The sequence below is a fragment of the Strix aluco genome, chromosome 3 (genome assembly GCF_031877795.1).
Source record: "Strix aluco isolate bStrAlu1 chromosome 3, bStrAlu1.hap1, whole genome shotgun sequence".
NCBI lineage: Eukaryota > Metazoa > Chordata > Aves > Strigiformes > Strigidae > Strix > Strix aluco.
In genome coordinates, this window is record NC_133933.1 from 50,196,872 (window position 1) to 50,267,380 (window position 70,509).

At 44.3% G+C, this 70,509-nt stretch overlaps 2 protein-coding genes across 7 annotated transcripts; one reads left to right on the forward strand and one right to left on the reverse strand.

Moving 5' to 3' along the window:
* The first annotated feature begins 12,523 nt into the window (after positions 1-12,523).
* RAB4A (RAB4A, member RAS oncogene family) lies at positions 12,524-33,375 on the forward strand. 3 transcript variants are annotated; one of them, XM_074818488.1, is made up of 8 exons: positions 12,524-12,723; positions 20,913-20,993; positions 22,190-22,304; positions 23,821-23,883; positions 25,116-25,270; positions 26,206-26,301; positions 28,428-28,588; positions 29,883-33,375. In XM_074818488.1, exons 1-7 carry the CDS (start codon positions 12,693-12,695, stop codon positions 28,541-28,543), a joined length of 657 nt encoding a protein of 218 aa, XP_074674589.1. In that variant the 5' UTR covers positions 12,524-12,692; the 3' UTR covers positions 28,544-28,588; positions 29,883-33,375. The 3 variants fall into 3 exon arrangements, with proteins under 3 accessions (XP_074674589.1, XP_074674591.1, XP_074674590.1); XM_074818489.1 differs by lacking the exons at positions 12,524-12,723; positions 22,190-22,304 and adding exons at positions 13,279-13,421; positions 18,207-18,299; XM_074818490.1 differs by lacking the exon at positions 22,190-22,304 and having other exon boundaries at positions 12,562-12,723.
* A 1,016-nt stretch (positions 33,376-34,391) lies between these two features.
* On the reverse strand, positions 34,392-50,219 carry CCSAP (centriole, cilia and spindle associated protein). 4 transcript variants are annotated; one of them, XR_012622497.1, is made up of 5 exons: positions 49,233-50,219; positions 40,318-40,601; positions 39,839-40,040; positions 39,459-39,561; positions 38,348-38,434 (listed from the first exon to the last, which is right to left on the reverse strand). XR_012622497.1 is itself a non-coding variant. In XM_074818486.1 (3 exons), the coding sequence occupies exons 1-3, from the start codon at positions 49,534-49,536 to the stop codon at positions 38,261-38,263; spliced, it is 762 nt and encodes a 253-aa protein (XP_074674587.1). In that variant the 5' UTR covers positions 49,537-50,219; the 3' UTR covers positions 34,392-38,260. The 4 variants fall into 4 exon arrangements, 1 of the variants encoding a protein (XP_074674587.1); XR_012622496.1 differs by lacking the exon at positions 39,459-39,561 and having other exon boundaries at positions 38,304-38,434; XR_012622498.1 differs by lacking the exon at positions 39,459-39,561 and having other exon boundaries at positions 38,307-38,434; positions 39,930-40,040.
* Between the last annotated feature and the right edge of the window lie 20,290 nt (positions 50,220-70,509).

A 70,509-nucleotide genomic window follows, 5' to 3' on the forward strand; every position in this document is an offset into this window, starting at 1 on the left:
GAGTTATTTGTGGGTTTTTCCTCCTCCACTGTGGCATCTGCTACTTCTTTGCTTTTTCTGAGTCTGCTTTCTGGTCACCATTTGGCTTCTGGCCAGTCTGGGAGCAGGGGGGATGCTGGAGTAGCAGGTTAGATGTGCTTTCCCACAGCCTCACTTTTGAGGAACTACTAACATTGATTAAATACAAACACTTTGTGACTTTGACAGATATATATGCTGTATATGCTTTTACAAAGGCTAGAAAAATTGGCCCCCAGGAACTTTACAACTTTCGCTTAATAAGTAAAATTACATGAAATAAGAGGTAGATTTCATTTCAAGGTTTTTCTCTGTTTGCATATGAAGAAATTATATATTAGGTACAATCACAAAACATATTTACATTTGCTAAGTTTCTATAAACCTTTCAGAAAGCAAGAGCTAGTCGATTTGTGAAGAACATTCTGTTTAAGACATTTATGTTTAATAAGAGATAGATGTAGCCACATTTTTGTTCTTAATAAATGTTATTAGTGGTTTTTCACTTTACTAGGATACTAATGAGGACTTCTTTGAATGATGATATATTTATAATTTCTGTATTTGACAATCAGCTTTGAAAATGAAGTGTTGGTTAGAAGATATGTATAATTAGGTGCATCCACACAGGGAGTTCCATACGTTTTATACATAGACAAGGCAAGCCGTGCCTTTAAAAGCAGCTTCTGACCCCAGCTGGGGTACCATTGGAACCAAAGTTTGGGAGCATTTTTAGGCGCATTTGAGGAACTTTTCTTTAAGGGTGACACTGACGATTCCTGATTCCAACCATAGTGGTAGCCCAGTTTAAATCACCTGTTTTCTATGAGCCTCATTTTTTGGAAGGATGGATCAAATTAATCATATTATTAAAACAATGGTGAGGAAACCAATGACGGCAAGCACAGGGCATTGGTCCAGGCAGATTTAGATAATTAATTGCAGTTGCTATAAACCAACTTGGGCACACCTGCTAAACTAGGGGAAGCCAAAGCAATATTTATTTTGTCACATTTTTGTGGGAGAATGCTTGGAAAGTTAAGGATATTGTAATGTTACTAGTTTAGGTAGTTTTAAGTCTGAATTGTCCACAAATGATTGAATTTCACTGCGCTGTTAATACAGGAGACTTACGTGTATCCAATTAGGGCTATTAAAAGCAAGAATGTTGTGGGTAATGTTTCCAATGTTAATTAATTGAAATAGTATCAGTTGAAGAATGCCTCCCCATAAGCTGCCTCAACCAGCCCCTACCAGCTATGATTTATAGCCACTTGGCCTGGCAGTGTGGAAATTTTAAAGACTGAATTGCTGCTGCAAGCTTATTCTTTAGCAGTGAAATTAGGCTATAATTCTATACAATTTGTTAGGAATGAACTAAAGAAATATTTTTCTTTTAATAATGATGTTGTTTCAGAATGTTGTAAGGATTTGCAAGTTGAAGCCCAAAGGATTTCTGTGATGATTACTTGAAGCAAGCAGTAGGTAGCCTCTCTAACTTTAATTTCGTCTAATCATAGAATAGTTTGGGTTGGAAGGGATCTTTAAAGATCATTTAGTCTAAGCCCCTTGTTCAATGGTTGCTGTGAAGAAAAAAAGTCACCAAGGGGGAAAAAAAGTTTTACAAATCTGGAATGTACTTTTTCAGCATGGGCAGGGGCAGGGGTTCCTATGTTTTGCAAAATACAAAGAACATGGATTAAGAGTCTATAAATTGGGAAATCCTTGAAAAAGTGTGAAACAGGAAAAGATGCTCATGATAGGATGGTGTGGTAAGGGGCAGGTTTCCTCTTGACCCTATGAAAGGTTTGAGGCAAAACCACCAAGACATCCAGTGGGTGCTCTCCGACTAAAATTATCATTTTAGCTCAGTTTTGAGCTACAGGATTTGCTTATTTTGAAGATTTTTAGATAGCAGAACCTGTCGTATACATTTATGGTTAAGAAGAACGTTTCCTGAAAATGCAGATGAAAACTATTAGGCAAATTTTTATGTACAAAATGCATCAGCCACAAAAGACAAACTTCTAATGGATTCAGTGCATAATACGTCATCTGACTAATGAAAGGAGATTAAAATAATTATTCAGCCAAATACAAATGGATAGGGAAAGAAATAATTTACTTAGTTGATAACAGCTAAGATAACAGGCTAAACTCTTATGACCTAAGAATGAAAGATCACTTTCTAATTTTATTACTTATTTAAATAATTTTAAAATAATTATACTCACACAGTTTTATTACCTGCCATGGTGTTGCAGCACATAATTTAAGAACTACTTGCATTTTGGCAACCCTCATACTTTATCCAAACACAGTTCTTGCTGTTGAGGCAGGAAGACCGTCCATGTGTGATTCATGAGATGCTGATGTTTATGCACAATCATCCATTGCTGGTCATTTTGAAACCAGCATCTATAAGAACAAGGATTAATTCAATGCCTCCCCTTTAAGTGTATAGCAGGAAGGTACAAACATAGCTATCCAGCTTCACTTTGTCCATAGGTGTGCCAGGTTTAGAGTGACAACTAAAAGGTAAGCAGTGCAAGTTAAGAGAGAAACAATGATCAGAAAATTAATTAGAAAAATTCTGGTCAACTGAGTATGATATACCCCAAAAAAACTGGCAAAGAAAAACACCCAAGTAAAGGTATAATTAGCATATGGGTATCTAAAATACAATAAAGCCCAACAGAAAGGTTCATCAACTACTGTAAGATTTCATTTAAAATTTTAGTAAACCCTAAGCGTATTGTGGCTGCATATAACTTGCAATATTAACAATTGATTGAATAGAAATATTTTTAGTAACAGAACTTAATAGTGACATGCCACTAACAAATCTGATTACTATTACACAACCAAAGTTGTTACAAGATTAAACGCTGAAGATGTACTAAAATTTCCTTCTAAAGAAAGGCTGCCTATCAGTGTGTAATCTCGTTATCAGGCCAGCCAGGAGGGTCTCTCCCAACCCTGAGGGAATACTGTAATTTTGTAGAAATACAGGTTGGGAATATTTAGAGGTGAGATGTTCACCTAATGTCAGTGAATTTCATTGTGGGCATGCAAGTATATTACTCAGAAAGGTTATAGGAAACCTTTTTCCCAGTTAAGAAGGAAAATGAAAACGTGCTGGTTCTGTAAGTTTACTAGAATTCCTTCTGGTTAGTCATGAAGACAAGATAACGTGAAAATATAATGATTATTTATATGTTGTGGAAGCCATTTGTAGAGCAACAAGATATTAATTGCCTTGACTAAAAGTTAATTAGAAAGGGAGAATGTAAAATAGAGAAAGCAGAGCCTAAACAGCATGTTTAGAAGGAGGGATCTTTTAAACCCTCCTAAGGGTGACACCTCTAGACTGCCCACCACAGCACTGCTGCCTGGCTATACTGGAGTAGCCCGGGTAAACAACTGCTTTGCTGATAGCAATAAAGAAAATCACCTCCATGTTTTAGTTTTAATGAATCCCTCAGGTTTCTCTAATAATTTTAAAATGATGGAGCAGAAATGAAGCTGGCAAAGGTGAAGTGTTAATTGGCTGGTTTTTAATCTGAGGATAATACAGGGCTATCTTTGCTAATGTCTCCAACAGAGAAAGCTTCAAACTCCTGCCTCTGGACTTCTGAGTGATTTGTGTCTGGAATTTTTAAAATAGCTACAAATCGTTTATTCAGACCCAGGGCCTTCTCCCATCAGTATGGACTATGAGCATCATCTGAGTTAGCCTATTAGAAGATCACAACTGGAGGCCCAGGCCCAAGAGCTTAAATCTTGTTACAAGTCTTTTACTATCATTTGAGTGTTGACAGTCTGTAGGGAAATCTCCCCGAACCTCCTTTTACAACATGAGATGGAGTACTACTTTTGTTACTACTAACAAAAATATTCTGAGCCCTTGTGTAGAGGAAACATACCCAAACAAGCACAAGGTGAAAGAAGAACACAGTGTAAAGCATCCTGGGCTGTGGAGTTTTCTTCTGCAAGAAGCAAGAGCGGGCTTGCACTGTGTACCCTCAGATGATGCAGACTATCTTTTTGAATCTATGAGGCAGAAACCACCTAGAAGATCATCCAAAACAACCTTGCATGAGTGCCCAAAGGAGGGAGTGGAATCAGTCTTTTTCTGTCTTAATGAGTGTGAATCTCCTCAATGTACACAGTGCTTAAACACTACTGTAAAAGATGCACTACAAAATGTAGAGTTAGGCATGCTGGATCAATCGTAGCTTCTGCACAACTAACTCTCACTACTGCTCCAGGAAGTAAATCCACTGGATTTATAGTTTTATAGGATTTCCACTAAGTCCTGTGCTGTTTACATTGGCTTTATATTTAAGGACCTTATGCAGACCTAAATCTGATTTCTGGAACTTAGAGAGGGATTGTGTGCCTCAGCTGTACTAAAATTTAATCCTGAGCCAAAACTTTGAGCACAGACGGTGATCTGCAGAGTATGAGCATCACCCCATCAGCTAAGTGGTGCAGAAAATTATCATCTTTGGTCTCCCAGAAGAAGCTGACCTACACTGCTTCAGTTCATTGAATTGCTTTAATTGACTTTGTCCATCTAGACAATGTTGAAGTCAACCCACAAGCAGGGCTTTCATGGCTTAATTGACAGAAGCCTGCAAATACGTATTTGTATAGCTTTAAAGGATGATGAATTGTTCCTGTAGAGAATCAATTTCATCTGATATTTTCAGCTGTGACTAGGATTTTAGTCAGTTCCATTTATTTTTCACTTTACTTTCCAGCACAGAAAACCTCTGTCCTTTTGTTTATACAGAAGAGCATCCTATATTCTCAGGCAATACTTCATCCACTTAGCAAGCAAAATGCTCAATTTATGCTTTCAGCTCAGCAGGATTTTGTCTTTTTCTTAAAAACTCATTTTCTTCCTATTGCCATGGACTGGCATTGGCATGACCTTCCATGGAACAGCCCAAGAGATTTGCTGGCATACACTCCCTGTCCCTTAAAAGGAGAAGCGGTGTGAGAGCTTCCAAGCTGCCTACTGCAAGACAACCCGCATATCTGGCAAACGGCCCCTGAGCCCTTCTTCCTCCTTTGCTGAAGGGGAAGTCAACAAGTGTGGTCAAGAGTGAAAAAACACTGTTCAGATACATATGTCCTAGCTGTCTGAAGAGGCCACCATGCCATTAGGAGGTCACTTGCCAGGTTACAGAGGTTGTACCAAACACCCTGCCTGGCACGGCACTAGTGCCTATGAAGAGGACCCAACTGGCCTGGGCCCAGTGCCATCCTGACAGATGGGCACGTGCAAACGTCCAAGTACATGTAGGCAGGGTACCTGTTTTGGGATGCCTTAATGGGCATCTCGATCCCAGTCAGTACACAGCTGCAGAAAAGCTACAGGCTGAATTCTGGACTCCGAGTTCCTCATCTATACCTGTTCAAGGACACTTACATTTCCAGAGCGATCCAAAGGGACCTTAATACATGAGAATCAGGCTTCAACACATGCTTTTAATCGGAAGGAGGTGCTGGCAAGTGTACCTGCCCTCATGGCTGAGAAAGGAAATTTGCCTTTCTGGGGCACTTGTAACGGGCAGCAAGAGGCATTGTGAAGAGCTGGTGCCTCTGATGTACCCAGTTGTAGGCACTGCTGTAGGTACAATGCACCAGAAAGACTAAAAGAAACAAAAACATTCAGCTGTCTTGAAAGAGAAGCACAGTGAGGGTCAAGTCTTCTGAAAAGACTTAAAAATTCTGTAACATCTGCTGAAAAACCTATCTGCTTCATTTGTCTTCAACCTATCCTCTAAGTGGTGATAACAGATCTGTGTGAGTTTTGTGTGACAGCAACAGCTAGGAAGCTAGATAAGATCATCAAACACATTTTATATAAGCTATCAATAACAATATTCAATCACTAGCACCATAGGCTGGGTGGAAATCCATGCCCATTCATTTCAATCAACATGTCAGTTTGATGATGTAATTAAAAAAAAAAAAAAAGAAGAAGAAAGGAAGGAAGCTTCTTCATAGACCACAAGTATTTTCAAACTTTTCTTTTCCAAAAACTACTTTGGAAAAGAATAGCTACCAGGCAAAACTACCTACAAGGTCATTTACAAGTGAAGGTGAACCAGGCAGAAACACAGCCATGAAAAATGATGTGCATGGCCAGAGACAGAATTGCATTTTGGGAACTGAGATTCACTTGCTGCACAGATATAGTTATATTTGGGCACAGATTCTTCCTTCAAACACTCTTGAACATGTCTAGCGTTCCACTTTATAGCACAAGGGAGCTTGCACACCTCATCCACATGGGGCGGCTCAGTCATCTCTGCCCCAGCAAACACAAGGTGAATTCCTTGGCTTTTATACCAAAAATATTGTGTATAAAAAAGCAACTTTAGACCTTAGATGTTCTGATTTTTATGTGTGTCTAAAAAAACACCAATCCAAACTCTGATCACTTAATAGGTGATCAGTTACTAAGAGATTTTCTTTTGTGGAATGCTTCACCAGTGTATGATAGCAAATTGAAAAATGCTAATCTTGCAGCTTTTAAGACAGAAATATTCTGAGGCTTCAGAGAAATTTAGCACATAATTAGCAGTGAAAGGCTTAACACTGCACTGCAGACCAGTCTTCTCAGACCATCTTGGCACAGATCACATCTCCAGGCTCATGCAAAGCCACAGCAAGATTTTAGCCCTAGAGACATCCCCTCACGCGTGGCTGCCTTCTCTTCTCCCAGGCCTCTTCCAGATGCTGAGCTCTCCTTGCAGCCACAACAGATGTGCAATGTGCCCTTCTTTGGCCTCTTTACATGAAAGCTGGCCTGTCCCAGCTTTCACGGTTGCATAATATCCCATATTCAAGAGGGAAAGCAATATCAGGAAAGCATTACATGCAGTTGCATCTTATTTTAACAGCACTGCAGCTGAAAACCACAGCACCTCATGACCAGAGGACTCTTGAGCCGGTCAGGGAGCATTCTCCACTGAGCACAGCTTAGCACTGCCAGCCTGTGTCCCACCAGGTCTCCCTCTACTCTCATCAGTGTGCACACAAAACAAACATACTCCAGGAGCTCCACAGTCTGTTTAGATGATTTAATGAAAGCATCTTTCAGAGGTAAGGATGTCACTACAAACTGCATGTTTAAAGGTATGTAACAGTTCAGAGAGGAAGATAAGCATATTAAGATTTGGCTTTAATTGCTAAAACTGAACAAAAGTTTGCCCATTATAATTCCAATGGCACAATAAACTGCCAGTAGCAGGCCTAGAAGCTGCAAAATAATACCCCATCAGCTGACTGCACACACCTCCTGGCTGCTTCCACAAAGCAGCTGTAAGCAGAGCCTGCTGTGAGTATGTAGGCAGCAATGGGTCACTGGGGAGGCAGGAAGGCAGGGGACAGCTGAAGGGCATGGACCCAGGGGATTCAGTGGCTTTCCCCACCTGCCTGGTGCCTTGTCACTGGCCCTCCTCCATCTGCACAAGCAAGGCCTGGAGAAAGGAAGATGAAGCCAGAACCCCTGGGGCGGGGTTTGTCAGTTCCTACTTTCAGGTTAGTTTTTCAAAGCCTACACTGGGCTCCCTCTATAACAGAGCCAATGCAGAGGAAGTGATGCATTCTGTCCTCAGACAGATGATGGCAATCCCTGGGCTCCTCCAGAGGTGCCTCTCATTCTGCACTGATACAGATGGTGCCCAGGCAACCAGTGTGTGTTTACGCTACACCTGAACAAGGGATGTGGGAGTACTTCCATGGACCGGGGTCCAGCTGCACTGCTACTTGAAGCCCCCACCAGAGCAAGGCACAGGCACCGTGGTACATTTTGGGCAGGTCCCTGATTCAGCTGGCTGGGAGACAAGGACCTTGGGAGCATGAGATCATGCATCCACCACTTGGTTACCTGTAACATGGAACGTGACAACACAAATTCTTCCTCGAGCATGCAGCTCACACACTGACCCGGACAGTGGCACTACTTGCTGAGCCATCCAGGTGAACCATGTGGGCTCACACCCATGTCCAAAGCCAGCCCTGATTGCTTCCTGGTGCTGCATTCAAAGCAACCGAAGAGGCAGGATTGAATCAAGACTGCTATATTGCATCTTCAAGGATTTTCACTTGGGAAACAGGACTTAAATAAGCAACCTTTTCATTATATGTGAGTTCTTCTGAGCAGGGAGAACTGCTTTGAGTTTGAAAGTGGGAACACTCATGTGGCCTTGAGTGTCACTCAGCAATCTATTAACAAATCTTCTAGTTCAAGTATGTAGTATTAAAAATATCAACCCCCTCAGCCATTCCCTATTGTTAAAAGTGAACAAATACAGCCAATTACGTCTCATTATCACTATTTCACCAACAGAGCAGTTAATCAGTGACACCACGAGGCTCACTTCATAACGCACTGGTGTTACACAAACCTATTTGTGTTCTAGACACTGTCAATGAGTAATGTACTTCTATAACATGTCCCAAATCTCTGCTGTGTGCATTTTCCTGTGCCTCTCTTGACCTGCTGAAATAAGTATTTAGGCCCCTTCACTCTATTTACATGATTCTTGCAAAATTAAATCAGTTTTTGAAAGCTATGGCCTATAGTCTAATTTCCTTTAAAATCTTCTTTTTTCCTATTCTGTGCATTACTTTTTTAAATATAGGGCTTCTATATACCTTTATGATAGTAAAAGTGCATGAATCTGTTTCCCTGAACAAAAAACTTTAAAATATTATAAAGGGTTCTTCAAGACAAAAAAAGATGGTACTCAATCTCACATCAGGACAAATTTGTACTTCTGCATTATAGCATAAAACTATCCTAAAATGAGCTTATCCCAGCTTCTGGTGATTTTTCATGAATGCCAGGTTGCACAGTGTGGCTGCCTTCTCCCTACTGCTGGTGAAGAGAGCATGATAAAAGAACAAAAGCAGGTAGCTAGCAGAGAGCATGCCAGACTCTAGCCATCACCAGCTGTCAGTACTGTTGTGTAGCTTGTGGACTTCATACTTATTCCTGGAAAAGTTCACCACATGGCAAGATAAAGGAGTACAATTACAGCACCAATGTACCTTTGCAGTCACCATCTTCACCAGCTCCCATCACTCTGGGCTAACAGCTGAGGGGCGAGCCCATGATTTTAGAAGCATCCAACCCACAAATTTTCATGCATAGCTGCAATTACATTAATTGACAACGCTCTTCATGGGTTGAGGGCAGCTTCAGTGGAAGTGCACTGTTCAGATGATGTCAGGTGTTTCCAGATGAAGTCAGCTGGCCAATGACACTGCATACAAGGAGGTCATGGAAATCTCAGAGGTTTCTCAGAGCATCAATCATCTATCTTCATATTTCATTTGGGTTGTTGGAGCCAAATTCATTGCCGCTTCAAATCAAGCTCAAGTCTGCAACTTCCACGTACACAGGGTTGCTTTCCGTATTCAGCACACAAGGAACAGGAAAGTGTGGCGGAAGACATTATTCCCCATTTTACCTGAGCCTCTCAGACTGGGCTCTGTGCCACACAGCCGTAACTAATAGAGAGAAAACACACAGTAGTGTCAGGCCACTGTAGTGCCTTTTACATACGGCCTTGTAGTGCCACCTTCAGACCACACCAAGACATGCCCTATCACTCTCTCAAGTAATAAATAGCCCATCCCACCTTTAGCTGCACTCCAGCTGCAGCCAGAAGCACTCAGCCCCACAGTGAAGGTGAATCCAAAACGCGGCCCAACTTCAGATCCAGACTGAACTTTGTTTCCCTACAATACGGCAAAGGAAAACTGAAGGATCTGGTCACTTGCAATGCCAGGTCATTAAAAGCCACGTCCAAACCTGCAAAGTCCTAAATCAGGTTATTTTATTTTGGAAAAGCTTTCACAGAATACCCCATCTTAAGGCTGGCTCTGAGTAGATCTTGTGGGTCCTCTTCCATTCCTAAGGTGTCAGGCACTAATATTATGGTACACTGGTTAGTAAAAACTGGTAAAAAATTAGATTAGCATTCTTAGAGAAACCTTAACATGACCTTCTGAGCAGCAACTTTACAACCACAACCAATTATAGGCACAATAATTGTGGTGAAACTAATTTGAAGAACAAATGATAGCATTTAAATGCCCGATCTGCAGATATAATTTGTCATAATATATCTGTTTTTACATGAGCCAGAAGTTTCTAGCAGATGTAAACAACAGAAACCATAAATCAGAAGATGAATGAAACATTTGCGTTTTGGTTTTTATCACCCTCATACTCAAGATAGACACCGATGAGATTGATTCTAGCTATTTATTTTTTGTTGAAAAAAAAAATTATTAACATACAGGACCCTATATTCTCAAGTTACTGAGGTATCACCTATATATTTTCTAATCTAGTGCAGTCTTTCTTAATTATTTCTGAATTTCACTCTTTGTTCTAATTTTCTCTTCAAAGCAGAAATACCAAAACACCAAATTCTATTCATCTCTCATGTTCTCCTGTTTTTGCTTTACCATTCTTTCAACCTCTTCAGTATTAGTAATAGCTTTTATAGAAAGCTTTACAAATTTAATGTATTTTATTCGCATGTGCATGTAAACTAATTGGGATTGGTTGGAGGCAGAGGAGTGTGGCATTAGCACAATGACATATTTATCAAATATAACCTCCATACAGGCAAGTTCATGTTGCAAGATACACATAATAAAAAACAAGATCTGACAAGACTAATTCGTGTCTTAGCCTGAAGTACTGTTTATACACTGCAAGATATCTAAATCCCAATGTTCTCTTATTGATACAATATGACATTTTTTTAGCGGTCTAGTAAAATTTGTCTACTTCTGTGTTAACCAGTCTTTGGGGATTTTTCGTTAAAACTTTTGGTTTGGTTTTTGGTTTGGTTTTTTTTGAGCAAAAGTAACCAACACCTACCAAGGATTCAGTGACGTTAGGCCAAACTTCTTTAAGATCTGACCTAAGCCTCAAAATGTACCATTTTGGGGGACAGCTTTCAGCCACAGAGCTCTCGTCCATGATATACTGGGATCCATGAGCTCATGTGAAGACTCCTCAGCTTCCTCCAGTGTTCTGGAGAGCAGATACCCCAGAGAAATGCTCACATGTGACATTTTAGATCTCAATATCCTCTGTGCGTCAGGGCTATGATAACTTTGGGAACCTGTATATATAACCTCTAATTACTGTTAATAGTATGAACTCATTAAGTAGTTGATTCTTTGAAAACTGTAGCAGGTTCCTTTGTCTATATGTATGGACAACATCAAGAATAATCAGCAGATTCTGAGGGGTTCTTGGTTCTTGGGGCTCAATGTGTATTGTTTCACTGATTAGAGACAGGAACTTTAAAGCTGACCTTTGACCAGCAAAAGACTCAGTAAGGAGGTGGCTGAGACAGGCAGAGGCAGTTTTTCCTACAGTTTGGGAGATGATGGAGAAGTGGAAAGAATGGGAAGTTGTGAGCAACAAGATTAAAAAGCCAGAAATAACTGAAGAGGGATTTTCAAAAGGACTAGCAGAAAGGAGAATGTGGAGGACACACACAGAATATTGTCTGGGGAGGGAAAAGATGGACAGGCTGTTGTGGTGGAGTCTTAGTGGCCCTTGCTGCCAGACTAACCAGGCTCACAGGGGAGTTAATAACATATTAAATAAAGAATAATGTAAATGAGGTGCTGTTGCACCCAGGAAGTTTATTCAACAACCTGCCTTTCCTTGAAGTTTATCTTGGAGGTGAGAAAAGCAACAGTGAAATCAGGAGCTCTGCAAAAAAACCCCAAATCCCTGTCTGTTAGCTTATATATGCCATGTCCCTCCAACAGATTTGCAGCAAAAGGCTCAGCCTTTGGCTGAAATGCTGGCAATTGGTGGAGGGTGTTGGGTGGTATTTGAGAGAATCGGGGGTAGGCATTTTATGACTACAGCTGGAGAGCGGGATAGAGTTTTCAGAAGGGACTGTCACAAGGAGGTTCTGCACCAGGGAAAAGTTTTCGTGCTCACTAGCAGGGAAGTCAACGAAATCAGCTCGGATTCGAGACAATTAAAACGTGCCAGAACTGAGGGACTATTCCTCCCTGGACGGGAGCACCGCGCTCCCCGCTGCAGCCTCCCCAGCTGCTGCGTTTTCCAGGAAGAGCGGCGGGGAACTTCGTAATCATACAAACACCGACCGCTTCCACCGCCCGCAGCGCAGCGGCACTGGGCGTGTTTGGCGAGGGGGGTTTTTTGTGAACACGGACGCGACCGCCATAGCCACCCTGTCCCCTCACCGGCCGTTCCCGCCTCGCCCTGGGAGGGGTGAGGGGGGGGTGGTGTCACGTGGGCAGCGCTCGCGCCCCCGCCCCAGCAGCGCCGCGGCGGTGCAGCCCCGCACGTGCGCCTTGTTTTGGTGACGGGTCCCGGGGGAGGCGGGGCCGCCGGCCGCGAGGCCGCCGCGCCTGCGCGGGGAGGCGGGGCTCGCGCACACCCCCCGCCGCAGGCGGAGGGCGAGGCGGCCCGGGCGCGCGTGCGCAGTTGCGGCCGTGGCTGGCGGGGCTGAGGCGGGCCGGGGTGCCGGTGGCTTGTCCGCTTCCCGGGCGGCCCGCGAGCCTCCGGCGGTCAGCACCGTCCCCGGGCAGGGGAGGAGGCGGGGAGGGGAGCGGGGGTGGTGCTCACCGCTCCCGAAATGTCGCAGACTGCCATGTCCGAGACCTACGGTAGGAACCGGGGGCGGGGCGGGGCGGGGTGGCGGGACCCTCCTCTTCCTCCTCCCCTCCCGGGGAGCAGGGCCCGCGGCCGGGCAGTCGCCTCCTGGGGAGCGGGGCGGCGGCCGCGCCGCTGTGAGGGAGGAGGGGCGGCAGCGCCGGGGCTGAGCCCCTGGGGCGGGAGGGGCGCAGCTGCCGGCGGTGGCGGTTCTGCGGGCCCGGGCGGGTGTTTCTGCCTGTCGGTGTGCGCTGTGTGCACCGCAGCGCCCTGCCCCTCCCTTCGCTCCCGGGCTGGCGGCACAGCCGGCCTTCAGTTACCCGCCGTGCTGTGGAGGTGGTGACTCGACACGTAGGTGAAATCTAGGCGAGGGAACTTAGACGCTGCTTGTTATGGTTAACTGAATTCAGAACGAAGTTGCAGTGCATGTCCTTTGGGAGAAGCTGCACGTTTCTTTAATTGGAGATTGTTCTTTTTTGAGGGTCAAGTTAGGTCCTGTTGTCTTAGAGGTGCAAGCATCAATAAGAACTGATTGTGAGAGTGACTTAGGGGAAAAAGCTCCGTGAATGTGTTCATACGTCCCTATGTTGGCCTGGGTGTCTAACTACTACTGGTAGAAAAACATCCGAAGGAGTAAGTTGGATTGCAGGTGGTGACAGGGTGTGTCAGTGCTTTACAGGGAAACATCAAAGAGAAGTGAGGTGTCGACAAGGTAAGTAGAGCTAGTATTGCTGGCTAGGTGGAGGAGATGAGAAGCAATGGAATAGTATTCATTTCTCAGTAACTTTGCTTGAAACAGCGCTTCTTGAAGCAATTTGGGTTTTCTCCCCTTTCCAGAACATACACTTCTGTAAGATTTTGCAGTATAAAAATGCCATCATAGATGTAAACATATTCAAAGTCCATGTGATAGGTTGTTGGAGAGTAAGATCAGAATTGAATACTGTGATAAACCCTTTCACTTGTCATTTTCTAGCTTTGTCTGTTGCAACATCTACAGTAGCTGTTCAGACCTCAGAGCTGGGCTTGCATCCTCTTGCTTTTAGAGCAGTCTTGAAAACAAGGAATAGTTTGGATAATTAAAGCCAAATTGGACACAACTGCTATGCTAACTGCGAGGGAGGCTGGTGTGGCCATCAAGAGTTCTTAGTAGTAGGCGAACTGACCTGATTGTTTCTGCTCTGCAAGTCAGTTTATTTTCAATACCCTCGTCATCAGTGCTTAAGATGTTTTGTTCCACTGGTCAGTGCTCCTGTGTACAGCAGATGCACAGAACTAAGGGGCAAATGAGGCAAGAGCATGGGGCAGCCCTTGAAGTGCAAATGTTAGGATGTTAAGATCCTGCTTATTTTTTCCATACTTTCTTGAAACACATAAAACTTACATGTAGAAACCAGAGATGTGTGCTTTGTAGATCTAGATTTGAGTTTGAACTAATTCTTCATGCTCTGAATTTGTGATCAAGAACTGGGATCACTTTGGCAGTGTTTACAGTGGGATTGGTGGCCTCTAAGCAAAGGTGTTGGTAGACGACCAGAGATGATGGAGAGAATTTCAGCGGTGCTCCTCTTTTTATGATGTAATAGTAAGCAAGCTGGATAGATTATTGTATCTTAAACAAGTACATTTCAACATTTTTTGCATTGTTTCAGTGATGCAAAATAATGATTGTAAGCCCAGTGTAGCTGTTGATACTTTCTGATTGTTTTGGTGTCCTAGAAAATAAGCCCATAAAATTGGAGGTTTCCAGTTATGGGTTGTTCCTTTTGTTTGTTTAATTCTTGTTTGGTGTATTTCTCTTCTGAGTTACAATGTTTGTTCTATTCATACACAAGCTACAAAAATTCTGAGCTAGAATAATTGAAATGGTCAAGGTTTAGAGTAGATAAAATACAAACTAAGTTATAACATAAAATTTTAACAATGGCTATACCATCTCTGATCATAACAATAATCAGTAATTTTGCAGTGTCCTGTCTGCCTATGTAGCAGCCCAATTGACGGTTTAAAGTAAACAGTATGATATGATAAAATAGTGGATCTTCTGTGCTTGATGAACTCTCTGGGATTTAATGTGCTCACAGTCCTAACAAAGAGTGGTTTGTTTCTGACCAGCTGTTACAGGGATCTTCAGGGATGATAGAAGTGTTAGGGCAGTTTCCCCCTGGTGACAGATCAGTGGTCACTGTATCACCTCAGTGCTGGAATCCCTGTAGATTCTGCCCTTGCAGACGCTTATTCATGAATTGCATTTTTCTATTTATCACGGATTTTTATCATGGATTATGACCCATTCTAATTATGTGACCTCAAGATTTTTATCCCATACAGATAGGATCAGGAAAGTGGTTCGTGGTTTGGGTTTTTTTTAATGTCATTTTGCTGTCTGACTTTTATATGACTTAATTTTGCTGTGAGTTTTCAACTTCTCTTCCCTTTGAAGGGGGAGTATTTTTTTCAGTATTTTTCTCAATCCATGAGAAATAAAGAGCCTTTCTTCTTGTCTGTCCTTTCTGCCTATTATACTTCATTATCCACCTCAGTTAATTTATATGACTCTTCCTGTTTTGCTTTTTTTCCACCCTTGAGTTCTTTGCATCAAATTCTGTCTGCTTTGAAGCTTTTCTGTTCATCCAGTTTTCCCAACTATTTCTGTCCCTTACTGTGATTCTTGTTACTTCCCTCTTTTCAAACCAAGGTCTGTAGCTTCTCACAGTCTCGGTGCTAAATTCTTTGTTCGCAATCTATGTTTTCTCTCCTGTAGATCTATTTCATCAGTTGTATATCTTCTGTTCTTAGCTTTCTAATCTGTTTATCCCTTTCCTATGTGATCAATTTATTTCCCTTGAAGTGCCAAAACCAAAATGGAAACAATCATGAATACAAGAAAACTGCATGAATTTTGAAACGTAAGTTTAGAAAGAACATTTTACTGCTGCTTTTGGGAGAGGACGGTCATTGTTCAAAAAGTTTGTCTTGTAACATTGGAAACAAATCTCTCATAGGAAAATTATTTTAACTCAAGTTTCTGAGATGTAGTGGCTTCTCTGTAGATAGTTACCACGTAACAACGCATGCATGCTTTCTCCTGCTTTCAAGTGCAAGATGTATCTGATTTTATGTTATGGTAAATATAGACTGACATAAAAATAGCTTACCCTTAATAGATAAATGCAAAACAACCTTTGGATTTTAAATGGTAGAAAGCTAGAAGAAAGGTTGTACTACCTTTGAATAAATGTGATACGTAAGATTCTAGTCAAATCTCTTTAGTACCTACTTCCCTATGTTTCTTCCATCAGTATCTACTACTCCCAGTCTAGTCATATAAGTTTATTAATCTCTGTCATTGTCAGAGAATGTATAGTCTTTCAGTCTGTGTAAAAATATTCCTTTTTGGTCTGGACAATTTGATTCATCCTTATTTGCACATTCCCTGCCTCCCCCCCGCCCCTTATCTGATGGTTTCTGCATTTATCACCCTGGCCCTCAGTTTATTTCAAATCTGATTTTATTGCTTAGAGGGCATAGCCCTTTTGCTTGTAAGATCTTTGCAGATCTTCCCTCTTTCAAGCATTCATTAGGCAGATTGGAATAGAGCTAGGTTTATCTGTTTTACCTGTTTATCTTGTTAACTCTTACTGCTAGAGAAAGCAGGGAGAATAGCTCATCTTTTCTCTTGTTTAGAGGCAGCATATGCCAGTAGGAATGCTTCAGAGCACTGTTTCCTTATGCAGACTTCTGCAAAATAGGTGTCTAACTACCAGAAGACTCTTTTCATGGTGTGAATGACAGGGTTTCCAAAGAGCATTAGTGAATGTAAGTTCTACTTTTTATCCAGGAATTGGAAGAAGACCAAATTGAGATTGAGGATTTAATTTGGTCTTTCCCCCCACCCCCTTCTGTATTAGCAAGCATACAAGAAACAATTTATTTCTCATTACCTTTTAAAGACTAAGCTGCAGTAGCTTAGAAGCTGCTATTTATTCCTTCTGCTGGAGTAAACTTCAGTTGAAGAAGGTGGCTGGCTGGCTGGGGGTGGTTTCCACATCAAGCATCTGTTTCTGCTGGTTCTTGAGTCAAAGCCCACAATCGTTTCCCTTCTCCTTTCCCCTCAGCTCACCCTCTTCCTCCTCCCCCCACCTCAGGCCCCCCCCCCCCCCCCCCCCCCCCCATGTAGTTTAGCTGCTGGTGCATCTTTGGGATGGAGCCACAGTTTTACTCCTTTTCACCTATACTAGAAAAAAAGTTTTGTACCCTGTACCCCCTACCCAGTTTGGGATCAGGTGATGCATGTAGCTCACAGAGGGGAGTAAGTTGATTCTTTATATTGCCTTATTTCCTTAAACAGCTGTGCTATGCTATTTTATCTCTTTATGCTTTCTCTAGCGCATGTCTTGTAACCCACTTTCCTTCTGGTACAGAGTTCAGTTTTTGTCCTAAATCCTTTCTGTATAATGATGATTTTATTTACAGGCAAAGTATTTCAACTTTTCTAGACCTTTTCAGTAGTCAGCATGGTAGGAAGCATTTGCAACATCTGAACGATGTTGCTTTTCAGCTTTTTCATGAAGGAGGAACAGCAGAATTCAAAAGAAAAACTTCTCTAGGGTGACAGCCTTGGCAACTATCTGGAATGTTGGAGCTCAGAGCTGCTTTGTCAATCGCAGGGAGAAAAAAAGAGCAAGCTGTGAAGTGACTTAACTCCTCTGGGAAGAGGACACCAAAAGGAAAAGCTAGAGCAATTAAGCAGTAGAGCAAACACTGGAACATGAGCTGCGTTTGTTGAAATTGCAAAGGATGAATATATAAAAGTTTTTCCTGAATGTGAGAGTACACAGTGATGTTACAGCTGGGTTAAGAGAAGCTATCTGCCCAGTCTCATTCAGTTTTTGTATTTCTGAACTGTGCTAAATTTTTAGATACATCTGTACAGTTCAAAGAAAAGATACTTCATGTCCTAAATCAAGCAGTAAAAAAAGTTATAAAAATGTGATTGATGCGGTTCCCATTATCATACAGAATGACATTATAAGCAAGAAGTTCCAGAATAACAAAATGAAAAATGTTCTCCCTGTTCTTACCTGCTATTACCTTACTCATTAATGTGCTAGGCTGTGAACTTAAAAACTTGTTAAATTGGATACTTGTGACTTTTGGTATTGGCAAATTCTTTTTCTTGTCTTTCCTGGCAGTTGATTAAATGTGTAAAATATTCCCCATTTCCTGAAACATGTTATCCAGTGCTTGTGTAAACATAACTCTGAAAACCTTTTGCTGCTTTGGACAATTTACAAAAATTGGAGTTTAAACTGGTAGAAGCACAGTTGCATTTGTGAATGTAACTTCAAAGTGTCATTTACTCTACAAGTCTGCGTGTGTTTAGAAACATTGCTGCCTTCTTTGGTGCAGCAAGGTTTTGATTTTTTTATTACAAGATTTTGATATTTCCATTCTGTGGTAGAATAAACCATATTTCCAATTCACTTGTTTACAGTCTGAAAGTAACTGCGGTTTCAAGTTTCACCTTGGAAAATCTGTTTGCTATTTTGCCAGAAGGAAATACACTTTTTGTCTACTAAGTAAGCAGGTATTGAATTGGCATTTAAGTGATTTATTTGTAGGAAAGATTCCCTTTTAAAGTTGTCTGGCACAATAGAATCTTGATAGGAATTGGGGTTCTACTATAAACTGCTGCTAGAATGCTTTATCAGTTTAAAGACATGAATATAAAATCCTCGAATATCACTCTTGCTTTCAGAGCAAAAGATAAAGCACCTCAACTTAAAACACCTCAGGAAAAATACACTGCTGTTCTGAAGCCATTCCAGATCAGTCCCTGCCGGTGACACCGCTGTCTCAAATTCTCGCTGGCCTGCGGCCTGTCTGTGCAGAACAGAGCAGCGTGTTAAATTTGCTGTTCAGCATGGGTTTGTGGATTGTGCAAGTCTGGCTTTGTGAACCATATTTAACAACCAGTGCTTACAATCACAGGGCAAATCAGTGTAGGAGTAGAGTTTTGGTTTTAATCTTTTCCTGGTTTAGTTTGACAGTAGCTGTTATACTACTACCGATAATGTTCCGTGGAAAAAAAGGAAGGTAGACTTGAATTGTTTTTAACAAGAAAATCTGACAAACAGCATTCACCAGATACATAGGAGAACCAGTTTTAGCTGGATTTTGAATTTTTTTTTGGAAAAACTGCAGAGACCAGAAACAGATTATTTTAATCGTGACTGTCTCAGAACATCTCCCATTTTGAGGAACTCTCTGAAAGTGGTAAAACCAGTGAGATTGCACACACCCACAGTAGTTTAAATATACAAAAGGTACACAAGGCAGCTAACTAGTGATATTTGGTCCATAAAAAGAGAAACTTGGCATTCTTTCAGAGATTAATTTTTTCTTAACCTAACACTTTGGGGCTATATGATATCTACATTTCATACTAACAGTGAAGGTTTGATAGAATGAAGCATTCTCAGCTTCAGCGTGTTTTGCAGTTGAGTGACATGAAGGGCGCTCCTTTACAGGAGATAACACACGATTTCACGACCTGAATCAAAATCCTTTTTGTAACTATTTTTTTCATCCAGAAAGCATGAGCAGCTGGGTGGGGGCGTGAAGAATGAGAGGAGTTTGGAACAGAATGTCTTGAGCGTGTAAGTGGTCATATTTGTGAGCAAGAAACAGCAGTCTCTTAGGAGGGTAGAATACAGAATTTATATCAAGCCTGTTACAACATTTGAAACAAGACAAATCATGCAAAGGTAAAATGTAAAAAAAAGCAAAAATCCTTGGTAAAACACCACTTCATTTTAAATAGGAATAATATTTGGAAGGCAAGTGAAGACAACATTCCCAGGACTCCTAGCCCTCTGTTTTGCTATTGAATTTTCAACAGTGGGAGTTTTCTTACCATACGAGAAACTTGCTTGTTGCTTTTACCATTGCTAGGGGGTGTTTATAATGTACCATAACAAATAACAATTGCTGCATGACCTGGAATGAGCACGTAGATTTGTGCGCATGTTAAATTCAATCTGTAAAACTAAAGACTCAAACGGAGTTCTGGTGGAGTAATGTATCGTTGCTTTGACTTGCTTAGGATAGTCTAACTTGGGTTCACTATCTGTGTAACCCTCTGAACAGCTCTGAACACTGTTAAAGAAATTCATGTTAAGTTTTTATTTTTGTTGATATTGCAAACTTGATCCTTTTCTTTGCATGCTTACTTGATGTCTTCTGGAGACCTGCTATGTTTATAAGAGAAACTGTGCAGTAAAGTTGTAAAGATGACTGTAAAAAAAGCTGCTGCTGGTAGAAAAATAAGTACTGAATCTTGCAGGAACTGTTAAGGTTGCCTTGGTGGCTGTATATTGGGGGAAGCAATTGTAAGCTTTCTAATGACAGTTTATTGGTGTATATGTTTGAGAGTGGTAAGACAAGGAAGCTTTCCTCAGTCTTCAGCCAAACTGAAAGCAGATCTGGGGAGGTAGTATTAAAGCACTATATGCAACTGTTAAAACAACACAAATGGACCATAAATCTTGAATACATGTGTTACTGATGTAAATGGCTCATAAATAGGTAAAGTACCAGAAGTACCTATATCGTAATTTACCGTGTGGAGGAAATGTGAAAGCAGGCATCCCAGGATAAAAATCACTTCTTTCCCATAAATTCTGTAGAAATATATTGAAGTTGTTTCAGCTTCACAAGTATTAAAACGAAGGAGTATTAAGCAGTTAATATAGAGAAGTTCAAATTATGTTATGAAAATAAAAATACAAAAAAATTTAAAAGTACAAAACCAGATTTTTAAGGAACATCATCATTATTTAGGGCATTTGTACTGACTATAATTAGTAGCTTGCTTACCCTTAAAACAGGTTGCTGAAATACAAGTCAACCATATACCTGTAATTCAGCCTATTTTAACTGAATTCAAATTCAGCTGTTTCCATCTCTTCTTGTCATTCTTGTATCTCCATACACAAGTAGCATTCTTAGCTCTTTGTAACATCACTGTTGAATACACTGGGTTATTCTTCAGATTTATTATTATTCTAATTTTGTCATCTATTCCCTTCTCTTTGAAATAACAGCTACTAGAGAGTAGCTGGCTTGTGTACTTGGTCTTGTGACAAAAATGTGAGTGCATACTAAAACTTAGCTTTATTTTTTGTCTTTCAACCTTCAGATTTCCTGTTTAAGTTCTTGGTCATAGGAAATGCTGGAACTGGAAAATCCTGTTTACTACACCAATTTATTGAAAAGAAATGTAAGTATATGTGAGCACAGTAAGAGTTCTCCATTGCTTTGTGCCACAGACGAAGGCTCTGCCTACATGAGTATCTCTTCTTTATATGGAAGTTCCTGTAATACTCTTATTTGTATAGATGATGATTTTGATTGAGAATTATGTTCAGAACCATGCTGTAAATCTTTATTGCTCACTGTTTGCCTCTAATCAAAAGACTCATATTGAGCAGTATTCTCTGTTACTCTCAAATAAATATAGCAGGATATTGAAAATACAAACTTACTTTTTGTGAGAATTATATCTTGCAGCTATAAACTTCCCTAAGACATACAGCAGAGACTTAGATCTTTTAGAAAAAATACTGAGCAGATGAAAGAAAAGTTGAATTGCTTGAGTAGATTTAGAAAGCCTGTAGTCTTTGTAAATAAATAGACACTCTTTGTTCTTTAAGGACTGTGTGCTGTGATAAATACTGGTAGAGACTCCACTGTAAATGTTATTTAGAGAGGAACAGATGATAGAAAAGAAGATTTCCTGTTGAGTAGTGCATTTAGTTTCATGAAAAACAAAAATAATACGCATTTAGAAGCCTTTGTAAATCTAAGGTGACTTATCTTTCTCAATCGAATGGTAATTCACCTTATCTCCTGAGGAATAGCTCTAGGATAAGAACGTGTAATCACTAAGGAGCATGGCATGATTTTATGATTGAACTTGAACCATGACCTTGCTTCTAGTATGGGCAGTTGCATATTGCTGAGAATCTGTGTTATCAACAGTGTACATAGAGGAAGTGTCTTAACTTCATCCTTTAAAGAAGTAGCTCTTGCTTATTCATGGGCAAGACTGTCTTTTTGTGTTCTGCTTTTCCATTAATTTTAATTTTAAATCGCATTAAAGTATTAGAAAACACAGCTGGGAAAAAAAAATGTACAAAAGTTATCTTGCTGTTTATTAATGTGAACTGGGAATGATTTGGTTAAGGCAGGCCTTTCTAGTAATTATTTTGAATGGAATAAGCTATTCAAAAATTGTAAGAATGTTTATTTCTGCATGGTAGCAGTAGACTTATGAGTGGCACTGAATTTGATGGTTCAGGAAGTAGTTTGTAATTTCAACGCTGAGGAGTTTTTATTATACTTAAATTGGATTATGTAAAAACGAATTATTTGCTCTATTCTCTAAATAAGTCTGGTTTTATTTCTTTTTTGTAGTCAAAGATGACTCAAATCATACTATAGGAGTGGAATTTGGTTCAAAAATCATAAATGTTGGTGGTAAATATGTAAAATTGCAGATATGGGATACAGCAGGACAAGAGAGATTCAGGTACCCTTTTAAATAATTTTATTAAGTATTTGTTATTAAATTGTTGCTGTGGCTGTTGGGTATTATTTATCCCTGCTTTATAAGTAGGCATAGTTTCTTAGTAAGGGGAATTGTGTGTCTGCTTTCATATTATTAACTAGGCCAGATCTTACTTGGACATAGCAACATAAATCTATTGATTTCAGTAAAACAATGCTGCCTTGCAGGATCTGAGGTTCTGCCCTTTTTTCCACTGGGCATTTTCTGTGATAGTTAAGGTATATGAGTAGAGTATATGGTAAAAGTTTATTCACCAGCCAAACTCAGAAAAGTTTTAACTAGCTCTGTGTCCTTAACTTTGTGTTTAGAAGACCTGTGGGTTGGAATAAGTAAATGCCAGGAAGTTGTAAGCTATTCAAAATCTGCATGAGAACAATTTCATAGTATAATGTTGTTTTATTAGAGGGGGAAAAAAAAAATCTGTTGTCAAGTTCCCTTGGCTAAATACACTTCTAGAAAGGTGGAGATCTCTTAAGTTTCTTAAAGAAAAAGCAACGTATTTGTCAGCTTAGAACCACTTTTAATGCTGTATTTTAACTGTCATACATCTGAGGCACAGATCAAATACAGTAAAGATCTAATGTATTCCTGAGTACATTCGCCATCAAGTAGGACATCAGTTTTTTATATTTTTGAGGGGTGCGTGTGTGAGGTTTCTTTGGTTTGGGGCAGAGGGGGGCAGTGGTTAACAAAGGTGAGTGTGGTGGTAGAAGTCTGAATAATGGGCAGCAATCGAGGTAAATGTCTTCTGTTAGACAAGTTCTTTAGTCACATCAGTGACTAGGTAAAGCTGGGTGGTGCTATGTGGTCTCCATTAATGAGATCTCTTCAGTGTGTTGGCCAGATATCCTGGGATTCTGAGGAACTTAGAGGCTCTCTACTTTCATAGGCTTGTGCAAATCCTGCTCTTTAAAGTTCAGAGTGTTCACAGACTTGTGGGTCCTTTTTTCCTGTTGCTTTTTATAATCTATTTCTTTTCTTTTTAAGGCTGATCACACCTCTGCATACTTAGCAGGTTGTTTGGTTTTTTTCCTGCCTTTTGAAGGATGCTTTGCTTTGCTTTCCTTGCCTTGTTCTCTTGAACTTAAGGAGTCTTAAATTGTTCAATTACAGCTACTTTGCTCATTCTTTCCTCACTGCTGAGAGTTCAAACATAAATTATGTTCTTTTCATGCCACAGATACCACCATCAGCTCCCAGTTCTGTATCAGGCCATATAGTATGATAATATGTGTAGCTTCAGCAGTACGCAGGTCATAGTGGACTTTGAGAATCCCTGTACAACTATATTTAGTGAAAGTGCTTCATCAAAAGTCTAGCTGTAAATAGTCTGCTGCTGCACAGCTGATAATGTTGTCTAAAAACCACATTTTAAATACGTAAATAAGAATTCTGTTTCATATAGATTGCATTATATTAACCCAGATTTGAAACAATGAAGATACTACAGAAATGTACACCTGTAATTCTATTTCAGGTCTGTAACAAGGAGTTACTATAGAGGAGCTGCAGGTGCTTTGCTTGTCTATGATATAACCAGGTAAGAAAACTAGCAAGTCTTTTGCTTATGGACTACCAGATACGATTAACGCAGAATGATTCTTCCCCAGGTACCTAAGCCTCTAACAGAGAATGGGCAGGAAGGAAAGAAAATAAGTATAAAAGTACTTCTGGTTTAGTGCATATTTAACTTTTGGAACTTGTGTACATGAGCTATTGTGAATGTCATAAATGTAAACAGTCTCAAAGGGTTAGATACATGGGAATTGGCCCACCAGCAGCTGGTCTAATCATGGTGGACTACATGCAACCACTGGCTCAGGAAGCCTTGCAACAGAAACTAAGAGCAGTTTTTAGCAACTTTTAACCAAGGTGGTACATCCCTATTTGTGGAAACTGCATGTTAGTATGCTGGTATAACATGTCATCCTCTGGAGAGGCTGGCTCTACCTACGTATTCCTTAATTGTAGCCCAAAATTCTGTTTATCTTTGCATCTTTTAATATTTTAATATTATATTTAATATTATAGGCAGCCAACAGAATAACTTACCATACACATTTTCACATTTTTTCCAGTCAATCACCATTGACTGATACTTGTTAGATAAGTTTTGTGTTGGTTAATAATGATTCACTCAATCTGTTTCTTTTTGTCCTGTGAGCAGACTGTTCTCCTCTGAGCAGTCTTTGAAATCTGTGTTTTGTGCTTAAGATCAGTTGGACTCATCTGTCAGTCTTACTGCTTGAAGGCTTTATCTCAGACCACCACTACAAGGACTAATGGTGTGTGCAGGGGAACTGCCTGTGATATTACTGGTCTTGGCACAAATGTGAAAGTTCAGGCACACAATTCTACACAAGTGTAGTAAATTCTTACAATCCCACCTGAAATTTAAGTATCGCTTGAATTCCGTGTTAAACAGTAACTCATTCTGTTATCCCAAAATTTCATGCATAAAAGGCTGAAACTAGATTAGTGCTTAAAATTTTAACTTTCCACATTAACAGGGTATTTTAGCACTGTGTGTATTTATATATTGTGGTTGATTTAATTTGCTTTTTAAAAACTTTAAGCTTTTAAATAGTTTCATGAAAGAACTTGATACTTTTCCCAGTTCATAGCTGGCATATTGAGGTGTGTAGGTGACTTGCCTGACTAGCAGCGATTTGTTGCTTGCCACAAATACAGGTTTGTCTTCTGAGCTTTAGTTCAGTGATCTGTTAAAGAGAAATGGGTATATTCTAATAAAGGATGTCATTTTCTACATAGCCGGGAAACCTACAATGCGCTTACTAATTGGTTGACGGATGCTAGAATGTTAGCGAGTCAAAATATTGTGATAATACTATGTGGAAACAAAAAGGATCTTGATGCTGATCGTGAAGTTACTTTTTTAGAAGCATCCCGGTTTGCACAAGAAAATGGTAAGTAGTATAAAATCTTCATGTAGCGTTCAAAGATGCTTAATACTTAAAATAATTTAATTTTTGTGCAGTTAGGGAGTACTTTGCCCACTATACCTTGTCAAATACCTACAGAAGAGAGAGTTCTGTCAGTACATGAGGCATAGAGAAAGGACAGTGCCTGCAGTGAAAAACTACATGTACTATTTAAGTCTTATTACCAGTGATTCTTCCAGTCACAGCTGGTACTCAAAGAAAAGCTTCTATGTGGAGATATATTCTCTGGGGAATGTAATACAACTTCAGGTATTGCCTTGCTTCCAGAGGGCTGAGGAGGCTGAGGAGAAAATGAAGAGCACAATTTCCTAGTTTTCAGCATCTTACAAATTCTGTAGATCTATCTGTAGATAGATGAGGTTGGATGGAGTGTGCTGCAGTTGGAAGCAATGAGTTTTACTCATGGGAAACTGAGTTCATGGATCTCAGAGGACTATTACCTGGTCTGTAGTGTTCAGAATTTCCAGCCTGAGGACACATTTCTGTGGCAGCTAAAGCCAGTCTCAGTCTGAGCTTCTGTGCTACAGTCCTGCCATCAGTAAAATATGTTCTTCTCTTTTATAAATCAATTATGAATAGCCTTTTCTATTAACTGTGGCTACTGGCTGTCCTTTTGCATATAAATTTCTATTAATGTGAAATTATATGAAGTTCTTTGGTTTCATGTGCTACTTTGCATGCACAGCCCAGGTTATTATCTTTGGATTCTAACTTTTTGAGTTAATGTGTAAATTTCAGAGGGAGTTTTTTGTAGTTTTGCTGTCAAAAGCTAATTTTTCTAGACCATACTATTTTACAATAGTTTTTAAGAAATTTTAAATGTATTGTTCCTAGCTTTCATGCTTTGAATCGGATATTCCAGACTTGTTTTGATATTGTTTTTCTGGTGTCAAATGCAGAGCTGATGTTCTTGGAAACAAGTGCACTAACGGGGGAAAATGTTGAAGAGGCCTTTGTACAGTGTGCAAGAAAAATACTCAATAAAATTGAATCAGGTAAATTGAGATTTATATTCTTTTAATGTCTTTTTTCCCCTGAAAACTACAAGTACATGTGGAAATACCGCCATTCAAATTTGTCTAATAGAATTAACCCAAAGAACCAAAATCTCGTTGTTAAAATAACACATTTTGTTTATAGCTGCTTCCCATATGTTTTAATAGAAATGGATGTCGAAGTCAGAGCTCTGTATCTAAAAGGGGTGGTGGTGTGAATTATGGATGTTTTACACAGTGTTTACCTTAACAGTCAGCTCTGAGTGTAGGCTGTGCAGTCTGTGGGTTGCTATGTCCCTACAAACATCAAGCCTGACATTAGACAGTTTTAGCAATGCAGAATAAAAACCTAGTATCAGGGCAGGCATAACTTTTAATTCTGCTTCTCACATGTAGCAGGGAATACAGTCAAGAGAATTTGAACAGTAATACTGAAAATTACAGGGATGTTTCCTAGCAACTGTGTTTCTCAGAAGTGACCTTCTTGCCTCTTGGTTGAAACCATTTTTACTTTTGCAGATTTAGAAATATACCAGAAGCTTCTCAGTGCAAGTGGGCAGATTTCTATGGGAGACAGGCTCCTAAGTGTTAGGTGTCATTACAGCTAATCTGCATTCCAGTTTTCCTCTCTTTTCTAGCTGTTTGATATCTTCAAGGTTTTAAGTATTGGCCATATTGAAAAGTCTGTCTCAAACTCCAATTACATATTTTGAATGCCAAACACATATTCGTAGATGAAAAGAATATGGTATTTTCATAGGAATTTCCTGATTACTGCATCAAATCAATGCCAAACAGCAGCTTTTATTTTAAACAAAAAACAAAAAAGCAAAGTATATCTAGTTTCTCATAGTACAGTAGTTCCATGATTGATTAAAGAGGCATTACCACAACAAAAGTAAGTCCTGTTTTCTGAGTGCTTCTTATGTTTTCTTTGTGCCAGCACACATGCACTGAATCATGGAGAAATTGAGACTGGAAAGAACCTATGGAGGGCTCTAGTCTGGCCTCCTGTTTAAAGAATGTTCAAGTTCAAAGTGAGAGCAAGTTGCCTGGGTTTGGTGAGGCACGTTTTGAGATGCTTCAGGAATGGAGATTCCACAGCCCCTCTGGGCAATGCGTCCCAGTGCTAACCCATTGCTGCTATCTACCTGGTCACTCCCCAGTGCTTGGGCTTGTTCCATCACAGGCGCAGAGCTCTGCATGTGTAGTTGCTGAATTTCATGAGGCTCCTGATGGCCTGTTCCTCTAGCTTGGCCAAGGTCTTTTCTGAGTGGCAGCCCTACCCTTGAGCTATCAACTGGTCCCCTCAACATGGTGTCATCTGCTAACTTAGAAAGGGCTCACGTGTGTGCAGTGAACCTGAATATGTGATGTCAATTATTCAGAGGGATTCTTTGTTTTGGTTTTGTTCTTTTTTTTTTTTTTTAGACTAAATGTTTCTAATCTTGGACAGTCCACCATACAGCCCTAAGAACATTTCTGAAGACATAGGATATGGAGTAGGCAGAAATGGATACCAGAAGTAGAGAAGGTTGAGATCATTTTCTCTGGGGCCAGTGCTTTATGGAATCCTACTGTCAGATTGATCTGTTTTGTTTGGCTTGGTGCCTGCAGTACTACTTCATTTGCATATTAGTCTCTGAAAGCAGGTGGTTTTTAAGTGTTTGCAGAAAACTTTGGACATTTCATTTATTAGAAGAAGTTAGTGCAAATACATTTCTTGTTGCAGCCTAACTCGGAGACAAACCGCTTTGTCATGATCATAGAATCATAGAATACTGGGTTGGAAGGGACCTCAAGGATCACCTGGTCCAACCTTTCCCAGCAAAAACACAGTCTAGACAAGATGGCCCAGCACCCTTTCTAGCTGAATCTTAACAGTGTCCAGTGTTGGGGAATTCACCACCTCCCTGGGGAGATTATTCCAATTATGGTTAAGGGCACATGGTTGAAATTACAGGAGAAAATGATACAGGTTTGGAATCACCTAAAAGTCAACAGAATTACAATAGATCTTCCATAACTAGAGCAGAATGCATTTTTTTATCTAATGTTGTCAGTTAAATTGGAATGTATTATTTGTACGTGATCCATCATCTTGTGACCACTGTGTTTCTCATCAGGAGAATTGGATCCAGAAAGAATGGGTTCAGGTATTCAGTATGGAGATGCTGCCTTGAGACAGCTGAGATCACCACGTAGAGCACAAGCACAAAGTGCTCAAGAATGTGGGTGTTAAAGAAACAAAACAGAAAATCCCAAATACTTGCTTTAGATACAGAAGGTAAGATTACAAAAATCTCAGGTGTTGGGTAAATTAACATATCTCATATATGTGCTGTATCGAGTGCTTGGCTTTTTTACAGTTAGCCTGTAAAGTAACACAGAATCTAGTGAAATAATTCACAGTAGAAAGGATTATTTTTTTATACTTTGATTTTTCTTCTACTGTCTGCCCACTAAAGCAAGACTAGTGCTCTTACTGAGCTATTTCTAGATCTTTGCTTACTCTGAGTAATGCTGTGGAAAACATTTTAACATTCTGTGTTCCTGAAATGCATTATAGTCCTAATAGTTACCTAATGCACTGTAGCGAAGGTGAATCATTTCTGTTGTATCATGGACAAATATTACTAGAAATGAGAATTCACAAAGTGCAGTGTCTTGTCCAAAGCTATTATATAGTCTTTTCTGAAAATATGAAGTTTAAAGATTGAGACTTAAAAATTAAAGGTAATACTGGATTTCAAACTTCAACTGACTTTTCTTTTTCCTACATAAAAGCAGCCTGAAGTCATTCTGATTCCTGTCTGCTATGAGCAGAAATATAAACAAGAGAATTGTAGTATTTGTTGCTTGAGCAGTGTTGTCATCTAAAGTAGCTTGTCTAGGGCTGTTGCAGCCTATGGAATGGGTGTGCAGTCTTCTGAAAGTCTTCCAAAGACATTCTTCAGAGAAAGTGAGGAACAGTGGTAGGGGAAGAGACATAAAAGTCACATAACCTACTCGTAAGAATAGCTTGGTGGTTAGTCTTTCTTATAAATGGTTGTCCTTAAGACACTTCTCAATAGTCATAGATTTTACTTAACTCCTTGCAGTAAGTGGCTCATAGGACAGTCCTTTTTCCCTGTGTAGTTAATTATTCCGATATAATTAATCCTTATTTTGCTAATATGAGGACAGTGATATCAAATTAAACAAATACTGCAGGCATAGTTGCCGCATCACTTTTAGCATATTCTTTATCAGTTTGAGTGGTGTACACCAGCAGAAGCTTTACAGAACATTAAATAAGGCAGCACACAGTTCTCTGTTCTCATATTTTGTTCTGTATTGTGGGAGCTTAGGTCCCAGTTAAAGCTCAGAATTTTAAATAATGGATAGGAATCCTTGAACTGCTGTCCTCCCTTACTTTCCTCCTATAAAATATCTTTCAGCTAAGAGGCTGCTGGAAAGGGCATTAATTTAGTTCAGCTTTGGTACGGCTCTGCAGGAGTGAGTACTGATCTTATTTCAGGAGATGAGTTTTCAGATTGATCGGATGTAGATAATTGATGGAGTTCTTGTGTATTTTACAGCTGTCCTTGCAAGTGGTGTTTGGAGAAACAGAAAAGCTTGAAGGCTATGCAGTTTTTAAAAACATCTTTACGCTATCTACAAACAGAGCAGAACACTGACAGAAAGGTGGCCCCTGTGGTGTGGGGCAGGAATGTTCACATGACACACAAGTCTGCAAAGCAAACTCGATAATTTGGTGGACAGTGTTAAGACTCATACCTGTATGTAAACATTTTCCATTCCCTATTTTTGTTCTTTTGCCTCTAGTTTAAAGCATTGCTATATACTGTAAATAATGTAACAGTAAATTTACAAAGCATGGTATACTTATGTATGCTGATAGAATGTTGCACTACAAGCAGTTTAATATTTTATTTTTTTATCATATAAACAAATTTAACGGAGGTAGGCTTTGTCATGTTTGTTTGTTGCACAATAGTTTATATTTATGACCTGAATTATAAAACCACTGGCACTGTCAGTGAGTGGTGGTTGTTTTATTTTTCCTACTTAGTTTGCCACATTCTAACAGGCTGTTGACATGACTGATTCTCAACATATGGTTAGGACCCATACTGATGTTTACTAATATGTCAAGTTGGAAAAGTAATTTTTATTGATGTTCACATATCCTATTTTATCACAGTTCTTAAATAACTTCTGAAGCTCTTTTACCAAACTTCAAAACTTTAGAAGAAATACTTTTAAGTCTCTCAAGTGGCTGTTGACTGTCTTGGATTTTTTTCTTGGTCCTGATGTTTTGTATAGCACTGGCATCATGAAGGTGAAATGTTTATGTGAACAGAACTGTGCATCTTCTGTGTGTGTTGTAATTCTAGGGCAGGGGCACGGGCTTATGGAGAATTATCACAGTAGGAGCTCTCCTAACCTCCTGCCACAAACAGAGCAATCAATCAGCTGTGGAAACAGGATCTCTGTTGAAGTGTACCTGCTGAGGTACAAACTGAACCCAGATAGGTGGTTCTAAAGTATCCTGAATGTATGAAATTTAAAATACCAATTTCGTTCTCTTAAACATTCATAAAGTACAATTAAGAACTTGCATTTTAAAATTAGACTTTAAAATTAGGAACTTACAGTCTACTTGCTGGAGCTCTACCTTTGAACTTCATGTGAGTGCACTATATGTAATGCTGTCCACATTGCCCCCAGGAGACTCATGCGATGGAAGGAAAAAACCAAGCATACTACTTATGTAGTTTGTTCTTCCTGTGAAACTCATCAAGGGGAATTTCAACCTTGCTACTGATGTCTTTTTTTTTTTTTCTATGTGAAAACACACAATTCAGACTTTCTTTCCTGCCCTCTTTTTATTGTGGGGAAGAGGCATGGGTCAAGAGATTAGGAATTGTGTCCTCATTCCTCAGCTGGAGACAGAAGAGGAGGAGAGATTTGCAGAGGGTCCAAGAGGGAGGACTAAACCACAAGTATCTCATATCACTTTAGTGTGCCATGACAACTGATCAGGTAAGAGACCTGTGGCTTTTGTTTTGCCACATAAGGAGCTGCAGCACTAAGCTTGTGTTTCTGGAGGTAGCTGAATTCAACCAAATCAGGGGGGCAATTTCACTTGCACTGAAGGAAATCAGTAGTGACATTTTTACTTGGTTACTTGTATAACTAGAAATGGGATGTCTCCTTGGAAGCACAAATTAACACAAAATAATTAATTTGATCAGAACCCAGTATTGAAATTCCAAGGTCAAACATGCTTTATTGTTTTCTATATATGAATCTTTTTTATTTAAGGGTTGTCAAATGCATGTTTAAAAACTAAACCAGAAAACTGAACTGATGCTGTAATTTAGAGGGCAGTTAAAGCACAAGAGCAAAACAAGAGTGCTACACAGAGGTATACCATCTTTCATGAAATTAGAAATGTGTTTAAAACTATTCCCTTTGTCCTGACATTTTTGGTTCAAATGGACGCTTATCTGAAAACTAAACACCTTAGGTCATCTCTGAATTAAAAGGAATTAAGTTTGCTTCATACTTTAAAAAGCCTTAGTTTAGTTTTAAGAAGGCTCTTGGGTCCAAAGCCTTTTCCATCTCTCTCCTATGTATCTTGTTATATTTAGGATTGGATTTGTTACATAACTGATGACAATTATTTCCAAGAAGTATACTCTTCCTGGTAAGAGTAAAGTATTTTTGAAGCTGCTTAACTGTGCATTTACCAGAACATCAAAGAACTCCAAAGAAACTTACCTGCCTTAATCCTCACTCAATTTATCTTGGCTTCCAGTTCTGAGTACTGGAAGCAATTACCAGAAGCAAGTCCTCTGAATGAGATGGTGGATGTAGTTGTTCTCCATAATACATCCAAAGGGTGTATTATTAACTGGAATGTGTCGTGTTTCTGCTGGAGCTGGGGAAGGGAGGGTGTTGGTTCTGAAACCCCAACTTGTGGAATGCTGTGAAAAGATGAGGTACTGGGGAGTCTGTTCCTGCCCTTACCACAATCTAATCAGGTTTCTTGGTACATGGACAAAAGTGAAAGCTGAGCATGCACTTACCAGCTGGGACATAGCACAAGCAAAGGTAAAGGCGCCTCTCCTGTCACTGTTACAATGGTTGAAGTGGTGTTGGCTGGTGGATCAAAACTTCTTTCCATTATTACAGTAGCAGTTGAAAGGAGTAGGGACTGTTACTTAATTCTGTTGCTTTTAAATAGAAATTTTAGGGGGTTGACAGGGATTTTCTTACACTTCTTCCTGTCCTTTTCCCTTTATGTACAAGACTGGCCTCTTTTGTATACTTCATTCTTATAATCGTTTTGGTCAAGTGTCTGTTGTTAAAAAGCAGTAAGCACAGTTTTTTTCTTTCTGTAACCAACTGTCTTAAGCTGTCCCCTTCCTACCTGGAAGGAAAGAATAGTGTCATTATAATGAGTTTTGCCATGTTTTTACCATTTTTTTAATGTATACTCTTACTGTATACACATTAACCAGGTTAATGTGCACATTTTGTAGCATCGCAACCTTTTATGCTGCATATCTCACTGACATTTTAAAAAGAAACTTTCTAAAATGGCAACTCCTGAGGGAAATACTGTTGGAAGCAATAGCTCTTACCAGTGCAAGCTATATTGTTTACTATTTCTCCTCTGAGGGTTTTTTATTTCTAAAAATAAACATCATGCCAATAACAGCCCTGGAGTAGATTTTAAGCTTTAGCATTATAGTTCATGCAGCAAACCAAACCTAGCTCACCTAAACAGTAAGTGATAAATAGGTTAAATTATGTATGGTTTTAGTGTAAAATTCTTACTTTACCAAAGCAAGAGGGCTTGGAGTGTTACATGAAATAATACCAGGTACCTAGATCCTAGGATTTATTGGATGTGGAGCTTTAGCTGCTCAGACCTTTAAAAAGATTTAAATGTCTTATTAAAGCCTATGTCTTACCTTTTAATGAGTCTGTTGCCATACACTATTTCATTTAATGCTTGTATCTAGCACCAAATAAAGCAGCTTGCTTTCTTACAGCAAATTCTATTTACTTGTGCCAGTTTTGCCTGTTGAGTGAAGTCTGTAATGTGACAAACCTTATCTGGTCTTGGAAAAAACCCACTTCTAAATTCATTGAGTAGTCAGTATGTGGCTGGGAAAGCAGCAGCAGATGCTTTTGGAGCTCCTCAGTGTATTTCCCCCCATTGCACACTCTGGTGGCAGCTTTGGCTGTGGCCTGGGAGGGCCCCAACCCTGTGGCTGCAAAGGGGCACTTCACTTCCTTCTGTCTGCACTAAGGACTAGGGCTGAGGTAGATCTGTCTAGGCCTCTTGGAGCATCTGGCTTCAGAAGTTAATGCTTAAAACAAGCTGAAGCACAGGGGAAGATGCTTCTCCAGACTGTTAGGTCAATTTGCAATTGACCCATCTCAACCATGCTTTGTGTTCAACTAGGTACCTCATGGCTCAAAAGTATACAGCTCAACTCAAAAGTCCTTACAAAATGAATGCTATAAAAACACAGATTAGTCTAACTCATTAACATGATATTCTATATGCTAAAGGAATTAACACTATACAAATCTCAAGAAATAGAGTCTAAAGCCAGAGTAAAAACACCAAGTCTTTCATTTACTATAGAACCAGCAGCATAGAGAACTTCAGTGTAGCCATCCTTCAATAGCTTAACTTTCCCTTTTTGCAAGATTGTTCTTAGTGATGTAGCTTCCTCTTTTGTCCCCATGTTACCCTCCTTTTCCAAAGTTCTAAATTAAGATTATCAAAGGCTTCAGTAGCCAGCCATATTTTAGGCTCTTTTTTCCTTTCTTAGTGGTAGAACAAGCCAGTGAGATTGGGAAAGGGTATTAAGAATCTGAGGGAGAGTAACAGGAGGAACACAGGAGACAAGCTCAGCTCTCAGCTGGACTGGTACTTGTAATTTAACTCTTCAACCCAACACCAGCCATTACATCAGCCTGTCACTTACTTTCCAGGAGAGAATGCATGGGACAAGCAGAAGGCTGAAAACCTGAGACCCCAAAATACACAGTACAAGCAGTCAAGGCACTTTATGTCACTCATTTTATTCACATATACAAGTTGACACTACACTATTAAATACAGACAATACAGAAGCAGTAAAAACAAATACTGTTTAAAAACTTTAAAAAACACATATTGCTTCAAGCTTAGATGGTATTTCCCTATTGTTTTTAAAGTGAATTCAGTGCTAACTATAGCTGAGGCAGCTTCCCATTTACTTGTACCCCTCATTTTCTAGGGCCTACTGTCAAGGTGTTGTTGAGTCAGGCTCCATATATGGCTTTGCTGCTGAGTGCACTGAGCTGGAAAATAAACTGGAACATCCAGGTTACCACACATAAGGCCCTCAGATTGCTAGCTTTTGGTCCCTATCACAGTAAAAAAGAAGTCAGAGAGGCCTTTAGAGTTCAGTGGCACTGCATTATACCATAAAAAAAATGAGAACAGATACTTCCCTACATGTTAAAAGTTTGATTAAAATGTGCATTTGCTACCCAGATAAAGTTCTTACTAAAAATTCAGGTCTGTCCCTCAGTTTTGTTAAGTTTGGCTCTTAAGTTTAGCCATCACCTTGACTATCTCAGCTTCCAGTGAAAAAGTCTGTGCAAAGATATGACAGCAGTGACTGAACAGGCATGCTACTGTATTTTACAGGGACATTCTTATGCAGTTTTCATTGTAACATTTTACATTGTAAGCACTAGTCTTCACAACACTATAGTTAAATGGCAGCATTACACATTGTAAAAGTCTTGTTTCACTTAGCTAAGTACTTTCAGAAAAAAAGGAATAAACAGTTATTTTAATGAAGACTTTGGACAACTGAGTATTTAACTGTGTTCTCACAAACAATGTTTTACTTCTAAAACAGGAATGAGAAGTGTTCATCACTTGGCTGAATTCAAGAGTCCATGCAAGACAAAATTCAGAACTTACTCAGTTGATAATGGTGACATTCACTAGGTTTTCCATTTTTTAGTGAGTCTAATTTGATGCAAAACAGCCACATCCTCTAAGATCTATGGAATATAGTTAAAGCTTTTACACTTGAAAAGCTCTGCTTTCTAAGTCAATTGGCTTTTAATTTGTTAATGTCAACACTAAAATAACAGTTTTCCAGACTTCAGCCTGGCACATGCCAAAATATTTTGCATCTACAATTTGCAGTGATCAGAACTATACTATTTCACAGTCCAAGCAAACCTACTAGCCTTTTTTTTACTCAAATAATGCCCAGATGCAGGAAGGCTACCTGATTTGCAGAATTTATCCCTCACTTCAGGCATTACATCACTTAACCCAAGATAGTACCAGCACAGCACCCAGCATTATTTTTAGCTACAGACCATTTGAAAAAGCATGACAGTGACTCACATGACCTGATTAGTGTCACTACTGTCTTCTAGCAAATTGTTTTGGTGGGGATCAGCTCTTGACTAGACAAGGATAAGACCTAGATCATTTCCTCAGTTCACAGCAGCTTTGACAATGCTGAAGACTCTCATGCTCTGTAGAACACCTGAACAAGCCTGTTTGAGATGTTTTAAGTCTGGTACCCAGTATCCAAGGCAGAAGGCATTTAAGCCTTCTAGAATTCTTGGAAAGATCAACATCTAATGGGAGATCCATCTTATCCAAAAATGGGTACTTAAGGCAGGCACATAGTCATCTTGGCTCCTCCATTCTCCATGCAAAGAGAGAACTGCAGAAGCTGTCTTTGAAAGCATGGCAAGATGAGTCCTGCCCTACACAATCAAGGAGACTGTTTAATGTGACAGTGCACTGCAGGCACAGTCCATCTGCTGCAGTTACATAAAGCCTGCAAAGCCTGTGGGCAACAGGGACAGGCAGGAGATTTTATTGAATAAGGCTGTTAAACACTACTGAGTTAGTGCTTTGATACTGTTGTTCAAAGCTAGGGTGGATTTCTGAATTGAAACAGCATCAAAGCAACATAAGCATATTTACAGCAGCTATTTAAAGAGGAAAACAGCATAAAAGGAAATTAAAAGAATCTCATATGGAATATAAAGGCATCCTCAGTTTGCCTCAGTTTTGGGCACTGTTCTGAAGTTTTAGGAAGTTCTAGCCTGTGGTTTACTTAAGAGTTGGAATACAGTAATTTTGCTGTGTGTAAAACATACATTCCCAGACTTAAAAGCTGTAAGATCTCTAGCAGGTAGCCTGAACAAGAGTTATCTGTATTTTTATAGCTATATGCTTAAAAGACAGGTAAAAATCAGATTATGATTTCATGGATTCTAGGACATCTTGGATTAAAATTAATGAAACCTTTACCAATATAATGTAATTAACACTAGGAGGCAGCAGTGCTTGGTCCCTTTGCATGATTACTTCCAGTCAATAACACATAAAATCAAACTTTCCACTCAGCATGTAACTCTGTGTTGCAGTAGTAATTCTAGAGTCCTGCTTACTGAGATTGTGGAATCAAGCTAAGACTAGTACAGGTTTCTGCTGCAGAAGTGTGAGTGTGCTTCCTGTGAGAAAGTGTTCAGTCTGTAACACACAAGCTTCAAAACACTTGAACTGAGATAACTAACACAGAACACATCTGAACAAAACTTTGAAGCTCACAACTACAGCAATAATCTGCCTAAAGCTTAGTTACCAAACTGAAAAAATTAATTTACAGCAACTTGAGGGGAAAAAAAAACCACCAAGGATATCACAAACAATGACTATCCCACTATGTAGAAGTAGGACCTACAAAGTGAGAGTGTTCAAGCTCCATTATATGTTCTTGTTTACTAAAGGGTACATACCCTTCCTTCTTCCCCTAGCCCTCACCTCCCTGTAGGAATAAGGAGTTCTGCACCAAGTTTGAGAAGCAGAAAGCTTCTCAGAACTTCATCTACAAGCTTTATCAACATGATTTTCAAGTTTAAAACTTTTAACAGTATACTTGTACAATACTACCAAACGGAATGCATATTGCACTCTGAGCCCCACTGAGCATAATAGATATTCTTAAGTGTTAAAAATAGACTTCATTAGACAGGAGCCAGCCCTCTCCTTCAATAAATGCATTTACATGATTAAGCACAGAGTAAGGGTGACCACAAGCTGAATACAGTGGCACAACTTGATACTGGTAGAACAAGCAACTGCTTTTTGAGCAGCAGCTATCAGATAATGATTGTCTACATTAGTTATTTGGTACAACAGGCACAGCAACAGCAAAACAATCCTGTAGCTGTTTCTTGCCCTGAAAATTAGTAGTTTATTCTAATGACCTTAGAAACAGGAATAAAAGATAACATCAGCAGATTCACTAATCAAACAAGGTTTTTTGAAAGTTTCTATATACAGACAATACTTGGTATTTGCCTGCCTAAAGCATCTACATTTATTAGTGCTGTTTACCAGACCCACTGGCTTTCCTGTTGCCTGTCAATATACTTATTTTGGTAGAAGTATTAAATCAAATAGTACTATAAATGCAAAGGCACCTCCATCACACCTTTAAAGTCTTTTCCCAACACCACCTCCCTATGACTTGGGTTTTTAAAATAAGGGACAACAGATTATTTGTTACCAAGATCAAAAAAGTGTTTGCTTTGACTCCCTGTATGCTAAGGTTCCCCCCCCCCCCCCCCCAAAACAAGTCAACTGAAGCATTAGAAAAATTCCCAAAAGGGGAATTGTTTAGAAGTTTGGGTAGCTATATCTAAAAGCGTCTTCAAATGTTATGGCTCCAACGATACACCCCACTGTGAGGTAGGTAGCCAAGATAAAAATATTGTAACAAATATTTTAACAGCTGGAAACTCCCTATAAAAACCTTGCATAAATAGTTTGGTTCCTTGCACCAGTGTCCTGATATGCATAACTTCTTCTGAAGATGCCTAAGGGAATCCAAATTCACCGAGCTCTTGCTGAGTAGCATCTCATATATTCCGTCATCCAAGGGTTATCCGGTGGGGAGGACTTTATTCGCCAAGCTTTCTCTGCTTCTGCTGATCGTACTCGCCTCTGAGAAAGCTTCCTTTTCTCCACTTGCCTCCTGTTCTTTGCTCGCAGAGCAGATTCATGAATCTAAAAGACCAGAGTGAGTATTACAGCAGGAAAACAGCCTAGGAACCCCCTCCAGGAAAGCTAAGGATCACTTTGTATTTGTCCCAATCCCCATCCTGAAGAAACAGGGTTTGCTAGCAAGATTATATTTTCTTCAATAATTAACAGAAGAAAATTTTTCTTCACTAAGAGAAGCACAGACATTTATAAAAATGCCTCCAATTCTATTCTGCATTACTTTCCCACTTCACACTATTAAACAATTCCAAAAATGTTGAATGTTTGTCTTACTCTTGACATACTCTAAAAACCTCGATTCTCCTATTTCTACCATTTAAAATTCTTAAATACCCCTCAGTATGCCCAAGCATCCCTTAAAACCTAAGCCATAACACACCAATCCCTAGAGACTCCTTCCTAAACACTGAAGAACTTAATTTGACACACCTACATACATTTTTATATTAATAAATTATCGTATTTCCCCAGAATTTAATCTTAAGAGCCAGCTTCTATGTTTGCTTGCTTCTATCTCCAGATTTACAACTCTGTCTCCCATCTCAATCAGGGGAAGTAACACCTTTCAAACATTCAAGAAAAATGACCAAGCCAGCCAGTAAGTCAGCTCCCACTTAAAGAAACATCCTTAGTGACACAGCACTACCTCACAGGAAGTATTTTAGAAGTGTCCTGTCCATTCACTCCAGACTTAAGACCTGATCTTAGGGGGTTCCATGTTTCCAACATAAGAAATGTTAGAAATCTTCAGAAGTATAAATATTTCTACTCAAGTCAGGCATCGGCCTCTGTCAGGCTTCAACCTAAAGCACCAGTCAACAATTTCCACCACTGAGCAAAGCTCAGCAATCCAGTAACAGTGTCCGTTATCAGGAAGGGCAGCTTCTTTCAAGAGCTGCAAGGCCCGAGTCCCTCATTTCCCTCAAAGGGTTGCGCTGTCCAGGAGGGAAAACACTGAGCTTCAAACCCCTTCCAAACCAGCCCATCAGAAGTCAGCTTGATCTTCTACACCAAGAATACCACCCACCTTAATCCTCAGATATCTTGGGTCATAGATTCAGACTCTACATTAGCAGTAAGATAAAGACAAGACACTGGCAGGGATACATTAATGATTATGCTTCGTCAGCCTAGGGGAGTTAAAGAAAAGGAAGAAATGGATCTGTTGTAACACTCCAACCTTAGTATTTCATGCTAAGCCAGGAAGCAGACCCCACTAACAGCCGAATTCTGGTGCTGTCCAAGACCATATGAATTTTATTTGTGTTATTTCCCTACTATTTACATCAACCCTGCAACCCATCAGCCATCCGACAGACCATTCTGCTGTCAGCAAAAGGTCCCCTATGGCAACCCGCTGAAGCCAGCTGCTAGACAGACATTTTAGCAGCAAAGCAGCATTCGTACCTTCTCAGTGAGGCTCCATTCCTAGGAAGGGCCCGGGCCCCAGCAAAAGTAACTCTTCCACAGCACAAGCGCTACCCCAGTGTTTATATACCTGTGTGCTGTGGGATGCCTGGTGCTAACTGCCTGCTTGCTGCTTTTCTCTTGTTTTCATGAAGTTCAGAATGGAGAACTACATTTACAACAGCCAGTTTTGCTGGTAACACTGTAACAGCCAGAAACAAGAGAGCCAAGTTTTAATCAGAACTTGCAAGTATTAGTCAAACATGGTTTCAATAACAATTAACAGGTAAGAACTATTTGATTTGGACATGTCAAACCTCTTCAGGTTTATTGCTAGAATTTGTTTTTTTAGAATTTATTGCTAGAATCTCCATGCACTCAAAGGCATCCCTGAGAAGTTTCACCCAGATACAAGATATATGTCTTATCCAGGCACTAACTAGTCACTGCCCTTTAATGAAACAGAAGCTTTTGCTTACTTCGTTTGCTGAAGCAGAAGCGCAGACATTGTGAGTCTTCTGGCTTCCTGTATCCGTCTGTCTTTCTCCCCACCCATACAGAGCAAATGGATGTTTATTCTCCTTTGGTGCATCTGTCTTTTGAGGACTTTTGGCTGATCTTCGATCATTACGACTGGACAAGGCACTTCGACTCGGACGTCGTCCCGTACGGCTGGTTTTGTCTGCTTCCTTTACAGAAGTGTGTTCTACAGTTTTTTCTTGCTCTTCCCTCTGCTGCTTTTCTTGATCTTCTCTTTCTTTCTCTAAAGAAAAAAAATTATACTTTAAGCTTCAATGACAACATATTAATGTCTGATTTGCACAGCCTCTCTTAATACATCATTGAAGCTGTGCTTTTATTAGAAATGGGAGAAGTTATTACTTCCTTAGCAACAGATGTATACCTTGCTTAAATGCCTTCATTCTTTCCTTAGTGACTACAATATTTCCAAGCCCATCCCCTCTGTACATCAGCTTTCACATATTTAAACATGCCTTTCACTAGTGAGGCTACAGATAACCAATAGCTCCAGGCAGTATTTTAAAGACTGTTTCCAGTGATCTTCTTTCATCCTTCCATCTTTCAGACAGCAAACAGATGGACTGCTGAATGCCATGTAGATGCTATGCCAGCCAGTCAGAGATGAAGTCTGGTAAGAGTATCTGCAATATTAAATCCCTCCTGTTATAAGCTTCCACTGAAAGAAAAAAGTGATTCATTTTCAAGTTCCCTGATTATACATCTTGATTATGGTTTTCTGTTTATGGAGGAAAGGGGAAGCAAAGACTTAGCAAGGGCGATGTCTGTCACTTTGTATCTGCTCTGTGAAGTGTGTTTTACATTTAAAGTACCACACTCCACAGGCTCTTCTCCCCCCACCTCCATGTTTTTTCAACCTTCCGTAACAAGGGTCCAGTATTTGTCCTCCAGGCATTGAGTATGTAGAGTTGGGTTTGTGAGGGAGAATTTAAAGTCTGTTTCATTGTTAACTGGCAGATGTAGATCAACACTGAAGGCTGAATCAGCATTCTGCAAGACATTAAATAATAAAAACACATGGAAACAACTGCTCCATAAGATCCAGTCTTCTTGCATTATAGAGCTATGGAGAAACTAGTTCTCCTTTGTGGTGCCTCACAGCTAGCAGTTCTTGATGTTTCATGCATACTACTACTTATATATAAAAATTTGGGTCTTAGACTTCAGATGAAGGAAGCCAGTAGCTGGTACAGCACTGCAATACTTCATAAATCTAAGAGAAGGGCTGGTAAGAAAGTCATGCCTTACAATAAGGTTGTAAGTTGTTCTAACAAGTCCGTTTTACAACATCATTAAATACAGTCAAGCAGATGTCTATGGATAACAGTTACTGACTGGAAAAGAACGGCCAAAGATTTTTCCCACCTTTGAGATCTGTAAGGTGTTACAAACTGGTGACACGAGGTCTTGAACTATTCTGTTAATACTAATCTAAACTAAGATCTTTATCAACGATCTGGATGAGGGTGTCAAGTGCACTCCCAATAAGTTTGCAGATGACACCAAGTTGGGCAGAAGCGTTGATCTGCTTGAGGGTAGGAAGGATCTACAGAGGGATCTGGACAAGCTGGATCCATGGGCCAAGGCCAGTTGTATGAGGTTCAACAATGCTCAGTGTCAGGTCCTGCACTTGGGTCACAACAACCCCATGCAATGCTACAGGCCTGGGGAAGAGTGACTGGAAAGCTGCCCAGCAGAAAAGGACCTGGGGTGTTGATCATCAGTCACCTGAATGTGAACCAGAAGTGTGCCCAGGTGGCCAAGAAGGTCAAGAGCATCCTGGCTTTTATCAGAAATAGCATGGCCAGCAGGACAAGGGAAGTGATGGTCCCCCTGTACTGGGCACTGGTGAAGCCACACCTTGAATACTGTGTTCAGTTTTGGGCCCCTCACTGCAAGACAGACATTGAGGTGCTGGAGTAAGTCCAAAGAAGGGCAGCGAAGCTGGTGAAGGGTCTGGAGCACAGGCCTTATGAGGAGCAGCTGAGGGAACTGGGGTTACTTAGTCTGGAGAAGAGGAGGCTGAGGGGAGACCTTACCACTCTACAACTACCTGAAAAGAGGTTGTAGCAAGGTGGGTATCAGTCTGTTCTCCCAAGTAACAAGCAATAAGAAAGAGGAAACAGCCTTAGGTTGCACCAGGGGAGGTTTAGACTGGACATTAGGAAAAACTTCTTCACTGAAAGGGCTGACAAGCATTGGAACAGACTGCCCAGGGAAGTGGTGGAGTCACCATCCCTGGAGATATTTAAAAGACATGTAGGTGTGGTGCTTAGGGACATGCTTTAGTGGTAGTCTTGGCAGTACTAGGTTAATGGTTGGACTCAGTGATCTTAAAGGTCTTTTCCAGCCTAAGTGATCTATGATTCTAATCAAATATACTGCTTACACTGCATTAGTGAAATAGAAATAAGACTTTCAAAAAATGTAAGTAGACAGAACCCTGTTTTAGTTCTCCATCCTGCAAATCTTCAACAGTAGTGTAGGCACGTTGGATGTGTATGCCAGACATGGAACATGACCCCTAAGCATTGTGGGCACAAGCAGACATTGTGATCTGAAGTCTCTGACTTTTAGGCCAACCATGCCTTTTATGTAAAAGGCAACGAAAACCTTTTATTAACTTAACAGCATAGCCATCCACTAGTAAGTGATTCCCTTCAAGGGTCCACCTTTGAGTATCAGATGCTGCCTTCTGCTAGACATACATGGTGATACATTCAAACTCTGCTGACATAGACATGCTGAACTTGTAAGTTTTCTGCCACACCATCTATTTCTGGTTGTGGTAGGGACCAGCTGCAAGCTACCACTGTCTGAAGTCTCCACTTTCAGCCACCACCAGCATACACTGGACTGGTATGTACGGAGGGAACTCCTCCACTGGTGTAGGACTTCATCTCATTTAAGGCTTGCTTACTTATTGAGAGGTTGACCACAAACAACTAGAACAAATTTTACCTAAGTGTCTTCATTAAAAGCAGGCTTGCCAGTCCTGTGACAAAATAGCAATCATCCTTGCTAATTGCTATGATTTAGCCAGGCAAGCAAGTACATGCCCAATCTGACACTGCTTTAATTTTGCCTCTGCATCCATCCAGCTCTGATGAAATGGAAGTTACCTGCCTGGCACACCAGTTAAGCATCCATTTACTCTTGCACTCACTTTGCACTTGTGGGGTAAAGACATGAAGACTTGCCACATGCCCCAGCACTCCCATAAGGCAAGCCTCACACTCTCTCTTGCTGTTAGTCTTGCCAGCACCTTTTCTACTTGCTGCCAACCAGCACAGAGGCCCTGGTGCTGAGCCCTGTTCAGGCTAGCCTATACACACCTCTTCCAAGCTACGAAGGTGCAGCATTCAGCTACAGATGATACTGCAGTCCAGCTGAGTATTTGGTTAAGAGTGGCCCTCAGCATTAAAGTATTTGGAGCTGTATTTGTTAAGAATTCAGTTGAGTGTCCCCACAAAACAACCAAGAAAATTAGTCAAGGCCAAAGGAGTGACAGAGTGAGAACAAAAAATGGCCAGATGAATATCATGGATCTAAATACTGGGTGCACATAGTTTCAGTCATTATGGCCAAGGCTGGATAAAAAGCAAGCAGCAGTGACCTCAATGTGGCAAGAGACCTGCTTTGCATAGTGTCCCGGGCTCTGGGACACAGCCTCACCTCTGACAAAGCAGCTCATTGATCATAGCTGCAACATGCAGCACAGAGCTATCCCCTTTCAAAATAGTATCCACGCTTCTCTAGAGAGCCCACTCCTAAAAAAGGACTGGCTAGGCCTATTATCAGAAGGAAGCACTGTTTTGAGAAAATAAGAACACTGAAGGGGGACATACTGCTGTCAATTCTAAAACCAGAGTGCTTTTATTTTGGGAAGCTGTTCCATCCTCCATTCATGGGAAAATGACATCTTCATTCTCTACAAAGGAAAATGGAACAACACTGAGTTCATGAGCTAGGTTGCATTTAGAGACTTAAAGACACAGGAGAGTGGGGACTCTTCAGTTGTATGCATACTCTAGCTTTAAGATACTACTTCAAGGCAACAGCCATGCCTGGGGATGCTCGCTAGGATATAGTTCCAGCTGGTGCAGAAATGATTGAGTCAGCTTGTCCCAAAATAGCAATAAAAGCATATGGGTAAATGGCACACTGAGTCCTGTGCACAGTATTACAGTAAATGCTGTATGGCAGAGCATACTATGGCACCTTATGAGCACCTGCTATTAGAGCAGGTATTTCAATGAATTCACTCCTACAGTGTATTTATACAGAGCTCAGTTGGTGAAGGCACAAGGCAGATTTTTAGCAGTTATTTTAAACCTTTTATTTAAAACTGTAGTTTATATCCAAGCCATTTCGTTAGGCACCCCTTTTCACAGGAAGGTAGAAAAGCAGCAGTGGATAGCAAGGAAGGAGTTAGACTCAGCTCCTCAGGGAGCCCTACCACCAGCAACACCTACCCATCTCCTCCTTCCCATGCCATGCACCAGCTCCAGCAGACACAGGAAACTCAGAACTGACTGGCTGCAGCATTACAGGGATTAGTCAGGAGAGAGAAAAAGCTAGGAACATCTAAAACTGCATCATGGATGCTAAGCAAAGCACACTGAACAGGAGGGGATTAAGTGCTTAGCAGGCAGAACAAAGCTGCCAGGCCCACCCAATATGGCTGTTGAAAGCTCGGGCCCAGAGGAGGTCACTTAAACCTACTGCATTGCCAGCCTGTGTAACTGCTCCCCTCCAGGGCTCAAGCAGGAAAAGCTCAAGTGGAGCTTCTCTCCCTCCCACAGTGCTGCATGCTCTATGGGGCAGGCAGGATTCTCATTTCAAAGGCCCTGCTGACTTACAAGAAGTATCAACAACCTTCTGATTACACCCACAGGTCCTCAGGGTCAACAGTATTATCTCTATATAGAGATGTCTGCTCCTTACAGTGCTACCTCAGGTTCAGGAGAAGCACTTTATGCTTAAACTGCCATGGGCAGAACTCAAGTTTCCTGCTTTAGTACAAACACCTCTCCTAACAGGGCAGGTCTCCAAGGCCTCTTGAAGAGGGCATATACTCAGTTGTGGGTATGGACTACAGCTGAAACAGACCACATCATCATTGTTTCAGGACAGATCTTGTATAAGGCAGTATTGGAGCTACCAGCAACACATTGATTAGATTTACACAAGCTTCATCTGCAGCAGAGTTCTGAAAGCAATGGCTGGCTTGGCTTGATAGCAAAGCTTGCTTCCAAAAAAAAACCCAAACCCAAAACTGGAGCAACTTTGAATCACAGTATTACAAACACCTAAACTGACACCACTGCCTTCTCTGCCCCCCTGCCCCCCTCCCCAAGCTAGTACTTTCCCATGTTCTTGGGCCAGCAAATATATCTGCAACATCATGGCAGACAAGATCAGGGAACAGGTTTGAAATTGGATCTTCCACTGAGTTGCACTAATCCAGATCAGCCACTTTCCAACTACTGTGTGGCAACTGCTTTGATACCAGCTTGTCAGTGCTGTCATTTAAGACCTCTGCACAAAAATGCTGAAGGCGAAATGGCAATAAGGATTGAAAGATGCCTTCATCCTGCATGTGTGCGCAGCGGTATCATTTGACAAGCAACAGGTCTGACAGCAGTCCTGCTGCCAAGAGCTCCTGTCTTTCACTTACCAGCCCACTGGGATCTGTTGACAGTTTTGAGCATGTGTCAACTAGACCAGTTGACTGAGGTCAAGATTTTGTTGGATTATGTTTAAAGCACATCTGTGCTTGGACACATTCTACAGAACAGTTCCACAAACAGTTGCCACAAGTGAGGGGCCAGAACAAATTAACCCAAAGTTGCCCCCAAGCACACCTGAGTATCACTCAGCTATAGCTTAAGCATGAGATAGTGTGACAAAACACATTTGTCCTGTGAGCTCTCAGGTGTTGCTGGTAGTAGTTTAGACCAACACCACTAAACCTTAAACTCAAGCTGCTTACATCAGCTTTCTCTACACATACCGGAAGCATTTACAAACTGCTTTACAAACACACACAGGGTCATCTTAATGAGGGAAAGGAGCAACCATGGCCCCACAGACCAGTACAAATGGGCTTTATCTCAGATACTGAGCAACATTAGTGCTGGTCAAACATGCTTGGCCACACACGCAGTAGATACCACTCAGCCAGAAATCAGGTCCCCCACAGAACAGAGGGAAGCAGCAGTAGCCAGGTAACAGCCAGGATGCTGCAGCATGTAGGTGGATGTCAGATTCAGAAGACAAAAGATGTCATCAGCATGAGCACACTCAGCTACCCCCACAGCACTTCAGTGCAATTAAGTTCTTCCAGAAAAAAAGCAGTTGAATAATGGTAGATTCACAGAGTCATATTTCTATGTTATCTCCTCCACATGTTTTAATTAGTCAGCCACTGAGCAGAAGAAACATACATCCTTAGAACTGGCCAATACTGAATGAGTCACTTGCTTGTATATTAGCATGTGTGCTAATATACAATAAATTTCCACTGAACCCAGCTGTCTAAGCAGAGTTGATTTCAGTTCTTTTGCTGAGGACCCAAAGCTCTTAAATACTTGCAGAACTTAAAAATATTTGTCCTAAGCCACTTGGCAAAGAAATTAAGGTTAAGTACAGATTTTCCTCCCATAAGTGTAAAATAGCAAGGACATAATAGAACATTAGGTATTCCCATACAGCAACCATGGCAAAGTTGCATCAGCTAGAGGCACAATTGCCCAAAACGCCACAGATTGAAAGGCCGCTGTTGCTCCACAGTCCCTTGCCACCAATACAGTGATGACGACACAACTATGCATGCACTGCATAGTCACACACACCATCACTGACCACATAAAGCACCTGCACGAGCAGTACATCCACAGCTGTCAAGCTTTTATCCACTGTCAAAACCAACCCAACCAGAATCATGCTACCAAATAACTCCAGTCGAATTTCTTCCCAGAGAGGGGTCAGGGAGAGCAGCAGGGAGCAGGCCAAGGACTGAGCAGAGTGCCCTGGCCAGCAGCCTCTAGCCTTGGCAACTGCAGGTCCCATCTGGATTGTAGCAGGCTGCCCACTCAATCCACTGGCTCAGTGAGCAGAATGATGAAGTTCTGGTCCCTACCACAACTGCCCAAGATCGGCATGTGTTCAAACTGCACCAGAAAAGGTGTGAATGCCCAGCTCTGAGTGCAGCTTCAACAGCTTCCACCCTTCTCCCACTAGAAGCCAAGTCTTTTGACTGCCCATCAGGACACATTGTCTTTTCCCACACAACCGCTCCCTGCTCTTTCGCAATTCCTTAGCGCTGCTTCTCACTGAGATGCTACTTCTTCCACACATACTCCCCAGTGAAAACTGCCTCAAAGCCTGCTTGAGGCAAGCAAGAATAGACCCACTAATACTTAGTTACACTCTGGTTAAGTGGGGCACTCCCATCACTGCACAACCTTGGGGAGGTGGAGTGCATTACCCTGGCAGCCCCCATATGGAGCAGGATACCACAGGCCCACCCAGCCACGAGGACAACAGCTCACTGCAAAACCCCACATCACCACCAGGCTCCGAAACACCAGGCCTCTTGAACAGATGACAGCATAGCTGTGTAGCATGGTATTTTTAAGGACAATGAATGCAGTTTAGCCTTGAATATCAGAATACAGACCATTCTGGTAAGCTCAGGCCCCAAGGGACATTGAAACAGATTAGTGTCCCCACTCCAAACAAGCACATCAAACGCCAGAACAACCCCCTGGCAGCATGAGGCTTAACTGAACAATTCTCAAGGATTTGCCCTGCTACTGTAAAACAGATACCCAAACAGAGCCCATTCAAAATACATTGCAAAACACCTATCAATGGCTGCCAGATAAAGTTTTCTTTCATTATAAGAGACAGTATCCTATGGGATGAAAAAAATACCAACTGGGGAAGCCTGACAGTGTTGTTACCCATCTACCCACTGCGCACAGTTAATTCTTAACACAGTTAATGAGACATCAAAAGGCAAGATATGCTACAAGAGAGCAAAATATTATCAGCTCTGCACCTGCTTAGGACTATAGAGTTGTCTGCACCCAGCTGCAAGCCCAAGAGCAAACCTCTGGTAGAATTAAGAACCGAGCGTTCAGCTGAGAGATTACGCATGCAGATCCAGGAGAGCAATCGCGTTAAGCACCAGTCCCTGGCACACCATCCAACTCAGCGCTGCTTCTGCCGGAGAGCCCGCTTACATAACTGCGGAGATGCTCCGCTCCCATGGCAACAGTTTACATAAGGGCTGTGACTCAGGATGAGAGTTGCCACCACTTGGCTCTTTACAGAGACGCCCCCGATGCCGCAGCCACGGCTTCTCCGCAGGCCCGGCGCGGATCCGATTAACGGCACTTTATCGCCTTCGGCGGGGAGAAACGAGCGCCTCGGGAAGTCCCGGGGCCGCCGCTGACGAGGGGCTTCACCGCGAGGCCTTCGCGGTTTGGGGGGCACCATACGGGGAGCTGCGAACGCCTCCCCGGCCCCCCGACACGACCCGCGCTGCCGCCCTCCTCGGCGCTGGCCCTGCCGCACCGCCGCCCTCCCGCCGGCACCGCCCGGGCTGGGCCCGCGGACACCCCCGTCCCGAGGCGGGGAAGGGGGAGACCAGTCAGGCGGCTTCCCCCAAAGCGGGGCCCGGGGAAGCGGTAACCCACGCCGCGGCAGGGCCGCCCGGACGCAGCCGTCTGACATCCCTCGCCAAGGCGGGGCAGGGTCCCGCCGGAGGACAGCGGGGGCTCGGACCGCAGGCCCATGACCCCGGAGACACCCCCTCCCCGCCGCCATTACCCCCGCTCCCTACCGGGGCTCGCCCGTCCCGCCTCGCTCGGCGCTGGCGTCGCCGCCGCTTCCTCCTCCTGCACGGCTGCGGGGCTGCCGGCACCCGGCGGCGGCGGCGGGGACCCGGCGGCGCTGCTGCCGCCGCCGCTGCCGCCGCTGTCCTGCTCCCAGCCGTCCCACAGCCAGGGCCGGTGCGCCTGCTCCAGGAGGCGGCGGCTGAGGCGGTAGCGCAGCAGCTCCAGGTAGCACGCGCCGCACGACTCCCACTTGGGCTCCTTGAAGCGCTTCATGTACTCCGTCTTCACGCGACGCGCCGGCACCACCATGGCGGGGCCGGGGAGAGCAGGGAGCGGGAGCGGGAGCCGCCGCCGGGAGCCGCCGGCCGAGCCCGCCCCCTCCCGCTGCAACGTTTAAATCCAAACAGCGGCGCCCGGCCCCGCCCCCGCCCGCCCCGCGCCAATCGCGGCGCGCCGCCGCCCCCTCCCCGCCCGCCACCGCCCGGTGGCGTCACGGCGCGCGCGGGCCTGTCACGCGGGGATGCCTGGCGGGGGGGGGAGAGGGGCTGCACCGCCCCGAGCGGCCACAGCGCCCCCGCGCGGCGGGTGAGAGAGCGGGAATGGGGTGAAATTAAAGGAAAATAAGAGTAGAATGAAATGAAATGAAACGAAATAAAATAAAATAAAATAAAATAAAATAAAATAAAATAAAATAAAATAAAATAAAATAAAATAAAATAAAATAAAATAAACAAAGCCCCACAGCACTGCCGACCCTCCCCCCTCTATCCCCGGAGCACCGCCCAGCGCCAGGCCCAGTCTCGCCCGCAGCAGAGCCGCGAGGGCCCCCCTCGCACGCTGCCGCCCCCCCACGCCAGAGCGAACCGTGCCCGGGCCGGCACAGGGCGGCGGTGCCCGCGGAGCTGGGCCCCGGCGCCGCAGCGGGGCGCTGGAGCCCGGGTGCTGCCCCGGCCCCGGCTGAGGCGGGAGCGCCCCCTGCTGCCTGCCGCGGGGTCTGAAGCCGCGGGGCACGTGCAGCGAGTCAGAACTGATGCGTTTGCAACGACAATTCCTTGTTTGTGCGTCACACCGGCGGGTAACGGTGGGTTTGAGCGCTGCTTCTGCCAGACAGAAACCGGAGGGCAGCGGCAGGGCGCCTGCTGAGGGGAGGCGAAGGCGACTGCAGCAACAGGGATCTTGATTTAATCTGCTTTAAAAACCCGTCTCCAGGGAACGCTGGAACAGGATCCGCCTCACCCAGCCCCGCGCTGGGCCGCCGCGGCCGCTGGGGAAATGAAGCGCTTCGGAGATAGATGCAGAAAGCGGGGCGGCCTCTGCAGCCACCCCCCGCCACGCGGCCGCGCCCCGCTCCGCCGCCCCACGGCCGCGCCCCGCGGCCCGTCAGCCGCGGCCGGGCGGTGCCCGCGCTCTCTCCTGGCGCCCGAGTCCTGCTCCCGCGGGGTGTGGCTGTGCCGGGGAGGGGCGCGCGGCCCATCGCCCCCGCCCCGCGGCGCCCTCCCCTCATGCAGCCCCGCCCTCTGCCCGGAGGTCGCCGATGCCCCATTTTGCGTGGCTGCAAACCTCATTTCCCCCCACCATGCGCGGGGCTCGGCACAGCGCCTCTCCGGTCGCCGCTCCAACACACGGGGGCACTGATGGATTTTCAGAAACACTTCTAGGGAACTCTTTTTTTTTTTTTTTTTTTTTTTTTTTTTAAATAAGGAGGCAAACAGCGTTTTCGCCTTGCCTTGCCTTGTTCCTCCCCTAGCTGGCACAAATGAAAAAATGCAAGCTGACACAGATATCCAGGATGGAAGATGCCGGCCCAGACTGTTCAGTGTAACAAAAGTGCTGGTGGCTTTACTGTGAGGGGACAGTGGGTGCACAGAGCACCCCTGCCTGTGCAGCAGATGGATGCAATCCCCGATACAGCTAACGTAACCAAACTGACTCACTTTAGTCGACGCTCAGGCCGAGCAGAGTATAGCTCTCAGCTTCTACATGCACCGGTTGAAGGCTTTGCGACCCCGTGGTGCCCTGGCAGGAGTGAGAGGGGCACAGATGTTGCCTGACCTTTGCAGAAGCGCTGGGATAGTCCCCTCCAGCCCTCACAGCCCCCCAGCCCCTGCAGTTACAGCAACAGCCCCGTGACAGCAGGATACTGGGCAAATCCAGGGTCCCCCTCTGCAATTCAGGAAGATGCAATCAGGAGAGGCCACCAATTGCACTGGCATCCAGGGCCTGGCGCTGCAGCCAGGCACATTGTACAGCTGCATTCATAAACCTAATAGGCTCCATTTTAAATCCAGTTAGAGCTTCTCCAGCTCCCTTCGGCTCTGCCAGCTGCTCTCAGGGGTAGGCAGCGATGGAGCTACAAGGGAGCGGAGCCTGGGCAGCATATCTACCAGGAGGACGGTCACAGAAATACCAGTCCTGATGTGCCTACCATCACACAGCAGTTTCAAAGATGAGCGAGGAGCCCCTTCTGAGCGTGCCTTCTCACCACGCTGTGCCGTGCATGGTGCCCTATCCAAGGCAGAGGTACAGGAGCCTTGCCCACACGCTTCGCTGGAAGAAAACCGGGCAGATGCAGCAGTTTTCCCCCTCTCAGTGCTATCCTGGGGATTACATTTGGGAGCTGCCTTGCTCATTCATTATCCCCACTGAGGGCTCCAGTGGCAGCTGGGTTGTCCCTGCTGCCTTCTCCCATTGCCCTTAGTACCTCTGTGGTCCCACTGCGGTCCAGCCATGCCCTCAGCACCACCTGCTCTAACGGAGGGCGTTTCTTGGAAAATAACAGGGGACAATTGGTATAATAACACCTGTAACTGAAGATGGCACTAGAGAAGGCTGCTGTAACAGTGCTGGCTAGCGAGGAGAGCCAGTCACTCCCCAGTTAACTGGGACTCTGGTTTCTTATTCTCATACTCCGCTCAGTCTGTACAAGCAGATGAGATTAGTGGATTTCATATGAATGGGCAAGGCCTGGGGTTTGCAGCCTTTGCTTTCCATCTAGAGATTGTTATTTTGTACAAAATGTCATTTTGAGCCAACCTGCACAGTTTCAGCTTGGCAGTTTTGATTATGAAAAGGCTGCTGTTGTTCCCAGGTATCATTTTAGAGCAACAGTCGTTTACATCTTTTCCATCCCAAAGAACTTCTGTCCACAGTTTAGGAAGGCACAGCTATATCAGAGAAGAAAGGGTTCACTTTTCTCAGGGCTGAACTTCTGGGGTGCCCATAAACCTGCTGCCCTGTCATTAACCCGTGTCTCAGCCATCACACATGAAATGCCAGAGTGACAAACACCAGGTCCTGGCACGCAGTCTGTCGGTTCCCATTTTCTGCATTTTTTCACTAAACTGCACTCTTCAGGGCAGGCATCTACTCTTCATATCAGCCTGCAAGATGTCAGCACTTCGTGAATAACACAGTATTGTAAGTAGGGGCCTCCACCCGTCCTCTCCATTGTACCATACTGGTTTTAGGGCCTCTATCCCTTGCTGGCATGAACATGAGTGCCCAGCCGCCCATGTGCTACAGGGTAAGCTGCACCTTCACACTCCCACTCCAGTTTCTCCTTTGCAGCACAACCCTCCCGTCTGACAGTTTGCACGCACATCCCACAGTGCCTGACGGATTGACAGCAGCCAGGCTTGGAAAATTACTGGGGACCGCTTGTATAAAAATACCTGTAACAGAAGCATGCAGAGACACCCAGAGATGCTGATGTTGAAAATCACATGTTACCTAAGGCTGATGCAAGCAGCAGCAGTGGCTGTCAGGCACATTCCCCATGGCCTGCCACAATCAATCTTCAGGCTTACAGTGCAGCAACTACCAGGGAGCAGGGCGCAGTGTCCCTCCAGGCCAGCCACCATCCCAAACCAGCTCCAGAGACAGTCAGCACCTCTTGGGGATGATGCTGAGACTGTCCTGGGTGAAGGACAATTCCTCCCTCACCCCTTCAGCTAGAGCCAAGCAGCTTCACTTGTGCCAGACAAGACTCATTGCCTGTCCTCAACACAGCAGCTCTGGATATTCTCAGCGTAGCTGTATAAACACTATTATTTTTTAATCCTAATGAGTTTTGGCTTCGATACCTCATGTCAGAGACTTCCATGGGCTGAGAGTAGCCAGTTATTAAATGATTCCTGGATGAGGAACTACAATATTTATGAGGCTGATACTAACACAAGATACTAACAACATATACACTCTCTTGTATATTTTGCCAGGTTTTCCCCTTCATTAAAAAAATAAAGACACCATTTGAACCATAACACTGAAATTCTAAACTCTAATTTTAAATTTTCATTTAAAAGCACTTTTCCCCTGAGGATCTTAGTTATGCCTCTTAATCCTTATTATTACTCTCCTACAGGTAGCAAACCAGGTGGCCACATAGGTCCAGAGTTTCAAACCACAGCAGATGGCCAATCAGTGCCAAACCCCAGGAGTCCTGATCTCCTCCACTACCTCCATTTGAATGGGAGCACCAGAGCTTCTCACCAGGGAGAAGAGCAGCCTGGCCTGGGAAAGAGTCTTATTTCTGTCCAAAATAACCATGGCAAAGTCAGCAGCAGAGAGATAACCTGACTTTTATGCAAAAAGTAGCAGGTAATGAAAAATGAGCATGGATGTTATTTTGCAGAGTGTGGTCACAAAAAGACACAGGGTAATCACATGGGTAGTTTACACACGGTTTTGACTTGCAGTCTTTTGCCATTGCACCTCTCTCTGGCTCCAGGCAATAAGGGGGGTTAGCGGACAGTTTATATGTAGTAGGAGTGGAAAATTACATGTCAACACATCTTTCAGATTGGCAGACTGGCTTTCAGCCAAAGCAGGAGCTGTCATGATCTGAAATTGGGCTGCTGAGCTATTGCTTGGGTGAAGTCTGGAGGAGAGAGAAAGCAGGGAAGAGAAATAAGCTGTTTCTCATAGAGAACTGTGTTTTTAAAGTATTTAACAGCATAAAATCCGAACCAGCAAGAATATTTTGCCAGGCAGGGAAAAAACACAGGTGAAACTCTGCTTTCACCTAGGTCAGTGAAACTCTGCCAAATACTAGGGGTAGCCGTCCCAATCGCTTCACAAAACAAGCCATCGCGCTGTTAATAGAAGCCTGGTTAATCCTGCAGATGTGGGTTCTTTGGTTTCATGGGCTATTATCCCTTTTAGGTCTGCACCATCTGCCCACAGGGTAACACTGTCATGAGAGAAGGATCGGCGGAGCCGATTCAAATGCTTTGCAGAGCAGGTTAGCCAGCAGTAGTGCACTTGGCTACAAAAGTCCCCCAGAACTGCCTGATATTGTTATCCAGAGCTCTGGGAAATTTGGTCATGGCCAGCATGGGCTGTGACCTGATGGGGAAGCCCTGCAACCCCTCTTCCAGCAGCTCTGAGCACAAATTCTGTTAGTTGTGCAAATTTCACATTTTTCTTGGAGCAACTTGAAGCTTTTTACCATTACAGCTCTGAGTGCCTGTGCCTCCAAGCACAGTTCACAGCAACCTCAGCAGCTCCTCTGAGCCTTGTTGAAGGTTCACGCTTTCCATCCACCTTTCTAAGAGGTGAAAAGAGTGATGCAGCTCCTTGGGCTGTGTGCTAGGGATGTCCAGGAGCAGGGAGAGACATCTCTTGCTGCTGAGTGTCCTCTGGTTGCTGCAGCTCTGAGCCCTGGACTGGACACCCAGCAAGGCTGGCTCCTCACCACGTGGTGTGAATGCATCTCAGCTCTCAGCTTAAAAACTGTTACGGTGGGCAAAGAACAAGGTCCCTACCGGTATCAGCCTTTTTTTCCCCTTTCTTTTCTTCTTGGCTTCTACTCCTTAAGGTTGCAAGGTTGCACACCATTGCTGACAGGTCAAGGGGGTCCACGGTGCTTGTCAAGGCACTGCCCCCAGCAACACATTTGCAGGCTGCCTACTCAGAGAAAAATCTAAGTTTACATGCCAGCCAAAGAAGCAGCAGGAGAATCGGGAGAGATTCCCCACCTGCAATCTTTTTATCTCCTACCTGAGTGGCCCCAGTGGCCAGCAGGCTGGCTGGTGAGCCTGGGTCGCTGCCCAGCTGCTGCCTGTCCCATGGCCGAGGCGAGGAGCTGGCTCCTAGCCGTGCAGCACCCCATGGGCAGTGCAGGGGACCCCGCACCCAGCTGCACGCCATTCCACCGTGGATGTGGGTTTCCCCGGAGGTGAGCACAGCTCCTTACAAGCAGCGGGGGCATGGGTGGAGGTGGCTTCGTGCCAGCAGCAGTACTTGCCCCGCACCATCCCACTACATCCCTTCTTCCCAAGTGGCCAGTGAATGGGGTGTAAATCCAGATTCAGCTGCTCCCTGAAAATCCACCTGTATTCACTTGCCATGTCCAACCAGCACAGCTCTGTGGCTTTGTGAATGCACCCCCCTCACACACTGCCTTCCCACTTCCCACCAGCTAGCCTCTCCCCCCTCCAGCAAAGTAACCCTTGTTCCCCCATGTCGTCCATCAGATCTGCTTGCATCCCCCTGGTCTGTGCAGGCTGCCCACTTGCCATTCTTTCCTACAGAGCAAAGTGTGTTTCTTCACAGCTGGACAGCAGGCAGACCCAGGAACTGTCACTTCTCATGGATTTCCTGGGTTCAATCCTGCTTCAGAAAACCAGGTCTGGGCTTTCTCATGCCTCTGGGCCCTAGGCCCTTCTAGCTCATTCCTGCATCTCTCTCTCTCTCTCAGGAGCCTGCCCAGTGTTGGGGACATGCTGATTTACTCCCACAGGGACAGGGCTGGCCCCACCTCTGTGCCCAGCTCCCAGGCTTCCCTCAGCAGAAAGAGCAGATTTGGTACAATGCTCCAGATCATGCTGTAGGGACAGCCACTGTAGCCACGGTGAGGAGGCAGAGGAGTGCTGGAAGGCAGTTTCCATGTATGTGTCCCCTGCTTTGGTCCCCTCTGCCTTCCCTCACCCCCTGTTTTGCTTTCTTCCTCTCCCTCTCACCAGCTCTGCTCCACACTGTCATCCTGGCCACATCTCCACCAGGAACTGGGAGAGAAGCTGGTGAGGTGATGGGAGGTATAATGCTGTGGTAACCTGCAGCCACTTCTCCTTCTCCATGCTTAAAGGGGATAGTTCAAAACAAAGAAACCCAGTCTGGGAATGTCTGGGTTCTGAATGTCTGTCAGAAATATTTCTGAAGTTCCCCTGAAAGAAAGGATAAGCAGGGATTGAGGCAGTTCTCCATGTGGAGGGATCTCACTTCCATAAAAAAAACAAGGCAGAACTAGATCATGCTCCAAGTGGCAGAGCCCAACACATTCACTCGCAACATGCAAGGCATTGTCAAGTTCATGGTCTCAGTAACACCTACAGGATGCCACCTCCATGAGCCAAGGCAGGAGGCAGCCTGTGTGCACCCATTCAGGGAGAGGCAAGTAATGGAGAAATATCTGAGCCCACACTTTCCTCCAACCTTATCTCAAGCTCATAATGCTGCACAAAGCTGTTCTCTGCTCATACTCCCTTCCCTCTGGAGCTCTGGGACAGCAATCTGGCCACTGGTCAGGATTACTTTTACTGTTGCTCCTGTTCGTGTTCCTTTTTCAATCCCAGGCACATCTTCCTTTCCCCCTTTCACCCGTGGACCACAGTGCAGCACCCAAGAGGCTGGTACAGCATTTGCCACAAGCAAGGGATTACAAATCTCTGGCATGGACTGGCCACCTCTGAGAGCCAATCCGTCACTGGGGGAACACAAATTTTGGGGGAGAAATGGAGGCGCCTGTTCTGTAACCTGCTCCCCATCTCACAGCACTAAGGGAGTGCTGCTGAAATGATCAGCTCTGAAAGATCAGTGCTTCAGACCATCACCGCTGGGCTAGCATTGCCTCTAGTGATGGGGCGAAAGACGTTCCTGTGGCTTTGGGCAGGTTTTTCCAGCATAGGAACCCACACGCCTCACCATTCCCCACGTGCAAACCTGGCACCTGCCTGTCATGGGGCCCAGTGCTGGTCCTGAATCTAACACCAGCCCGTACAGTGATGGGCCTCAGTTTCCTAAGAAGCAAACTGATGGGTAATAATAAATACATTGTGGAAAATAATTTAATGCTTGAAAAAACTTCACGTAATTTGCAATGAGAGGGCTAAGGAACAAGCCCAGCTGAACTGCATATTCCTGAATCTGATTTTAAATGCCAGAAATTAGTGGCAGCTCAGTGTTGACTCTTGGCTGACTTCACTGTCAGTTTGTGAAATCTGTGTAACCTTATCTCATTGTTCCTCCCCCTGGAAACGGTAGCTCTTCAGCACAGAATAAACCTCACCTCAACGTAAATTCCATTTATGGACGACAGTGGCACAACCGTCTTCTCTGAGATCATCCATTGAAGATTGCCACAGCCGTCTACCTTTTTTCTGAAGCACCTCCAGCACCAGTTCAGAAAAGCCTGTGTGTTAAAAGCTCTTCCCCAGCCCACCTAGAGAAGCAGCCTCAAAGGACCTGCTGGCTCCAGCTGAGGATGAGGGGTGGAGGAGGACACTGTGATGGGGCAGGGGGCGGGAGGAAGGCTATGTGAGGAGCTCCCCGAGAGGGCGTTTTCCTGCCCTCAACAGTACCTGGCGGTGTGCAGGAGTCCCAGCCTCTTGACAGGGCAGTGCTGTGCCCTGCCAAGGCTCAGTCCCAAATAAAGCCAGTCTCACTGAGGGCTCAGCTCTGAACAGGAAGAGTGCCCAGCTGCTGAGCTGAGCTTCTAAATTTCTTCCAAAATTGCACAGGGGCAGCAGAAAGAAACTGGGAAATGGTGGTCGGGAAGGCGAAGGCAGGCTTGGGAACCATGAGCAGTCGACTGGGGACAGGCTGATGGGTCCCCCTTCCCTCCCCGCTGGCACCTTGGTTTGTCCTCTTCTCTATCCATTTGGGAAGAGTCTTGGCTTGGAGGGTGAGTAGTCGGGCCCCATCCTTCCTGCCTCTCTTCTGGAAGCTGCTGCATTCTCTGACTCTTTAAGTGAGAGTAGGGGGGACCTCGTGGGGAACCTTCCTGTGGGGAATGTGATGGGAGTGTGCAGTCTGGACTCGGGGAACAGCATCCCTAATATGGTCTCAGCCACGCTGACTGGCTGGAGGCTCCTGGGGGAGGAATGGAGCCCCTTATAAAAGCACCCAGGTCCTCCCATGAAGGCAAACCTCCCTGGGCTTTTGCAGAGCTAGACTGAGGCTTGCTTGATATGGGAATTCTGTTCGCCCTTTGGAGATTATCCAGGCTTTCTTGGGTTTCACATGGTGCGAGGTGATGGCCTGAGCTGTGCGTGACCTGGTGGATGCCAGCAGAGAAAGCCCCTTTTCAAGCAGCACGTGGCTCCTGCCAGTGTCGCTCTGCGGAGGAAACCTGCTGGCACCCCCATGCCATGGGCACCCTGCCTTGCTCCCTGCTCCTGGCCACCACAGCGACAGCACACACCTCAAAGGGTGCAGACCAGTGCCACCATACCAGCCCCCACCTTGTTTTTCCCCTCCATGGCAGGACCTGCAGCAGCTCTGCTTTGTTTTTCCTTCTTCTAAATCTGCCCAAGTGCCCATTCGTGGGCTACACCAATCACCTCATCCCATCCATATCCTAAGCAGCCTCCTTGGCCCTGGAGGCCATGCATGGGACCCCTTTTGCCCTGCAATGCCGGGGGCAGCTGGACCCTACCCGTGCCAGCGTGCCCAGCACACAGTGTTTCTCCACTGCCTTACCAGTGGTGAGGAGGCGGCAGCACCGGGGGAGTCAACTCTGACAGCCCCAATGGGGCCGGGGAGAGTGCTGGGCCAGCAGTGGGTCACCTGTGAGCTGGGGTGACTGGTGCACCCAGGTCCAGCCCCAGCTCTTTCCTATAGCGTGCACATGGCGGATACTTGGAGGCATGCATGTGCCAGGTACCTGCTGGGATGTCCACCCCCAAAAGTAGCACCACCACCCCACGTGGCCAACATGAACAAGTGGCAGAAAGGACGGTGCTCTTCTAGCAAGTCTTCCCTGCCCCAGCAGATCAGGTAAAAAAAAAAAGAAAAAAAGAAAAATTAAGCAAAACATTTACTCATTTAGAGAGCAAGTCCCTGCCTTGCCCAGAAATACAAACTCATGAGCTGCTGACTATGGGGCAGCCACCCCCTTGGCAGCAGCAGGAAGCACCACAAACATGCCCGCATTCCTGCTGCAGCTCCCTGTTTAGAACAGGACAGTCAGGGGCAACTGCAGCCCCGCTGAAATAGCGCTTCAGAGGGGAGCTAGCCTGAGCAGCCATGGTTTAAAAAAAATAGAGCCTTGAACAAAATGTCACCACCATGAAGGCATTTTCTCAGGTCTCACAGAGGGGTGTTAGGATGGAAACGCATTAAAAGCTTGGCACACCTTTAAATGGACATAAAATGTGCCATCAGCAGGGTGGGATCTATTTTTAACCCTTTGGAGTCTGCAGATGTGCGAATTCCATGTGTGCAGGTCTATAGAGAGACACGTGATCAGCCATTTGGCTATCGGACTGGGAAACGCCAGTGCAGTCAGGGTTCATTTAGCCTCCAATGAGGAGGGAGATTAAAGTCTTACCATGCCCCTTCCTTTGGCTTGGTAGAAACCCCAGCTAGAAGCCTGAGCACACACGTACGTGCTAAGCACTACTGACCGGACACCAGCTTTGCAGTTTTCCTTTTGGAAAGGGCCATGCTGGGTCTGGGTTTCTAACCTCAGTGTCCTGCCTGGCTCTGCTGATGGGAGGGAGCTGGCAGTGGTGCTGCCTCAAGGCAAGGCAAAGCAAGATGAGGCACCCTGGGGAGGGTGAGACGCACAACGGTCAACCAGCTGGTAGCCACCGGCTGCAGGATGGGCTCAGCCGGTCTATCAGCACCACTGCAAAGCCAGCAGGGCTGGTCACCAGCCATCCTGGCCTGTGGTCTGGCATTACCCTGTGCCCCATTGTCCCTTCAGCATGGGCAGCAAGCAACAGGCACCCACCAACATGGGTCTCCTCCATTTCTGTAATTAAACCACCAGCCTGACTTGGGGGGGGGGTGTTAATCTGCAGCCCCTCACGCCATTCAGCACTTTGTAGAATCTCCCATCATCTCTTAAGGGCTTCCTCATCACTTCCTGGGAGAAAACCTAGCTGCTCAGCAAAACACAGTACTGATTTAAAGTACAGAAAAGCAAACACTACAGCCATTTCCCTAGGTCTCTCCAGATTTAAATTTTAATATATTTGTCTCCAGACACCTGTTTGTCCCCTCTAGTGCTCTCCCTCCTAAAATGCTCCAGCAAAGCAGCCTCCTCACAAGGACAGCCACCAAAAAGGACAGCCACTCTCCAACGGCAGCTATAGACCCTGTGGCATCCTTACAAAAAGGATACCTCAAATCTGCCATCACATGACTTAGCACCAGGATTTCAGTTCTCAGAGAACAGGGAGCAAGTGCAATCCATGCCCAGTGGAAAAAGCCCCAGCTTGAAACACTGCATCCCCCCGGCCACCAGAAATTATCTTGAGAATGGTTTTGACAAATGGATGCCCTTGAAAAAAACCTGTGCACCACTTGTGAGCAGCTCCCCTAGAGAGTGTTGACATCTGTGTATATTGTTTATAATGAATTATCTACTCAGCACGGGAAACCTGTTGGCTCTGGAGAGTGGTGTTAGGCTGACTTTCATCTCTCCAGCTTGCTGGTGTGAATCCAGCCTTAGCCGCCCGTGAACCAGACCTCTCCCTGCACGACCCACTGTGGTGCCCTGAGCCCACGGCAGCATTGAGGGGGGAAGGCAAGCTGGACCTCTTGTCCCCGTCGCCCCACGCAAAACGAAACATCAGTGTCCAGAAACATCTCTCTAAGTGTCAGCTGGCCTGCACATGGAGAATTACGTGCTGCTTTCCCTTCTGAGGGGGCTAAGGGCACTGTGGGGGGCTGGTTTTGGAGCAGTAAAGGAACTGGCTGTGCAGCTTGCTGGCTCCTGTCCCAGCACCTACACTCACCTGCCACCCCAGAGAGAAAGAATTGACTCCTGCTGCAACTGCCACTCACCCTGGATCAGGGGTGATGGACAACGTGAGGAAATTCGGCGATACAGAACTAAAAAATCTGCACTGAGCCTTGTCACTGGAGAAGCTCGTATGAGCTACGGACTTGCTGAGAGGAAACACAAGAGTTATCCACAAGCAAAATTGATCTGTGCATTTTGCTAGCAGAGGCTGGTAAGGTGGGTGGCTTTACTCCTGATACAGGAGACCTGGAGTCTGGGACTATATTCCTGGCACTCCTACAGCCATGTGGGTATCCCCGCCATCTTCACGCTCCTGCTCCCCCACCTGTGCAAGGGCTGAGCAGCGTCTTCTCTGGATGTGAAATACTAGTTCTTTTGTAGTTGTACTGCTGTCTGAACAGCCCTACATGACTGCTTCAGTACGCTGTCCCCGTGGTGCTCCGACCGACTGCCTGCCCCGAGGCCTCTGGGGAGGAAGGTGCTCAGCAAAGCTGAATGAGTGTTACAGCAGCCCGGCCTTGCTAAGATGGGCAGTAAAGAAACTGCCTTCCTGTGAAGTCCTTCAGAGTCGATGTCCACCAGAAAGCGGTTAGCTCCAGGAGGCACACAGAAAGGAGCAAGCAGGAATAAAACCAGTACCTTCAGTGACTAAAGTCTCAGAAACAGGCAATTCTGCAACCCCACCAATATGCTTTCCAACAAAGATTACAAACATGCTGGACTTGCCTACCTTGGTATTCATAATTTTACAGCTACCCCCTAAGGCTCTAAGGAAGACAGAGAAGTAGATCTCTTGCAGAAATTGCCCCTCATCCCTCCTCTATCAAACCTCACCGTGGAGAGGAGCAAGGCCACATGAACCCAAGATTCTCCCTGGACATTGCCTGGGGGACAAGTCTGGCCAAGAGATACAAGTAGAAAGAGCCTTCATTAAATATAATAAACAATGAGCAATTTCATTTCCCAAGATATGGCAGCTGTGACAACACAGGGCTCCATGGTCAGCTGAGGAAGAGGGCCACCATGCCTGGCTACTTCAGCGCCACCAGAGAATGAAATAGAAAGGCCTCATCTGATCTGGTTTCTTGAAGAGGACTTTTGATTATGTGTCTTTTTGCACAGTCATCCCAGACACTTTGCCTGTCCCATTGAGTCTAAATACTGATCTATGTGTAGGGAACTTTGTGTATGTCTCTGTATGCTATCAAACCGTGTTTTATTAAACATGGGTTACAGGCTGCTCCTGAAGCACACTGACTGCACCACCTTTCCTCTGCAAAGGCAGTCGTGACCCTCAGGCCCCACAGTAGCTCCGAAGATGAGGATGTATGTGTGTCCCACATTCAGCTCTGGTCTCTCATTTGCCTGGTCATTTGCAGGCAACCACCATGGAAAAATGACTGTCAGGGAAAAAGATGATCATGCATTCATCCGAACCACCCTTTAAAGCTCTTTGCATGTCCCTCTTTGCTGTTGTCTGTGGAGTGGAGATGGGCAAAACAGGTCAGTGCATTTAGTGGCATCACTGCTGTGCTCCCCAGTACGATTTCCACTGCGTACGCCATGCACCTGTGCCTCATCACCCCTGTCCTCCGCCTGCTTGATGGGGAGATGTGCACCACTCTGCACGAGTCACACTTTTGGGCATTTGAAGACAACACCAAATGGGACTCCCTGCACAACCCAGCAGCTGCGCACAAGGGGGCTGGCTGGGTCCTTGCTGAGGACTGGGGGCCCGTCTCTGCCCCCCAGAAGGCAGCGGCAGGCAGGGCACAGGGACCCTTTTCCTCCCTGTTCCCAGGAGCAACACAGACAGTGCCAGAGACCCTGTGCCGGGGGTGGACGCTGACACAGTGTCTGGGAGGGCTTCTGCAGCCCGGCGTTTGGTAACATGCTCTTTTCCCTGGCTCCAGCTGGAGCCCTGGGGAGGAGGATGCAGCTCTAGAGATGTGCCTGCTCCCCCTCCTGCGTGTCTGAGCCCTGTCAGCACCGAGGCACCCCAGGGCCAGCAGCCAGCCAGTGGGCAGCGACCCGGAAAGAGCTCCCACGTGCAGCAGGGCCCTGGGCAGATGCCAGTGGGGACCCCCACTGAGACTCCGCTTCTCTCCACTAGCAGGGGTTGGGACGAGCTCCAGCAGCATCACGCCCTCCCTCCAGGCACCATGGGAGGGAACCACCAGCTTGATTGCAGTTGGGTCTGTGGGCATGCTTCCCTGGGATAAGCTCACACTGCTCCTCCACACGTCCTAAAAGACAGCCGGGGCTTGGCTAAGACGAACCCTTGCTCTGCTCTTCTTTTCCCACCTTGTGTCCAGCAGACTGAAGTCAACAGCCCCTGCCTCCCAAACCTTTTCACAGTCAAAAAGCCAAATAGCACATTAGTTCTGCGCTTCAGGAGGTGGCAGGCATGCGGAGATGTGCGTGCCCTTTCTAACTTCCCTTACTCTTCTAAATTATTCCCTGCATCCCATAATACGCCACCAGAATCCCTTCCACAATTTGGAAGGCTTATTTAGCGAGTCAGATATAGCACGGCATGACTTTATAAATAGAGAGGGGCATGGTTAGGGACTGTGCAACGTGACTCACAAGTCAAACTGCCAGTGAAGAACTTATCAGACATTTGCTTTAAATATTCATTTAGCAATACCAAACCCTGCTCACAGTTACACTTACCATATAAAAACACCATTCCTACATGCAGTCAGTATATTTATGGTAATTTCTCTAAAACTACTCAGAAGCCACTTATCATCTTGCTGGTTAGAGATAAACCAGGGTTGGAAAGGAAAATACCTCCTTGAAGCTCAAACCTGCCCTCACTTCCAGCTCTGCAACTCAGCGCTCTCTCCCAGCGCAAAGCCAATGGGATGACAGCTATGTCATAAAACATTTTCTCCTTAAATGCTTTTTTTCTCATCCATACACGTTATTTGTCAAAGCTGCTACTCCTACAGAATACCTGTGGTCCAGACTTGGGCATTACTGCTTTTCAGTTTTCTTCTATACCCTCATTTGCACTGGTCCTTAATTCAGACTGATTCTTCCACAGAAAATGGAGAAAAATAGATGTGAATTATGGAATCAGCAATAAAATCTCTACAGAACAGGCAATAGATTAAATGCATATTTCTTACACATTTAATGAAAATAATATTTTAAAAATCTTTTTCTTCCAGCTGATCATTTCATGGCCTCAAGCCATGACAGGTTCTGGATTTCCAGCACTAATATTAATTATTCCTTCTTTCTCCCTTCTGCTTCCTCATGTGATTGCTTTAATTGCTATGACTTTGTTTCTTAATCTGGGACCTGATCATGCAAGCACTTAAACATTAACCAAATCCATTGTCCTCTCAGCGGCTTCAGTGAGGATTACTTGCATGAATCAGCTCCAGCACATTTGCAAATCATTAAATCAAGGGTTTGTCTAACCCAGCAAAGGGTATCTGAGACTGGATAAATGGGCTGAAGCTTTGCTGCAATGCTGAAATAGGCCAAATCTAACCTGCACAAATAATAGAAATTAATACTGAGTGTAATGTCAATATAGAACCCCTGGAAGCCTTCCCCATCATTCCTCTGCTACGGATCATCCCAGACGCCTTCTCCTTACGTGGCCATGCCTCCGTGTCCACGGCTCCCAGTATTTGTCCTGTCCTTGCCCAGACCCCCCTGCACAGACATGAGCCGTCTGCTGACCTTGCAATATTTTCCATGTTGTTCTTTGCTCTTCCCTTTTTATTTTTAAACAATGATGCACGTTCAGCAGGTGCACTCCCTGGGCTGCCCACAGCTCTGCTGCAACCTTTGCCGTGGGAAGCTGCAGCCGATGAAGAAACCAAGCACCTCCAGTTTGGGCAGAGCTACACCTGGTCTCTGAATCCTGGTCAAGATGTGACAGGAGTTACGTCAAGTTGCTTCTCCACACAGGAACAAGTGCAGCAGGCACTAAGAAAAAATAAAGCAGGGTGTCAGCAGAGGTTAAGCACCTCAAGGATAAAATAACACCCTTTTTAACTTGGACTTTGGATTTTAGCACCAAGTTCCATTTAATGTCATATTTTATTGTCTAAGCAGATCAATCTTCTTTATTAACCTGTCTGGTATTTAATCCCTCACATGTGAACAGGGGGATCATAACTCCTCGACCATGCAGTCTTGGCCAGGATGGGCTGGTTTCAGTGGGCTAAGGAAAATAAAGGGAAGAGCAAAAAAAAAAAAAAAAATTAAAAAAATAAAATAAAAAAATAAAATAAAAAAATAAAGTACATTTTTATAAAGTAAATCTCGGAGTAGTACACCTAAAATCAGTTGCCATATTTTTCGTAAAACATTTGTCCCAAGAGAGATTTTTCATATTCTCCCTGAGTTGACTGGATTGAATACTATAATCCTCCTAAATTTGCCACTTTTATTAGGTTTGAAGAATAATCTTATCCCATAGGGGTGTTCCAGGCCAAGTATGGAGGCATCACACCCAGAGCAAGGACAGAAACTTTGGGTGTTTCAGGTTGCTGGTGTGACCAGCTGAGGAGGAAGCTCTCAGCAAGGCAATGGACTCTCCAGAGACACAGCCGGAGATCCCTGGCACAACCGGCGACTACTGCAGCCTCCGGCTTGTGGCTGCACTTGGAAAACATTCAGATTTCAAGACTTTCACCGGTATTTGTGCCAGGAAACTGGGCTGCATGACTTTCAGAGCTAAATTTAGGATTGTGAGTATTTCACGTTCTCCAAACACCTTCTATGACAACATCTCAAAACCCTTTATGAACATTAGCTATTCCTCATTATCTTCCTTTGCATTGGAAAACAGAAAAGCCGCTTTGCTGGCAACAAACGGAGACATGAGTGTTGACTTGCTCGTGGTCACAGAGGAAAACCATGATGGGCTTAGATGGGAAAGGAGAAAAGAGAAAGAAAACCAACCTCCCAATGTAAACTGCTTGGTTCCTGCAGTCACAGAAACATGGCATATCACCAGTAGCAGTGCTGCTGGGATTAGGTAGGAACACCACCCTCACTACTTCAAAATGATTGGGGTTAGGTAGCTCTGGTAGCTCGCTGTTGGGTTTTTTTGGGGGGTAAGTACAAAAAATCCTTATGGAGGAAATATCCAGTTCTGCAGCCTTTTGAAAAGTGCCTCAGTCCCCACACAACCACTGTGAATAACTCGTGGCAAGAGAGCAGAGGGCCTCAGCACCTGGACCACACTTCCTTTTCAGCACGGGGTGTAGTGCAGAGCACGCAGAGCTCCCCGCTGCACCCCTTGGCTGTACTCCACAGGCGGGTAGCCCAGTGACAGCACTGTTCATTACCAGCAAACTCAAACCTGTTTAGACCCTCACGCCTCTGTTACGTTAACCGTTCTTTCTGATTATGGTTGCTAAAGGGACTTTAAAAATCTTACAGAATCAGATACAGTTGCCCTGGGAAATCCTGTTGGCTTCTTTCAGGTTGGTCTGCTTCAGACCTCCTCCCGCTTGCAGGGCCCCCCATCCCTCCCTCTGCAGACAGCCACCTCCCCACACCCACAGGCAGGTTTGGGAAGGGCAGGACTGTCCTGTCATCATCTCCTCCCCAGCACGGCTGGCAGCACTGTGGGTCTTGCACCATGCCAGCAACCAGCCCTTCCTTTGCTCTCTGGGTGTCCCCTTCCCAGCGCTGTCCTAGCCAGGGCAACACCAGCAACCTAAGCTTAGCACCAGCCACTGTTAATAGCCATGTAAACTCATTTTATTTTGCACTCAGATGACGTGATGTCTGTGTCTGAAGGACCAGGAGGTGTGAGATGAAGGGCCACTATCTCCTGTAACCACCGCAGTGCTGCCCATGGGAGCACCCCTGTCCATGCCTGTGTGTGCCAGGCACCAGGGCAGCTCTTCCCAGGGGAAAAGGACAGAGCTGCATCCACACATGTACCTGAAACCCTACTTGCAGCACTCCTGCTTTGGTGAAAGAGGACAACCTAACCAGAAGAGCTACAAGGCATGACCTCCTTTGCAAATACAACCCAGGTCCTCATGCCTCTGCGGGCCAGGGTGGAGGACTGATGCCTGCTGCCACTGGCTTTAGGCTGCTCATCTCTCAGCACGTGTGAGAGTCCTTTTATAAGGCCGTCCTCCCCCTTTTCCCTCCAGCAGTGAGATTGCTCAGCTTTAAAGCCTTGTTTTCCTGGGAAGGGAGAGAAGCTGCTGGAAGCTGAGCAGCGAGGGCACAGCAGGGCAGGGAGAGCATGTTTGGAGGGTATTACGGGTGGGAGGGATGTGCCAAGGAAGAAAGCTGCTTCCAGGGATCTATATATACACAGCTCCCCGAGGTGGGGTTACAGAGAGGCTCATTCCCGGACTGCCTGTGGCACTCCCTGAACAACGGCAGCCAGAGCTGCCTCTGAGCCGCACACTTTAGTTTCAGGGCATGGCCTTGAGCATGGGTTCGGCTGTGGTCCCTGCAAGAACAAGAGGATAAGCTGCCCAGGATTGCTGCAGTGCTGGATGTTTGCACGCTGCTGGCCCCAGTTCTGTCCCGGGCACTGTAGTTTCAAGGCTGACAGGATGCCCTGGGCAGGGAGAAGGAGACTCTCTGGGCAATAAAAGGTTTCTCCATCATCTGCTCATCTCCATCCCATGCAGTGCACAGCCCAGCGGGAGCCAGCAATACTCTCAGCTTTCCCCGCGGCATGGCAATCAGAAGCTGCTTTATTTTTCAGGTCCTGAACAAATAAAAACCAGAGCCTTTGCCAGCTGCAATTACAACTAATTGCCCAGGCTTCAAGCTGGACCCTTTTGGTCCCCTCAAAGGCTGTTCTGCCCCTGAGGGACTGAAGAGGATCCCCAAAGCTGCCAGAAGTTCCCAGGAAAGAGCGTGAGGCTGGGGGTTGCTCCGAACGGCCCCATCACTAAAGCTGCCCACCCTGACTGGCACCTGTCCCGCGTGGGAGCCCTCCACACTGGCACTGCCTGCAGTTATCCATCAGTTGATCAACAGGCTACAGTCACCCTCACGTGCACCTTTTTCCAGTCCCAGGGGATGCACCATGGAAATCTATACATCTGAATAGCTCTTTTAATTATTTTTTAAAGACCAATGCCTGTTTGGCTGGAAAAGAAAGAAAGAAGACTAACAGGCAATGTTCCATTTGATTCAATTTTTCTGTGGGTTAATGAAAAAGTGTTGAACAACTGTCCTTTTAAGGACTTAATTTTAATGCTTCACCTTCAAAAATAAAGATCGGCACAGAACATGTGGCTTTGCAGTTTCCTGTGAAAAACAATGGTAATTTTGAAGTGGCCCCTATTTGGCCTTTTACTGAATCTCATTGAATAAACATTATTGGCCAAATATATTGGGCCATATCAGGAGATTCACAGTCAACTGAGTACGCAGTGGAGCTGCACTGGTGTCAGCACTGAGGGGGTGTTCAGGTCCTCCTAGCAAAGTCAGACGCAATAAATGGCGTAGGTCAAACGGCTTTTTGTTTCTGCAGTCTTGGAGCCCCAGGGGAGAAGTGTGTTGGGGTGCCAGTTCCCTTTCCCAAACAGGGGACAGAACCATGACATTTTGTGTGAGGTCCTGGGCCACATTCTGCTCTCTGTGCAACACAGATTATCACATTAGCAAAACCTCTATCAAAATGAAATTAGGAAGCACCTTCAGTGCCCTCATCTCCATGATTCCCTTAGTTCTTCTGCTCAGACGCTCCCTCAAGCCTGTCCTGCAGAACCCAGGTTTTCCCTGTTACTTAGCTTCTTAAATAATTTTGCTAACAGCCCAGACATTTGCAGTCCCTGGGGAAGTTTACATCAAAACCCAGTCATGGCTGCGCCTCCCGAGCTCATTTAAACAGCCCCACATAATTTTTGTCCTCTCAAGGACTCTTTCTTTCTCCAGATTTTCCATCCCTTGGTGATATTTGCATCCAGGGCAGCTTCTTGCATTGCCCACTGGGTGCAACTGCGGAGCCAAGCTACGGGGGGTTGTCCTGCGCTGGTCTAGAGCCAGGTGTAGCAGGCTGTGGAGCAAGCAGTGAGGTATGGCCCCAGAGGATGCTCTTGGTGCAGGCAAGAGCCATTCTGCCATTACCCTTCCTCCCATGGCACATCAGTGTCCTGCATCCTTCCTTCTATTTATTTTTGCTTTGCCTCTCTCAAAACAGAATGCTGATCCTGGCAACCCTTTGCTTGCTGTCAACAGCACTGTTAGAGGTGCAGGGAGGATAATTAAATTATTGAGAAATGCACAACAAAGACCAAACCCAGACTGCTGTGCACAAGTGAAATTTCCCAAAACACCTTCCCAACAGCAGGGCTTGTCAACCATGTGAAAATCCCACTCACCTGTTTCCAAACAATCTGTGTCTTCAGTTGCTGAAAATCCCAAGACCAAGTAAAAGGCTGGTTTCAGATTAAAGAATGTGTTTTAGTTTGAAATTAAAACCTGAACAGGTTTGGTTTCGTAGGCTTAAAAATTTCTTGCATCTCAGTTCATTTATTGAGCAATGAAAACGACAAACCAGTCGTTTTTTCCAGCTGTAAAAATGCACTTCTGGGCATTTAACTTCAACAGGATGCAATTGACACTAAGACTACCGAGAATACCCGATGCTGTGGGTTAGTACAAGACAAAATGCTGCTGTTAGAGACAGCAGACAATGAGATGCCACTGGCAGCATCAGCCTCCCTGCACGAGGCAGTGCCCGTGCAACGCCCTGGCTGATGGAGAATTGCACTCTTCCCGTGAATGGTCCTAAATCCAAGTTTGGCACTGAAAAATCTAGGTCTTCATTCAGAGGGGGCAAGCATCCCCTGCTCCCACTGATTTTGATCAGGCTGGAGGCAGGTGGCTGGCTCAGCATCACTCTGCCCAAAAATCAGCCCCCTCTGTTGTGGGCTTAAGATCCTAACTTCAATCATGCAGGTGGAAAAGCTGGTACCCCACAGCGAGTGCTGGCTAATCCATGAGGCTGCTTTTCTAAGTTATCTTTTATCTGTGCTTCTAAAACAGCCTTTTAATCAAATAACAGAAACAGGTCCTAAAATCCATCTCGTACCACCACTTAAACCACAACTGAACCTGAGATGAGGGGTCAGGTACTGAAGACTTAATGCTAGTTAAGCATCTCCCCAAATCCCAACACAGAGCTGTCAGATGAAATATGTGCCACTATGCAGCAACTTGCACACACGGCAAGTAAAGGCTCATGTTTGGTTTTTAAGAAGCAACTGTGTTCCTGCTTTCCAGTCCAGCCTCAGCCACTCAGAGAGGGATCTTGGCTCAGGAGCTCCTAGGGCTGCCTGGAGGCCTCCCTG

Bases quoted from the DNA above. Each gene is read 5' to 3' on its own strand.
- CCSAP (XM_074818486.1), bottom strand. From the start codon at position 49,536: ATGGTGGTGCCGGCGCGTCGCGTGAAGACGGAGTACATGAAGCGCTTC. The intron at 40,602-49,232 runs GTAGGGAGCGGG...TTTTTTCTTTAG, and splicing joins GGCGGGACGGGCGAGCCCCG to AGAAAGAAAGAGAAGATCAA. The intron at 38,435-40,317 runs GTAAGCAAAAGC...CTGGTCTTTTAG, and splicing joins CTTCTGCTTCAGCAAACGAA to ATTCATGAATCTGCTCTGCG.
- RAB4A (XM_074818488.1), top strand. From the start codon at position 12,693: ATGTCGCAGACTGCCATGTCCGAGACCTACG. The intron at 12,724-20,912 runs GTAGGAACCGGG...TTCAACCTTCAG, and splicing joins TGCCATGTCCGAGACCTACG to ATTTCCTGTTTAAGTTCTTG. The intron at 23,884-25,115 runs GTAAGAAAACTA...TTTTCTACATAG, and splicing joins CTTGTCTATGATATAACCAG to CCGGGAAACCTACAATGCGC.